Below are 72089 nucleotides of genomic sequence, written 5' to 3'. Positions count from 1 at the left end.
TTCATTACGACTCATGGTAGTTGTGTGAGTCCTTGAGTCACAGCTCAAACTCAGAACAAGATGGGGAGATTAAAACTCAGAAGGGGATTCAAGGAGAGTGGGAGACTCTCCCTCCTTCTCTCTGGTCTCTAGGACAGGGCAGCTGACAGAGCTGCAGTGGACTAAATACTTCACTGTATTTAAGACAGTACAACCCCCCCCACCCCAAAGATGTTTGGCAATACTTTAGGTCTGACTCTTCTCGCAGTGACTCTGGAGAAGATCGGAAGTTGCTCTGCAGAAGTCCTCACGGGCTTACCTGCTTCTGCAGGGACCGACCCTATAGCTCCTATCCAACAGGCCACATAATAAACTATCACACAGCTGAGAGTCGAAGACGCATGCCACACGGGAGGGCCAAGGGAGATGACCATCACTCTCCAAGGGCACCTGTGGGTGGGACTGGGCTGGATGTGCACCTTTGCCACAGGATGACCTGGTGCTGTAGTTCTCAACATCCTATGCTGCCCTCTTCCTCCCCCCAGGCTGGGGGGTCAGACTGCAGACCCAGCACGGCATCATTGCACCGAAATTGCTTGTGAGCTGCAGATGGCTTGCAGACCCCAAGTCCAGCTCTAATTTCCATGACACCATACAAGCTCAAAGGCTGTTGGGAGGGTAACTTTGCTCTTTAGAGACCAAATGAGGTTCTGTGCATATAACACTAAGATGTGCCATGATCCAAAATGGTGCAGCATCCTGTGGCCCCATTAGCATCACCTGGAGGACTGCAAATCTGTTAGTGATTTATCTTCTTCTTTTTTACCCCCTTCTCCTCCTGCTCCTCTCAGCAGAGGTGGTTGCCAGTCCCAGTGTAGCATTGCTAGTAAGCCAGATGTGGGGTTGATGCCTCCCTTTCCTCTTTACTTTGCAGGCTACGGACATGCTGCCCCAGGCACCGATGCTGGCAAAGTTTTCTGCATGTTCTACGCAATCCTCGGCATCCCCCTCACCCTGGTCATGTTCCAGAGCCTGGGGGAGCGCATGAACACCGTAGTCCGGTTACTGCTCAAGAAGATAAAGAAATGTCTGGGCATGAGGACAACCAATGTCTCCATGGAAAATATGGTCTTGGTCGGCTTTCTCTCTTGCATGGGGACCCTGTGCATCGGCGCGGCAGCCTTCTCTTATTTCGAGGGCTGGACTTTCTTTCATGCCTATTATTACTGCTTCATCACCTTGACCACTATCGGCTTTGGAGACTTTGTGGCTCTGCAGAAGAATGAAGCTTTGCAAAAAAAGCCCCCGTATGTGGCCTTCAGCTTCATGTACATCCTGGTGGGCCTGACTGTCATTGGCGCCTTCCTTAACTTGGTGGTGCTGAGGTTTCTGACGATGAACTCGGAGGACGAGCGGCGGGATGCCGAAGAGAGGGCATCCCTGCGGAGAGCCAGGAACAACATCCACCTGAAACCAAAGGAAGACAACCGGAGCAACAACGCTATTTTTCTCCCCGTTGAAGACAGGACGAGCCAGATGAACCTCATCCCGCTGATCCAGGAAGACGCGGAGAGACAGCGGCGCCAGTCCTCCAACTCGGCTGCCAAGGTCCCCTCCTTCTGCACATGCCTGTGCTACAGACCTCAGCTGTGCGGCAGCCCCGTACCCTCCCACCCCGAGACCCTGAGCTGCCACACCAACCCCGTCTATTACAACTCCATTTCCTACAAAATCGACGAGGTCTCCCTGAGCACGAGGGGGCAGACCGGCTCTTCCCCGGGGAGCACTCTATCATCCAACAGCCCTCGCTGCCGGCAGCACCTCYGTCCGCGGAGGAAATCCATCTAGGAGCGCGTGCTCCAGGCGGGGTGTGTGCTGAGCCGCATTCAGCTGCTCAAGGTGTATTTTGATGATAAGTTATTAACTGAGAAGTCAGGTCACTCTTACTGCTCTCATTTCTTCTGTTCCACTCCCTTTTCAGCAGGCTTCAGCTCCTGCGGCAGCCAGCTAGGCACAGCGGCCGGCAGGATCCTTTAAACCCTGTTGATAAATAATCATTCCTTTTTGCAGGGACTGGGCAAACTGAATTACACATCGTTAGTTTTCTTTGCTTTTCTACCCCAAATCTATTCAAGCGTTTGGCTCTGGCAAGAGGCCCCCACCCGATGTGGGATCCGGCACAGCTGAGGGTTTGCTTTCCAACCTCCCCGCTCCCGAAACGGCAGCACTGTTGCCCTCCTCCGTGCCTGCCCCACTAACCGTAACCCGGGATCACTACCAGCGTACGGCTCTAGCGACATAGGCTGAATTACGCTTGCTGAGAGCATATGAAATGAAACCAGTATTAGGGAGCCCTCCAGGGGCAAGGATCCTCCAGCAAATTGTCCCCCCGCATCGGGTGCGGGTAAGGCAGTGTCACAGGCCAGGCTTGCAGCCGGGCAGTGAGGAGGGGGACGGGGCGACTGGATGGCCGTGGGGTGGGCGGTGTGGGGGSCAGATAGGGCAAGGATGGGCTATGGGGCCCGGCTCAGCCCATGGGGGCAGTTTTATGGCACTGCATCTCCTGTGACCTGTCCTGCCTCGGATCTAAGTTCAGGGCCTGTGGTTGGCTCGATGTGTTTGAAGCCGCTTGCACTGGGCTCCCTACCTGCTTATCCGGCCAGCACATCTTACCCCTGCTTTCGGCAGGTCTCCCAGGCAGAGCGGGCCAGTGGGGCTGCGGTGTCCCACTCGGTGGAGATTGCTGGAGAAGGGCTRGCTGAGCTCCTCCAGCCAACCCATAGCCCTCCTCTGTGATGAGCCCAAGCTGTGCCAGGGACACCAGGGAGGTGTCCTGGAGCCACATAAAGCCACCTGTGAAGGGTTTGGCCCTGATTAGATCGTTACCTAAAATCACCATTTCCTTCACTGCCTGCACCTGTGAGCCCCTGGCTTTGCGTGGGGTTTGCTGGAGACAGGGTGACCCCACCTCTGCATGGTGGAGCGGGCAGGGACTGGGCTCCGGGCACCCCGAGAGCCTCCCGGCTGGGCTGTCCTGCTCCGCCGGGCTCCCTTTCCTGCAGGGAGCCCTGGTGCGGCGCAGCCGGGAGCCCTCCACACCGCAGGACCCCCGTGACCCGGACCCCCTCTCACCCCCTTGACCCGCTCCTGCAAGTTGCTCCTTCCTGCGCTGAGCCGGGGAGGCTGCCGGCTCCCTGCCCACCCCACCGGCAGCCTCCGCACGGCTCCTCGCTGCTCAGCCTCCCTGCAGAGAGGAAGAGGAGRTGAAGAAGGGGAGAAAGCCTTGCAGAAGATGCAGGTGCTGAAACCCAGAGGCCTTCGCCCTCCGGTCCAGGCCAGCAGCAGGAGCTCAGGCGGCTCTGGCACGTCCCAGGCACTTCAGCTGAGGTCCTGCTGTCACCTTCTGGGCTCTCCTTCCCCAAATACTTCTCCTCCCTCCTGGATCTCTTTTTTGCCCTCTGTTTGGGAGGAGTCTGGCTGAGACGGGCATGTCTGGCGCGCGGGAGCCGGAGGGGGAGCGTGCCCCGGCCGTGGCTCCTCGTTTCCCAAGGCCCCCTCGCCTCCCATGTGGCACGTGCTCATCCTGGACTCTGACAGCAGAAGCTCTCTTTCACTTTTTTCCCTGATAGACATTTTCACTCTTAGTTCTATCTAAAGGACCCCCAGATGTTTTTTTTTCCAGGAGGAAAATCCCCTTTTCCCAGCAGGGAGGGCGTACAGAGCGCCAGCATTGCGAAGGCCTCACAGCAGGCTTTGCCTTTTGCTCTCTTTCCTCTTTTTGTTCTGGGAAATTTAATAAAAGGTGAAACCCTGGTGGTGGTTGATTATTTGTCACGAGGGGGAGTGGAGCCATGTGTCTGGGTCCTTCCCAGCCCTGCGCCGGAGGCTCTCCTGCTGCCTACCCCCCGCTGGGCCCCTGCTGGGAGGTGTCKAAAACCCAGCCACGGATATTTGCAGGGATGTTTGGGCATCCAGGCGAGAAGGGAGTCGGAGCAGCCATCCCAGAGCTGAGAACTGGTTATTTCCCATCCCGGGTCACGTCTTTGCATCCTCCGCAGAGGCCCTGGGCCTGCCGCCCTCGCTGCTGTGATGTTCATGTTTGCAACCCTTTGTGGTGCTTCGGGCACCCCGGAGGCAGCTGTGGGCTTGATCGCACCCCAGATCCGTGTGGGCTTGTTACAGCTGGGCCTTTCTTGCTCCAGTATATGGAATGGCAGGGAGGGGGTGCTTCGGGCTTCGAGACAGTGATGTCCAAGCAGGCGAATAAAGGGATGGGCAGCAGCTCTCGTCTCCGAGACAGCTGGCAGGAAAGCAGAGCAGTGACGGAGGTGCAGACCCCGGCCGGGGCTGCCGTGGGGCCGGGGCCCGCGAGGGGGGTCCTTGCCTAGTGCTGCTGTTCGGGGAGCTGCTCCCCGGCGCGGCCGCCCCGGCCCTGCCAGCCTCTCGCCAYGCTGGGGGCTGAGGCAGGACTGTCGCCCGCTCTCGGGGCGTGACGTGGCCACGGCAGATGGGTCCTTCCCACTGCCAGGCAGCAGGGCTCTTGCACCAGATGTTTGGCCCTTCCTGGCCTGAACCTGTCCCCGCCTCTGGTGCCAGCACACGGTGGGGAAGGGACAGGGACGAAGCCCCAGGCTGCTGTTGCCTTGCTCATGGGATCTGATTGCTGGTGTCGGTGACTTGGGGTGGGGGAAGCATGCAACGAAGCAGCCTGCGGCAGGTTTGCCGAGCGGGACTCTGTGCATGCCCGAGCCGCAGCATGCGGAGGGGGAGGGCAGCTCCTGGCAGGGCAGCTCCTGGCAGGGCGTGTGGCTTGGCTGGGCCCGCAGGATGCTCCCGGTGCTCAGCATCACCAGGGCTGCACAGGCCAGAGCCCCTCTGCCACGGGGGCAGGAGGACAGGGTCACATCCTGGTGACACCGCTCTGGGAAAGGTCCCCTAGAAACTCAAAGCATGCCCGTGCTTATCTGCAAGCATCCCCAAAAGAAGGGGGCATTCCCAAGAAGCGCTGATACTCACTGTTATTTTGCATTTCTAGTGAACATTGTATGCAGAAAGGATGGGGCAGAGGGCAGGAACTCCCTGGGACCAGTATCACGGGGACCAGACTCTCCTCATCCAACGTTGTTTTAATGCCCCTGTTATCCGCAGCTCCAGTTGCTTTTGCAGCTTCCTGAAACTATTTAAGCTTCCCTAAAGTAGCCTCAGACAGCAGCGCTGGTCCACAAGGCCTGGGACTTCCCTGGGGCTGCGTGCAGGCTGCCTGCAGTGCAAGGCAGGAGGGACAGAGGACTGGAGGGCTCCCCGCAGCCACACCACCCTCTCTGCTCCCAGGTGCTCAGCACCTGCATCTCTTTAGGCCAGTGGCCACAAACATGCACCACCTGGGTGAGCCTGGGTTTAAATATATACAGAAAGTGGTGGTGGTGGTGGKGGGAAGTAAACATATAAAACAAAGGCTTAAAATCAGGCCTTCATTGGCTTCTCAGCTCCTTGTTGGTGTGATTTGGTGCTGACCCCCACCAGCTCAGCGCTGGTCCCCTCCTTCGTTGCCATCTGTCCCATTTCCCCCACTCCTCCTGGGACTTTGAGCCCAAAAGCTGGGTGGGCTTTTGTGCCACTGCAATCAGATTTATGTGTTGGAGAGATATCTCCCCGCTTTCTGTGTTGAGGCTGATGACTTCTGAGCAGCCACCTGAACCTGGGGACACCTTCTGAGCAGCCGGGACGGAGCCGGCACCCTCCTGCTGCTGTGCTACTTCCGTGGCAGCAAGCAGCTTTTAAGTTACTGCACGGAAGTCAAAGCCCACAAGGCATCACCTGCGAAACGCTGCAGCAAAACCCCCACGTTGGGGCCAGAGGCAGGAACACAAGCACACCGCAGGGCTGAGACACCCGTGACCTCCCCTCGGGCTGTCCCCGTTAAACGCTGCTGTGATGGCAAGAGGCAGGAGCTGCTAAACCCAGACGCCTCTCGGAGCCGCCAGGCGGGACGTCTGCACTGCCAAGCCTGGCTCCAGCGGGCCGCCAAGGGGCTGACAGCGCGGGAAGGCACCTGCTCCGCTTCGACTACTGCTTTTACCCAGCCCGCGCTGCCAGGCAGTGCTGCCGGTACGGCCACCGCCGCTCAGCGGCTGCCTGAGCCTCGGCTGGCTTTTTGCCGAGGGTTTGATGGTGGGAGATGTCGTGCACCTCCCGGTGCTGGGCTTCAACCTCCCCACTGGGGTCGGACCTTCCCACTGTCCATCCCGCTGGAGACGGCGTCCCCCTTCCTCCCTCCCTGCTTCCCTCCGTCTCCCCRGCGAGGCCAGGGCCCGTGGCAGGGCCTTGCCGGCGCTGCAACCGCACAGGGAGCAAAGGGCTGGGGGGAAGGCGCCCGCCCCGGCACCTCCGGCGCGGCCCCGGCACCACTGGTGCGGCCCCGGCGGCGGACGGGCTGCGCCTGGCTCTGCTGCCCGCCCTGCAGCGCGGGTGCTCGGGGCGCGAGAAACCCTTCGAGAAATTCCCGGGCGCTTGCACCGCGCTGTCCCTCGTAATCGCCGTGGGAGAAGGGCTGGTGGTGGCTCCCGTGGGAGCCCCGCGCGGGGCTGAGCCCGGGCAGAGCCCCCAGCGCCCCCAGCGCCCGGGTTTGCAGCTCGCGGCCTCCCCGGGCCGACGGTTTCGGCAAAAGGAGCGCCCCTCGAAGGACCACCTTCCCTGCGCGTCCCCAGGCTCCCCGCGCCGCCCGACATCCCACGCCGTGCCTGCTCCTTCGGGCCAGCAGCACCTCCTTCTCTTCGGGCTCTCTGTAGCCCAAACAGGGCCAACGTCCACCTCCGACTGCCAATGTCGACCGCCAAGGGCCTGGAGAAGAAATCGGCAGGAGTGGACGGCTCTGAGCYGGGTCCTGAGCCGGGTTCAACAAGGAGCGAGCTCAGCTCTGTGCCTGGAGATGCCCACCGCCAAATCACGTCTGGAAATGGCACAGGGAAACGCCGGTGTCAGAGCRGGGCTGATTTGAGAGGCCCCTTCCRCAGAGCCCCCGGGGAAGGAGCTGGGGCCACCGCGGGGGTGCACGGGGCGGAGGTCACCTCCTTCCCTTTGGGCGCAAAGAGAGCGATGGGCCAGGCCAAGTTTTGGGTTGAAGAGACCCCGGTGGCAACCCGGAGGCCTAGAGACTCTTCATTAAAAACCTCCACCACAACCGTAGGAAAAAAAAGAAGTTTTTATTATCACCATTATCAACGTTTTCATTAGCTTAACACGGAATTGTCAATCACTCGATCGTTACATATCGTCCGAATAAAACCTACAGACAGGAAAAGAAGTACAGCAGAATCCTCTCCGAACGAGAGCCGAGCGGGCGGCGGGAGGCCGGGCCACGGCACGGTGCCGCCGCGCGCCGCCGCCACAGCTTCCACCCAAGGGAGCCCCGCGCCTCGCGGCGCCTGCCTGCCTGCCTCCATTGCCTGTGCTCCCTCACGCTCCCGGCCGCGGGGCTCGTCGCCTCGCGCRAAGAGCCTCCAGGGGCCGCGCAGAAGGTTGCAGAGGCCCAGATCAGCAGCTCGGGCGCACCCGCTCCTACGGAAAGGCGAGAGGAGAGGTAGGAACCGCGCGGTGCCCCTGCAAAGCCGTACGTTCTCGTGGAGCGGCTAGGGAAGTAAAAAGGAGGTTTAACCCCAGGAAAGCAGATTTCCTACCGTGCAGGGCTGCCGTGGGGATGGCGGCTCGGTGCCGGCGCAGAGGCCGGCTCTGCGGCGCGGCCCGGGCGCCCGCGGCAGCGGGACGGAGGTGCTGCGTGCAAGGAGGCGCTGCGGGCAGCCTCTGTCGCCTCAGTTTGGAATAAGGCCTCGTATCAAGAGAGAAGGGAAAAACGCGTTTAGGAAACAGCGGACGTAGARGAAAGCAAAGGGACTCCGGTGCAACGCTCGCTGAGGGCTCGCGCTCCTCCCTGCCCCGGCTCCATCGCCTGACCACTGGGATGGGATTCAAGCCTAGGCCTTCAGAAGACTCCTCGGTCCTAGCGGTGACAGGAGTGGACGGACCCCCGCTAATCTGAGTTCAGGACTGCCACGAAACGTGGCCGGGCCACGTGCATGCTAAGCGTGTGGCAGACCATGGCAGTGCTGTGCTGGGGGGCCGCAGAGCGAGGCGCTGCATCCCCGGGGGGAGCTCTGCGCGATGGGGGCTGAGCGCTGCCCTCACCCTGGCGGTGGGGTGGCCACGCTCTCCACCCTGCCCGGGGAGGAGGGCCACCCCACGGGGGGCAGCAGCGCGGCCGCGTGGTCCCCGGGGCTTCCCCTCTGGCAGGAGAAGCAAGAAGTGGCTCCGTGGGACATCTGCACCTGGCTGATAGGACAGACATGTCCACGCTGCTGGGCTTTTATTCACCCTCCAAAACTCATTCTTCTTCCTTCCTCTAAGCATAGCCAGAAAGGACTCCAGGTCCAGGAGATGGAGCCATCAAAACAGAGAACACCGAGCAGCACTGGGTGAAGAATCACAGCCCCGGGGGGAACTGCTGCAAGATTTTGAAGATCCAGGCTGGTGTTCAGTGGGATCTGGGGCCACCACCGGGCAGCGCTCTGATTTTGCCATGCCTAAGCGACTCAGAAGCCCTAGCCCCTGGAAAGCCCACGGGCTTGCCTTCAGCAGAAGGGGCGCCTTGATTCCTGCCTCGGGTTGCGTCTGCCTCAACCGCTGTCCGGGGAGCAGAGCTCCCCGAGGGCTGTGCGTGCCCGCAGGTCCTTGCTGCTCACATGCAAGCCCTCTGCGTCCCAAGCAAAGGTGTCTCAAGCCCACATGAGATGCCCAGCATGCAGCGTAACTGCAAAGGCTGCCTACAGACCCGGCAGAGCGGCGGTCAGCAGCTTCGTTGCCATTTCAGCTACAAGAAAGCCACGAAAGGATAACCACTGGGTCTTCGCCTCACTTTGCTGGTGCTCTATAAAGGGCTGGTGCTGGCTCCATCTCAGCTTCAGCTGCTAAAGTGCAAAGAACCAAATGCTACAAGAAACTCTCCTCGGGCTGCCTCCTCTGCCAGGCAGAAAGAAGCTATGGCAGGGCAGGGAGGGCGGAAGGGCGCCTACGCTCTGGAAATTGCTCGAGGTTCCCTGGGAAAGAGGCCAATGCTGTCACTCCGGTGGAGCGGCTGGGGCTGGGGAGGAACGCGGCTGCTTCTGACATGGGTCACTGAGTAGAGAGGACTCTGACCAGAGCAAGTTTAAGACTCATTAGCCCCATTTTGAGAGTACCTGCAGACTCCCATGGGAATTATCTCATTGGCAGCCCCGCCGCTACAGGCCAGCAGCAACGTGCGGTGCTGGAAAGCATTCAGCAGCCAGGCAGCCTGTCGGAGGCACGCTGGGAGCAGCGGATAACGGTGCTGCGCCAGCCCGGTGTTGTGGGACCGGTGCACCGAGGGCAGCATGGGGTCTCTTTGCCATGCCATGGTTCAAAAGTGTCCCATAGGCAGCGACCGTCCTGGCTGGCTGGGTCTTTGCAGCAGGCAAAGTGCTCGTACAAGTGAACAAGACACTGCCTGCACAAGCAACCAACCCTTCAGAGGGTTTTCACCTCCCTAAGGAAACCTGGCATTTTCCAAAGCAGTATCTTGTGGCAGGTGCCCCTATATATTCATACAGGTACACACATGTGCTCACCCACAACAATGCATACACTGGCAGGTGTGCACAGGGGTAAATATGAAAAAATTTTCAATAATTTTCCCTTTCTAAATATTTGGCTCAAATTTAGTAGCTGCAGTTTCATTTTAGATGCTCACTCCAGATCTAAGCATGTCCCTTTGCATTATTAAAGATGCTATAATGTGTTCTCCTGGAATTATATACCAAAAGCACTTTGCATTTACATAGCTCTTTTTATTCTCAAAGCATTTCACAAACAACCGTGAGTTATTGTTTCACTGTTCATCTGGGCTTCTGGCATCGCTTGGCCAGTGACACCACTGTCTGCATGGCCAGCAGACTGGCAATCTTGAGAGCCAACCATGGGAAATAGCATGAGAAATCCACAGGCAATGAACTAGGATGCTGTTTTGAAGCTGTTTTATTTTTATGCACTGCATTAATGATGGAGTTGACTTAAAATCTGATATCTTGATCCTGCCGTTTTGGAAAAGTCTTTAGATGAGGCCAGCATTAACTAACTTTCTGAAGAATGGTCCAGAACAGCCTGCTTTACACATTAGTCCCATGTTATACTTTGCTAAGGTGCGTTCTCTCTCTACCTTGGGTGGAATTTTCTAATGAAATGGATAAATACCATCTATGAAGTGGACAAAATAACCCACAAAGCCTTGAAACGAGCAGCTCAACCTGCTGGCTCTGAAAAAACGCCCTTTAGCTGGCCCCCAGTCTCCCGAGGAACAGAGGCAGCTATCAGGCAGAACTCGTGCAGCCCCACAACGCAAACGCTTTTTTGCTTTATCAGGGCTACAGTGGCAGTGGGAAACATTCGCATTGAGTTACAAATACTAAATAGCCTAAGAAAAACAGGGAGATCGAAACAGTCGTGAAGTTTATATTGAAACTATTTTAACTCTGTAGTATGAAGTCACCTACAGCTGTTTCATTCTTCACCTAAGAGAGGTTTCATGTCAATGGGCATAAATGCTCACAGAGTTTATACGATGAATATTTCTTACACGGCAACAGCCCAATCTTAATTTTTACAATCATTTCAAAGTTAATATGGATCTGTTTCAAAAGTGATGTCATTGAGATTAAAGACAATTATAAACTGTATCAACAATATGTACTACAGCCTGCAAGTCACAATCTGTGCACACCAAATGGAATATATTATTGCTTGTTAGCCTATTAGACTTTCTTTATAAAAAGATTTTTATACAGAGTACAGGATTATGACAAAACTAGCTAAGTAGTTTTCATCTTGAAAATACAACATCAATTTTTTTCAACAAAGGCTTGATTAGTAGCTGAGATTTAATGAACAATAACAAATATTTATTGATAATTTTATGGTCAGTTTGAACAGAGCTTCCTATAGGACTCTTTTCTGGTGTTTATTTACATATGCCTCTTTTCTTTTGGAAAAAAGTTGATAAAATATAACAAGGAACATATAAATCAAAAGAATGAGTAAACTTCATACCAAGAACATTAAACATTTTTGAAAACACTAAATTATGTTATCTGTTAAAAAACATACATCATTTTGTCTTTAAAGAAAAATATTTTTCCTGTTTTAAAATATTACTAACAGCATGTAATAAACTAACTTAAAATGAGTTTCATAAAAAAGTTGTCTTGCTGTCTAAACATTACTAAACATGCTTAGGTTGAGATTCTGTTAACTGCCTCAACATCTTAAAAATAGCTCCTGTACAGGAACTTGTGATATTCTGACTCCAGAAGACCTGCAAATTTAGAACAGTACATTGATAAAGGATCCAGTAGCTAGAAACATTAAATATATATCGCTATTCAAATAACTCCGCAGTATTCTTTGAAACAACCCATGGCCAAGAAGCGGGGATGTGCTCGGCTAAACAATAAAGACGTTGGGCCCTGGCCCTGCCGGGGGGCTCGCGGGGGCCCGGAGGACTCCGCGGCACGAGGGGCTGCCCGCCCGGCTCCAGCCGCAGGACGCGGCTCCAGGGACGCGGTCGCAGGGCGAGGACCTCGCGGCGTCCCTCCGGCAGCCCAGCCGCGACGGGGCGAAGGGAGAGCAACACCAGGAGACTGGGAAAGCAGCACGTTCTCACCCCAAGGCTTTCTGCTCTCCTCGAGTGCCAGGAAACCCCACCGGGGAGGGACCGTCCTGCTCGCAGTGATGCAGCAGCAGGATTGCCTCACTTTCCACAGCACAGTAATGAGCATTTAAGGCCCAGCTCTCCATTTCTTCTGCAAGCAATCCTCCCATTACTACTAAAGTGTAGTATTTCATGCACAGAGAAGAGGGAATCAACCTTGAGCTGGGCAGATGTTCATCTGTCCTCAGTCTCATCCCTCATCATCACTCACAGACCAAAAATATTACAAGGTTCTTTCTTTTTTTTTTTTTTTTTAAGTCTCCTGCTCTTCCTCTCTCTCCCCCTCCCTGATTATAAATAACAGCTAGATTCAGACACAAGAAAAAACTCAGGACTTCTAAAGGGGACCAAAGTTTAGTTTTCAGCTGCTCATCACTTAGTAAACTGCTACTTTTTACATGACCACACTGGTAATCAAAATAATCATCAGATCACCTTTGACAGAAACTGGCAAGTCAAATTTATGAAAAAAAGGTTAGGTTTTACAAATATAAGCTTTTCCAAGCCTGAGACCTGCCTTGGATGCTACCCTGGGAGTCTTTAAACTGACAGAGAGCTAGAAGACTTCCTCTTTTTTTTTCTTTTTTTTTTTAACTATAATTTGTCACGGTTGGTGCAGGAGTCATGGAAATGAATGAAATAAGAATTTAGACTGGACAATACAGTGAAACGTCACTGGCCTCAAACTCTGCACCCCATGTGCACGCTCCGAAGCGTTCCTGGTTCGTGAATGAACATCACCCAGGCTTGCCAGTGTGAGCGACTTTGCTCCGCGTGGTGCCCAGAGGTCGCAACATGCACTTACTGCGGAAAAACAGGACATGGAGATGACTAGAACCAAAAGTGCAAATCACTGGGCTACAATCACCAGGCAAAAAAGGCAGAAGAAAACAGCACAGGAGCAGACTGTTAAAACTGCCTCCAGATTCCAGAACTTGAGAATAACACAAGTAGCAGCGTAACCTTTTTTAACCTGACAATCACCTTTGAGTGTGATTAAAAACATACAGAAGATAGTCCTCAATGTTAAATAGTCTTATTTTAACTAAACTGATCATGTTCAAGCTTGCAGATTTTGGAGGGGTAGGACACAAAAAGATACATTACATTTGCTAGGCATAGAGGAACTTAGCTTTTCAATAGACAGTCATTAAAGGAAGTTTTCTGAGGGAATTTTTTTGGCATGTATAGTCTCCTACTCCCCATTGGAGACTGTAAAAATGTTGCATTCATATTATTGGACATAGGAAAAACATGATTAACTAGATATTACAGGTAGATAACATCCAAACAAAATACCAATATAAAGTTTTTAACATAACTTAAGACAGAACCCCTGTTACTCAGTTACTAGGTTTGGAATGTATCTGTAGTTCCCCACAGTCCTTTTAAAGACATAGTTATTAAAAGATCCAGTGCTACAAACCACTAAATCTACCTAATCTATTCTAGTTCATACACATATTATACAATATTGCCTAGTACTCACTACATACCAAGAGGAAAAGATGCTGACTTGAATTACAGTAAATGTGCTTTTCTTTAAAGAAAAAAGAGCCACAACATAGTTTGACCAGCATGCAACAAACTTTCTTCAGTTAATATATAGAAACTGTCTAATACGATTAGAAAAAATAATTAGTGAGAGGCCAGAGACATATTTGATCAAGGAAGTTAAGAGATTTAACTGAAATGTTGAAGCTTTTGCCATTTAAGACTCTAAAAAATCTCCATTCTATGTCCCTTCTCCTCCTTTCCTCCCCTTCATATTATACCATTTTTTACAGAGACTATTATAAGGCCTATTATATTTGCATCTATCCTGTAATTTATCTCAAAATAATTTAAAATGCCATAGACAAGCTAGGACCAAAAGCAACTTTTACCATCCACTCAACACTCATGCTTTTATTCTAACAAAGCTGAGGTCCACACGCAGAAACAAGTGTTCACTATGCCTCAATGATAGGTCAAGAATCTGCTAACTCCTAAACGTGACATGGGACCTTGGCTTTTAAATCACTAAGTAAAACATCCCCAAAAGCTTATTTTGAGACGACAGTCATCAAATCCTCATTAAAAATTATGACAAAATCTAGCAGAAAAGGCCTATCGACAGGGAATCTTTGAAGATTCACCATTATTTTGGATAATAAGTGTTTTCAACAAAAAGGTTTTAATTGTTTGAAGGATTCAGCACGTGACTCTGTTGACAACAGCCGCCACAGCTCAGCAGCTCAGAAGACGTGCTTTACTGGGTTAATAGACACGACTTGTTTACAGTTAGTGTTGCACTTAATTTAACAAAATATACATGCTGTGACCATCGTGTCTTCTGATTCTTCAACCACTACCACTCCATACTTTGGGGATAGCTTCTCCTCTTTCAGGACACTTGACAATGCTTGTACTACTGAGAATTAAAGCAACCTCCTTTGCTTTCCGCAAGGAAGGTTATATGCTCCCCAGCACCCTCTTGTCAGATGATAAACTGAGGTTTCTCTCTCCTGCACCCCCAGAAATCTCAATCTCCTTTCCTGTAGTGGAATACAACAGTCCCGTTTCAGTCCAYAGCACAACAGGAAGGGCAGCATCTCCAGAAGATATGTACCGGTACAAAGGAGATGGATGAAAAGCAGGAGATAGAAGACATCGCGACTGAAGGATGCACAGCGACAAGAAAGGGAGTCAGTAAATCGCAGAACGTTGTATCTGACAATATAAATCTCATCTCAAGCTGCAAGTCTGATGTTCAACTCCCACTTCTAGTATTTTTTTCTGAGCAAGATTGCAGCTAATTAGCCTGCTAAACTCGAACTCTGCTCAAACTGCCTGGTCTAAGTAGGCTCTACTTATTCTCCCACCAAGTATGCTTCATCAGCAGTGTTAGACAAGTAATGCAGTAAAGACACTTGCTGGTAATTTGGCACAGTTTGAAAACACAGTAACAACAGTTGTACAGTTAACATGATTCARTGGTGTGGATTTATACTAGAGAAAGAGTTGCAGTTTTCTTTCTTTTTCTTTCTTTAAAGAACAAAGATCTTATAAAAACATTAGGTTTTCTCTTAAACTTTCTGCTCCTGATCTTTTTAGGTCAGATACTGGCTTCTGAATTTTTCAGGTGCTACCAGAAGGAATCCGTATTAGAAATTTGTAAGATACAAAGTTAAGAAAAAATACCTTCCTTACTCCCCCCAAATCCTTTAAAATGCTGCAACTTTCCAGGACTAATACTGATCGGAAACAAGGGTCCAAGAACGACAGTGAGAGAAGTGAAACAAGAGGTGTATGTCTAATTTGACAACTAGGACTCATGCCCCATGGCACCTCCTCCTTGGATGGAGAGGGTACAGTGCCCTCCCCCTTGTCTTCTGTCTAAGGTCACTGGTTTATCCTCCTCTTCCAGCTCCACAAGAACTGATTGAACATGCATTGCGCTTGAGGTCAGAGTTCCAGCAAACAAAACCTTGACAGCATGTTTAAAAAACAAAAGCAGTTCCCCCTTCCTTACTCACTAAGACCTGTCACAGCAGGGTCCCACCGTGCTCTCCAAGGAAAGCTGTGAGGACTGACGCAGGAGCGGGCCTGTAGTGGGATCCACCATCGAGGAGGTTGGGAAGAGCTTGTACCAGCCAATTGCTAAAGTTGACAAATCCAGTTCTTCCAGGAGCACCCTGGCGACTCCCATGAAGTGCTTGCGCTCCATGCGTCCGTAGTTTCCCCAGACTATCACCTTCAAAATAAGAGGGGGGCGCACAGTTAATTCTCAGACTTGCACACTTGCTTTGGAAGCACAAGTCTGATCAATCCTTCTATTCTTTCTATTCCTTCTATTCTTTCTATTTATCCAACTTCCCTGACTTTTATAAGGCCGTCCRTGTTCTACACAGTGCAAGACACCAATCTTCTGTATTTGAGACAACCAGTTAAATATACTAAGTTACAATTTGCCATCAGGTCTCAGAATAAGAGGGCCTGAGACGAGCAGAAAGGTTTACACTACAATGGGTATACGCTGGGCTGTCAGTGACCTGAAGCTTTGGCCAGTGGTTTTGCCATTTTATTTTTATTTTTTTAAGATCAGTTTTACAGATCCTAATATTATTAGATTTTTTTCCCCATAAAAAAGAGCTGGATGCATGTATGGATGCAAGCACTATTCYGCTGTTCTACAGCAAACTGCTGCACAGGATCAGCGTATGCACAAAGTCTCTGCATCTGTTCTAGCTTTAGACTTAATCCTTCTTCCACTGCATTTGCAAAAGACTCCCTCATGTTGCACAAAGCCAACTTCTCATTTCCCGATCTGTAAAATGACAATAGTGATAATTTCCATCTGTTACCTTTGTGTCTTTAGGCCAAAATCCCACAGGCTGGTTAATATAAAGTGACCTCTGTGCTTGAACAGAGGTATGCAGACTGGGAAAAGGCCCCCACACGAGACCACCATGAAGACCATTTTGTAGTCTTCTCATCTCTGAATCTCGCATTAGATTTTGCAGTGCATCTCCACATAGCTTCAGAGGGGTCTCTGGGCTCTGAGACACAACATGCGCGCACAACGACAAATGGGGACCTACATGGGAAGCGGTCATTTCAAAACAGTGCTGCCCAAATCAAAACATTTTATTTTGTTCAACAGAATCAAACATTTCCCTGGGTCTGTTCAAYACAAAATTCTTCCACCTGCAGAAACTCACAGCTAGGCTCGCTAACGAAACACACAGTGCATCAGGATAGCAATGCAACCACAATGGTTTCCAGAGCTTTATCTCCTGATTTGGTGTGAAAAGAATTGTTGAAATACTGCAATTTCCTATACAACAAATGCCAATTTTTCACTCAGTTCTAGTAGCTGCTATTTACATGCAATGTGATGGGACAGGCCATTTCAGAGATAAAATTYCTGAAATTTATTTCTTCCTGAAATTTATTTTCTTCCTGAAATCTTCTTTAACAAAATCTCCAAATTACAAATTTAATGCATCTGTTTCACTCCATCTTGGAACAGACTCTTTCTGCTGGAGACCAATTTACTGCCTGTGTCAGAAGAGACAAGTGATCTGTGATTCAGGCACGTATCTAGGAGCACAGCCAGGTTCAATATTCCCTTTTTTTCTTTTGATTCAGCATAAGTTCATATTGCATGACTGGAATTGCAAATGCTGGCTTCAGAGGCACAGTCTCCTTCAACTTGTTTTTTTTCACATTAAAAAATTCCAACCCTCCTAAATTTTAATTTTAAGCACCTTTGAGAGGTGGAAGTCAAGTCAATTTTTTCCCGTAACATCTGCTAAAGTTAGAGCAAACTGCTATGAATGCTAGCATGGAAAGGACTCAGGACTATTCCTGCTGGAGGCAATGAAGTGAGGCACTCTGCAACCTAACAGTGATACAGGAAAGGATAATATAATAACCTTTAAACCCCACATTTCCTAGAGATAAACAAGAAGCACCCCTCACACTAGTACCCACAAAACTTCACCATGTTGTCAACTGAGGCCAGAGTGCCCACTCTTAAGGACATTTTAAGTGATCAAAGGGGGTGGGCAGCATTATAAACAAGGATCCTGGCTCAAAAACCCATCACAGACCTGCTGGTTGGGTCAATTGCCAGTGCCCACGACCCCCATCCACAGACATACCCGGAGCTTCAACTCCAACACCCTCAAGTAACTCCTGGCCCTGGCATGACCATAGGCCTCAAATACAACAACAGGCAAAAAGTGGCTTATGGGAAAAGGGCAGGAAGGGCCCCTGATCTGGTAAAATAAACCAACAAAAAATGGTGGGCAATAGCTTGGGTCAAGAGCCAACAGTCTGAGGAAAAGAGCATGTCTTAACTCCTGCATTCAGACCTCGTGACACGTGGCAGATGGCAATGAGACATGGTTACTCACCTGGAGAAAGGGCAGGAGCTGAGCACTGGCAAGCAGGACTGGTGACGTAAGGGGCACACATGGAGTGGCATGCAGGGAAAGCAGAACAGACTGCGGACAAAGGCTTGAAGATGCAGAGGAAGGTCAAATGAAAGAGAGCTGGCACAGACGAGCAGGGAAAGCTGAATCACACTTACGACATGATGGAGACCAGTGGGTGGAACAACAGATGTAGTGAGGGTCATGGGCTTAAACATGCTGGAGATCTGCACGTGACCAAATGGTCCTTTGTGGTTCAAGACAAAGGTGACGACTGACTCCAGAGCGAGTCCATGTTCTGAAGAGAAGATRAGTATGATGGGTTATGAAGGTGACCAATGATCTTTGGCTAATCCTGACAGCTTCTTTCCCTAGGCTCTGAATAACCACAACATTACAGTTTTCTGTAAAATGAGGTAGGAGAGACAATGAATGTCAATTAAAAGCCAAAAATTAGCACTCCAGGAGTTGGCATGGGATGGAGCAAGACATTGCAGAAAGTTGGTTTGGTGGCATGTCAACTAGCAGAGAACCATCCTCCCAATTTTATTATCTTTGAATAAGTTCCAATGAGACATTGAAACTGATATTTAAGACAAACTGAAAGATGCAAATAAATGGAGTGGGGCAGGGGAAGACAGAATTGCACAGAGGTAGGCACAGCTCCAACCCTCTTTGCAAGGAGACTGCCCTTCTTTACCAGGACTGCTGTGAAGACAAGGACATGGTTAAGAGATTGCGTGGGAGGCCTCACAAAGGACATCATTTTGACATTTATTTTGATGGCCTGCTTCTCAGTTTCTGCTGTACCGCTCATCAGAACCTGGCAGCGTTTCATACCAAGGCCAAGGCTAGGTGGGGGCATTTCTCACCGTCCCGCTACCCAGCTCTGGTGAGAAAAGAAAGGCCACGGCAAAGACTTATGGCCACCCTCTCAGCCAAAGTGGGTGCTGGAAGCTGAAATGTTGGCCCACAGCAGACAATGCTGGGTACACCCAGGAGACCTTTTCCAGGAGCAGCCAGGCTCTCTCAGCTCACACCACTCTGAGTTGAACATGGACACTCCTTGGAGGCCGTACCTGAGAGACCCAGCTGTTCACCTCTCTGAAACAGAGACCGATGTTATGCTTCACACTCAGCTTCCCTTCAAACGTTGCTGGCTGCTTACTTTGTTGAGGACAAAATCAACAGTTTTTACCATCTTCAACAACACCCTTTACAAGCTAATTTTTAGGTACCTCGGACTGCCTGCATCACTCCCTCCTGCCCTGTGTTAGCAACATTGCTGTGCTCCACAGAGGAGAAGTCAGGATGAAGGTCTGTTTGGCAGCAGGGCTGCAGGTAAGGAAACCCACACAAGGCAAGAGCAGGCCAAGCCAGGCCTCGCCGCATTTCAGTCAAAAACATGCACTCTAGCTGCAAYGGGAGGAACAGCTTCTCATCCATTCATGAGAAGGATCCATCAGATTATCTGGCGATTCATATGCCAGTGGAAGTAAGCAATAGAAACTCACTGATTATTTACATCAGGATTACCACTGGATTTTAGCCAGGGTGTACTGGGCGCAAATGATTCAGATATGAATTAACAATGCGAATCACTCTTTCCTCTGGAAACATAGGTGCAGAATTGAAAATGTGAACAGTATGGCAGAAAATATATGGCAGTAAAAGGTAGAAACAGATAAGATATGTGATTGCATGATGACCCAGCAGAGTGCTCTGAATACATATAAATGCAGAAGACATCCTGTGCTGTGAGACTGTTTAGCTGCTACAGATACTACCTATCTCCTAATGGGAAAAAAAAAAAATCAACCTTTTCCTGGTGAGCACTCATGTTACCTGGCAGGGTGTCAAATAGGAATCAGTTCAAGTACAAATAAAGTTCTTCCTTTCCACTTGTTATGTTCAGATTGCRTGCAGTTGGTTCAATGAAAGCATTAACATTTTCTCATCAGTGTTAATTCTCCAGATCCTTTGCCAGACTTAATATATTCCAGCAGAGGTAGAAGACAGATGGGAAGACCTGAGACTTGCTCATCTTACCTGTAATACTTTGCCCTGGGGGCTCTCAGCAAAGAGTAACACCTGATTGTACAAAGGGTCTAATGATTTGCGAGCCACTTTTGTCTTCTTTTTTGCAATGCACACGCCATTCTCTAGCAGGTAAGCTTTGATGTAAGCAGCTGGAAAAAACAAATATGGTCAAATATGAAAATATCTTCATGCTCACTTTAGAAAAGACAGTGTTCTTTCTAAAGACGGCATTTACAGCAATGAAAAGATTTGCTCAACCAGCCTTATTTTCAATGCCATATACAGACACAGAAGCTTATTCCCACAGAAGGCAAGCAGAATCAAAATTTTACCTATTCACAAGCATCGCAGGAGGCTGACTCTCAGTGAATTATTTTAGGAGGTCAAAGCATACTACCTGGCAGTGTTTTGGAGCCGGGTTTTGGCGTCAGTCCTCGGGCCTGAATGATATCCACTTCTAGCTGCCCATTTCGCTCTTGTAAGCCAATTTCCACATCCCCTAAACCAAAAACATCAAAATAGACAGAAGACTTTCAAAATGATACATCTGTGGGCTAATAAAATGTTAAAAAAAAAAAGCAATTCTCATGTCATGCCTGCTATGAACTGTAACAAACTGTAGGCCCTAAGTGCCTGATTTCCTCCTGYGTTACTCTGGAGCAGCTCTGCAGTGATTCAAGCCCACATTTTCAAAAGCAATCTCTAATTTCAGCCTTCTGACATGGCTCTGGTGACTCAGTCTCATATTCTTTAGTGACAGCTAGCCTCTACTCCCTCCCAAAATGGAGCACCTAGAATTGCAGGCTGCTTTGGAAAATGCAGTTATGGTGCACCATAAGAAAACCTTTACAGAGCCTGGTAGGTCTGAGAGAGCAAAAAAACCATGAAGATGCACAAAATGCATTTTCAGGATTTTAGCTGCATTTTACCTAATCTATGCTTTTCGGATCTGACAGAAGGAAGCATAAAGCTGGTGTTTTCCTGCTAATACCATATTAGCAGAAATCAGCAAAACCTTTCAGCCAAGCTTATTTAATTTAACTGAGAAATTGAGCTGGGGAATGGTAGAGCAGCAGATGCTGGACACATTATTAGGTGGSTCATAGGAGTGGTTCATTCAAGATTAAATTAAAGCCACCTAACATCTTTGTGTTCCTTACCCATCGAGGTGGTGGCCAAGGTCTGACGCCCAACAAATTGTGCAGGGCCCATGCTCCCCAGGAAGTCGCTAAACTGCCCAGCAGATGCCAGATGGACTCCACTGAAATTCAAGCTGTAAAAGAAATTGAATTTGTCAAGTGGTTAATTTGCATTTTAAAGCAACCTAGTAATTAAAGAGCCCAATTTAATGTATCTTTGAAACGAATGGCATCTACAGAAGCCTCTTGCCTTACAAAACTCACTGATTCCCAGGCAGTCTGGTTACACAGGATCTATTTAAAGTCCCCCTCTTGTACCGAAAAAAAAAAAAAAAAAAAAAATCAGTACTGGTTGCAGTCACCGATTAGTTAATACTTGTTTATCTATAACTAATTGTCTATAAGGGAAAAACTCCCTGCCATCTCAGGCTCACATGCTGCCTGTCACCTCCTCCAGACAGCATTACGATCTGAGCAGCTTCTTAGGCTGGTTTATAGGATCTCTCTTGGTAGCTGTCCCTTCTCAAACTTCATTTTTCGGAAGGGAATAAGACATCTAGAGTAGGAGTCAAAAGTGAGATTGGGGTGCTGACATCAGTCCCCCTTGGGACTGCATTTCCTATTTATTTCTGTCACGCGCGCAGAGCAATGCATCCCATTACTGAGCAGAGGACCCCGCTCTCCACCCCTCGGCACTAGAAGCATCATCACACCCACCGGCTGCGTTTCACACCTGCGTCCACTGCTGGGTCTGAAACGATGATAAAGAGGCTCCGTAACATCTGCGAACAGCTAAAGGGACGATACCCTCAAACTCCAGCTATACTGGTGCTACACCTCACAGCAGCGAAACCAAAGCTGTTGAGGGACACGGGCTCCAAACCTCTTCACCGAGCACCTGGGGCTTGTCTGGAGCACGGCTACAGACTGCCGCTTGCCTCACTGCACGCTGATGAAGCAATGCAAAGGGTAAAGCCAATTTAAAGCACACTGATATAAAGGAAGATTTACCTGAGAGTACTGCAGGGGCAGACACTGCCTTGCTCTCAGATGCAGGGTTACACAGCTATATCATAGGTCGTGGAAAAATTTGCTGCCCCAGTAGGTGCTAATGGCCTGAAGTCATCATTAGACACCTATACTCGTACTGCAGGCACCTGCCAAACCGTGACATGGCTGCTTGAACACGCTTCAAGAGTTTTGTGCCAGGCATACCTACGCTATTGCGCTGGGTCTTGCGCTCTTCCTCCCAGGGAAGCTGCTGCACACGGCTGTTAGGCAAAATAACAACCCCCCACACTTTTCCAAATGTTCATGGAGGGGGGCAATTACCGATGCAGTGGTACAGCTCACTGTTTCCTAAAATTCATTTCTTAGAAATGAACCCACAAGGAGGGTCAAATGCTCTCCACAGCTTACCCTCAAAATGGTACAAATGAACTCAGCGAGAAACCCTGCATTCGGGGAGGGCTGGGGACTTCAGGCTCACACACACACACAACTGAGTCAGCCACAAAGATTCATTGATTCCCCCCTGCAAGACATTTACATTTAAAAGACATTTAAAAGATTTTTTTTTATAATCCCATTCAGCCAGAATGGTGTTAATTCCGGGTTGAGATTTCAGCTCTCATTAGCTATTTGCAGAGCCGGTCTCAGCCTGCTGGGAATATTTCTTTATTCATACGAGCAACGAGGAAGCTGGCGTACAGACCTCAGCATCACACTACGCATGTGGCTGAAGGGGCATGTCACAAACGCAGGTACAAATGACAGGTTTCTAGGATAGCTCCGTTCATTGTGATGGGGACAATGAATTAAATGACTGTTTTTTCCCAAGAGCACTGCACCTTCATTCTGTACTGATCTGCACTCTTTGGGAAATCTGGTTACCGCTGTTACGCAGGGAGCTGCTGAGTGCTTATAGCATGCAAAAGCCTGCCCTTGAGCTCTTCACAGAAGTCACCTCTGTGCAGAAGAGACAAGACAGGAGCGTGTCTTGATGCCTGGAAGGCAAAGGCTTGGGATGGATCCTTTGCACGGGGGGAATTTTCCCYAAAGCCTCTCCAGATTCAGTGTTTCTTGACTGTTTGCACAAACCTTCAGATACAACAGAAACAGCAGGACCTATACCTGGCACTAATTGTGGAGAAAGCATAAGTGGTTTTGGCTGTCACTAACACCCCAGTTACGCGAGGCCCGTCCCCAGCACCACTGCCCGCCCGGGAGGGGAGAGCTGGTGAGGAGCTGCTGCCTGCTCCACCGGCACGCGGCTCCTGCCTCCCAGCCCACCTGGACGGGGCACTGCCACAGCCCGAGGAGCAGGACGGAGGTGCTCGGTCTGTGGCAGGGCTCTTGAGGACACACTGTGCACACAAGAGACATCCCCAGGGCTGCTGAAACCTGCAGGGACRGGGACACGGGACAGGGAAGGGAGGACCCAGGGCCAGACGGGCTTTATCAGGCTCCTTATCTGCCCATACAAGGAGGGAACAAGTGAGCTCTGCTGCACTCTGCCCATGGAAACCAGAGGGACTCCTCGAGTCTGCTGGCTCAGGCATTTTGAGCTGCCTGTAGAAAGTCAAAAAAGGATGAAAACTAGTGCTTAGAGAATCCCAGATAGTTCAAGAAAAAGGAGACCTGACAGAAAGACATGAGATTCAGCAGGAGATCTGAACAGACTAGCAGCCAGAAGGTAAATGTTTTTTTTTCAGTCTCTTCAACTTGTGGAAGATAAATGGGTAAAACGTAGGTCTTACTCCTACCCCAGGGAGTACGTGACCTGCACAAGCATGTAAATAACAAGCTGACAAGACAGAACTTGTAACAGTTCAGGAGAAATGTTCATTGCTAAGTTAAAAGCAGATGTTTGGTCTCATTAAGATGCCTGCGATAAGAATAATGGAAGAAAATTCCGGGGACTGAGTGAAGACTAGAGTTGAAGCAGCCCAAAACATACCCAGAGTTGGGTCTCAGAAAGCTCTCCCCCAAAGGCAGAGCACGTCACGGGGTTTGACCGGGTTACTGCTGGGCAAAGTGGGGAGGAGACCAGCCAGAGAAACTCTAGCTGCTGCTCACTGCAGGAGAGCAGAGAAGAGAGACCTTTCTGTCCACCCGCAGACTCAAAATAATTTAACAACTATGCCACAGGGGACCATTTCCCAATACCTACCAGGGAGAGAGTTCTGGTGAAGGCTAATGTCAAATATTTGTCTGTACTTGCCGTGTGTTTGGAGAGAAACTGCACATGCTTTCCTGCCCACCAGATCACCACGTCCTTTGGGCAGCACTGCTCCCAAGGGCTCTGCCTAGCAGCTGAGGCAGCTCCCTAGGACATGAAAGCACCTGTTAATGGAGCAGCAGATGCCGCCCCCTGCATTAACAATATTCCAGCATGGGAGAAAAGCGCAGAAGAGCAGTATGCAACAGCATTAAAAGAGCTGTTGGGCTAAAGGGGAAACAACAGAAACTGGAAGCGTTTGCAAAGCTAACACTGCGTTAGCTTGGCCCAAGTAGACTCCGACAYGGTGATTACCACCACGGCTGCCTCAGAAGCTGGAGGGCTCAGGACTATGTTGAAACAGTGAACATTTGTCAGTGCAAATTAGGAAGCGAGACCAGAATGAAGGAAATTGCTACAGGGACACCAGGGCTGTGCCTGTGGGCACATGACGCGGTTGTCCAGACACTTGCAAGGAGAGTAATTGAGTAGCTGGAACAAATGAAGCTGCTATTGCTTTGCAACGCCGAGGCTGATTTTTAGAGAAAAGGCACAAGTCCATCCAAAACCAGACGCCAAGGTCAAGACTCAAGCAGTTCTGATAACAGCTTCAGTTTATGGGTTTACTAGCACTATGAGAAACTCAAAATTACGTTAGTCATTTAGTGTTCCCTGTTGTTGTTATATTTGGCCGGGAGAGGAAAATGTAGGGAATTAATTCTTTAATAGACTATGCCATTAGCTGGTGGAACTGGCTGCTACGTTGCACAGAAGCCGTTTTTTTACAGCGTCACTTTATCAGACACCAGAAGCAGCAGTTCTGAATCAGGCTCCTTGGCTTTGAGTGATTCCTGAACACATATTTGGGCATTGTCAATAACCCTGGAATGGAAACAATTTCTGTCCGGAAAAACCATAAGTCACCTCCACGAAAGCTATTGCTTCTCCCTGGAGAGGGGAGGGAAGGGGAAAATAAAACTGCAGAAATCTAGTAGGCATGCAAATTAAAAAAACAGCAGGAGCCATTTAGCTGCATTGGCCAAATTTAGGATGCTCAAATGTTGCTCATGGAGCTGTGTACGTTGAGTGCTCACAAAGGAGCTCAGGCTCTTGAGGCGAGGGGGCTGCTCATGGTGTGATTCTGAGACTTGTGGGACAGACCTGCCGGGTCGCTCATTTGCTCTTCCCGTAATGGAAGCAGGTAGGAAGAGAGCTCGGCCAACAGATGGGTTTTCATGTGCACTGGAGTGAACCTGGAACGGCATTTTTGTTTTTCACCATCTAGAAGCCAGACTATGAGACTGTTTTCAATTTCAGTCACTTAAAGCCCCCTCTTTTCCCTCCCCAGAATCACTCCACCTTAAGGGAAGAAAATGCTGCAACCTGATTATCACCAAAATGGTACTTTTTTGTATTTCAATCCAAAAAGAAGCGCTAAAAATAGCTGCAGGAATAAAGAGGGAGCATTTCACAGCTGACTTGCAAATAGCAGCTGTCATAACTAGCAAGGCCCTGGGGACCGGGGCTGTTGCTGCAGTACCATCTCACACTGACAAACAGTGGCAAGCAGAGAAGATTAACAGGTGACACTTGTCAGCCTTTTGTCTAAAGGGCACAAATCCTCTGCCGAGCGAGCACAGCACAGCCTTTTCAACAGGAAAGAGAAATTAATTCTCTCTTCTCTGGCCCTCTGCTTTCACTAATCATGATTCATGGGCTCTGTTTTGCAACAGCTGAATCAGAATGATTTTAATGAAGTTAGAGGCTGTGGGTTTTGCTGTGTTTTCAGCAACCTTTGACTGTGTTTTTGACCTAGAGGCACAGGCAGAACCTGCAGGGACAGTGACACCCATGGGGTGAAGGTGACAAGGGTGAATGAAGGGCAGCTTTGCTTGAGGACCCGCTAAACACGGCCTTTGGCTTTAGGTAAGGAGACAAACACAACCGGGGCATCAGCTTCAAGACACCCCGGACGCTCTTGATCCTGGGGCCTCTGACACCACCAACACAGGTCTGGGCAGAGCAGCACTAGCGAGAACCTGTGGTAGCATCAGTTGTACCAGCAGCACCACAAGGCTCAGCCCAGGCTGCAAAATCCACTTGAGACGCAAAGGTAAAAGAGCCATTTCAAGTTGTTTCTGCTACACAAGCCAGTTTACAGCTAGCCTGGATGCATCCAGGCCACGCTGAAGGCATTACAGCATCGCAGCGTGGACACACCTCGAGACGGCGGGGGATAATTGCTATCGCTGCAGACGTTTGGACACCCACGAGAGGGAGACAAGATCACGCAGACACCAGCTTGCAAGGCTAGGACTGTAATGCAGAGCTGCGGGCCCAAGCTCGCGGGCTCCTGGCAGACCTGCAAGGAACACCCGTATGCACCACACGTGCAGAGCTCATCCATAATTATCACTCCTGACTTTGCAAAGAAGGTGACAAGATTATGCCTTCAACAATTTTATGAATTGTGTGGAAGCTGGGGCTGAGATTGCCTAGCTGTCGGTTGAAGGTTTTTTGTTGTTGGCTTTTTAAAGCCAACATTCATAATCCCAATTATTTAGGAAATCGGTGCAGCAGTCTCTGAAGACCACACTCCTGGGCTGTAAGTGCTGTAGGTCAAGGGCATATGAAACCTGCCCTTTTTGGTATAATTTAGGAGTGGCTTAAAGGCCCTTTGGCAGCTGCTTGCTTCTCTATTCTTTTACGGTAGTGGCATTTCCCAGTCCATACATTGCAAAATTTGTGCCCTTCCTTTTTGTGTACAAATCATCACGCAGTTGGTTTCTTCACTGCGAGACCACCCTTCTTTAGATGTATTCATATTGAGAGCTAGTTTTTCAAAGTTTGCTTGAAAACTGATCACGTTTTGAATATTCAATAATAACGGACAATGCCGATTTCAATGCAAAACGGTGTAAGAATTCAAAGTACCTGCTCGATCCCTCTCGTACTGCGTACGTGGCTCTACTCAGCTGCTTTCTCATCCCCAGCCGTTGCTCACTGTGCATTAGCATGCAGAGCGCGTAACAGCACAGACACGTTTAAGGAAAATGTATCATTAATTTCTCTCCTCATCCATGTGGAGTTCGTGTGACCTCTTTGCAGATCTATTTTTAAATTGCTTCTGGGCTGCTGTATGCCAGGTACTATCATTATGCTGCTGCAAGTGTCTGCAGATCCAGCTTGCCAGGATATTGCAAAACTCATACAAAATAGGGCAGGAAGGGACCTGCACAGGTCGCCTAGTTCACACACTGGTCCCAGGAACAGATCAGCCTTGCCTACATCATTCATGACATGTTTGCCAAATCTGTTCTTAAAAGTCCTCCAGTGATGGAGATACCAAACCTTCCCCAGAGGATCTGTCCCTGTGCTTTACTACGCTGGCTTTTTCCTTCCAAATCATCTTTTTCCAGGTCTTTCCCTTTGCACATCACTCCTCACCACCATTTGTGAGTTGTCTATTCAAAGCACAGGCCAGAGTATTTCCTCTTGTTTGCCTTTGATACAGTGCTTTTTAATTCCATCTTACAAGACCTTGGGACCGCTCTCAATTGTACCAGCTCGTAACAGCCAAATATTTGCCGCTATGTCTGTGCAGAAGGACTCTGCAGCGAGGTATTCCTGCTCCCGCACAGGCTGGGCGCAACAGCCTTTTGTCAAGGAGCTCTGGCAAGAACCGGGTTATTGTGAGAAGACTTTGTGTCCTCCCTGGCCCAAATCCCCATCAGCCTCTCCACTACACTAGGACGTTGCAATGGTGCGCTGCTCCAGCGCTGTGGGTTCAGCGAGGCAGGGTAGTGGTGAAGATAGCTAGCCGCAATGCAGCCACCCCCCTGGTASCACCAGCAAACAGCAATTTTCAGAAGGTAACATTTTGTTTTGTGCTTTTCATGGGTTTATTCACACTATCCACACAACTGCCTATTTGCTATTAACTCAAGCCTTTAGAAGTGATACTCTATTAACGAGGAGCTCTACGGTGGCTAGTACATACATGGAATTTGTTCGGGCTGGGGCATTTCTGGGGTTCAGGAACCATTATTCTCTTCTTGTAAATATTTCCTAAAATACTTTTTCCCTCCCTCTCCTTAGTGCACAAACTGACAGTTAATAAGCAAGTTGCCTAACCACAGCTATGCAACAAAATACACAAGAATGGTTACACTTCCATAGTTGAACTAGCAAATTTGCTGTACATCCACATCTACTACACAGGGAAGTTCTCTGTCTCTGTCTTTAGAAACCAGGAACAGCAACACATGCTTCCTTCATCCAGAAGGAATAAAAAAAGTCTCCTCCCAGACTGATAACATTTGATAGCCATTTTATCGGAGAATTAAAAAAACAAAAAAACACACTCCAATTTCAGGGAGCAATAATGTACTTTAGAATAATCACACTCATCCATAGTACATGTTAAGGTCTTTTAAGTTGGATCTTACTAATATAGAAGCCAAGCAGATATCTATCAGCTAAGGAGAAGGCAGAACTGGTTAGTCTAATGTTAGCCTCTTCCTTTAAAATATTTATTGTGCACATCAGGAACTATTAACACAATGTGCATCCAACTACAGTGTCATGGTGTCTTGGGACCAGGTACACGAGTACAGCATGATGGACTGTCAAAGTCAATGCGAATGCTGCAGGAACCTCCACTTTAGCTGCAAAAGGTTTTCTGTAAACACCTATCCCTGCAGTATCTAAAATCAACATAACAGCACTAATCACTCACCTCTTCTCACAGAYAGGCAATATCCAGTCTCTGCCCCTCAACAAGCTTGACTTCTTCCCTGGCCACTCCACTTTCTGCAGCATTTTTAGCACTGTGACGTGCTGTCTTATGTGCTGTAACACACTGTACTCCATTTGTACCTCAGGTTCCTTCTGCTGTATGAATTCTGCCACCTAAACCGAGCTATAAAAACTGTGCAGTGAGTTTTGTACAAAGACCTCCCCCATTCCCTTCCCCACCTTGTCAGGCAAGCTCCATTTTCAGAGATCACAAGTTGTCTCAGACATACCAAGTACAAGTAAGGTGGTGCCTGCCCTCCAAGTAATTCTGCCCGTTCCCAAGCGCTCTGCAAATTTGCGGCATTTAGTGCTGTAACTAAAGCATTTGCAAGGTTGCATCCTCTCTGAGCCATGCTGGTCAAACCTAGCAACACGAAAAGATCTGCTGTTGCTGAAAAGACTGACTGATTTCTTGGCATATTACMGAACCAATCCTCCTTGCCTCCCCTGGTCACCTTTTCTTGAGACCTCCAGCCCTTGATTTCTTACAGGCTGAACTGTATTAACACTGCATTTCATTATTTTTAAAAGACCTGCATAATAGGAGAACCCTGAAGATAACTTGCCCTAAAAGAGTCGAGAGGTCTCCTGGCTTTGGATACTGAAAAAAAGGCACTGAACAAATAACTATGATATCTATGATAACTATGAATCTTCTAGATGGTGACCAGCACTTTCTAGGATGCAGTCTTCTGGCAATTCTTGAATGAAGATGGACATTGTGGCAGTTCTTCTGATGAAGGAAGGTGAATTTTAACATGGTCGTGTTGTCACAAGCCAGACCAATCCTTTCTCCAGCTTTCTTTTAGTTACTACTTTATAAGAAAGCAGGCAAAGGCAGGCACTTATCCCAGTCTAAGTCCTGACATTGGTTCAAATTAGCCTTATCAGAACTGCTCAGTAGTTAGTTTTTATTGTGGCTCCTTCCTTGCAAGCACAGATGGGAGAACCAGTACAAGCTGTAATTTGCAGGAACAGTAAGGGACAGAACAAATCCCACGACCGCGAGATGCCCATGTCCAGCGGGGCCGTCGCGCTGAGCGCAGAGGCTGGGGCTGGGCAGGAATGTGCCCAGCTCCCATCATGATGGCAGCTTTGAGCAGGGCCCAGGCAGATACTGTTCTCATGATGGGGAAAAAAACAGATAATAAAATGAACAAGATGCTTCCCTGCTGGACAAGGAAGGCAAATCTCCTCAGATATTAYGAGAGCTCTCCTCTAAGTCTTTGCATCACCTGCTGCGCTTTTCTAAGGTGAGAAAAATTGCCTTAGCTCTCTGTAAATTAATCATCTCAGCAGTAGTCAGCAAGAACAAAAAGCCTACGAGTACTACATATTAGGGACTACGGTAACTAGCAATCTTTTGTTCCAGGTCAATTTTTGTCTTTCTGCTTCACTTTCAGAAAGAAAGTGGTTGGCAGGAATAAGTCCAGAATCTTGCTTTCTGAATGTTGCAGCGTGGTCTTGTGCAGCTGCAGCAAAACCCAGCCAAAACAAAACATAAATTGTCCAAGAGCCAGAATGGAGCTGGAGCACTCTCTTGAATCCCAGGGATTCTTTGGGAGTTACTCTCATCTGCTGAATTTTATCCTTGCAATAATCTTGATGTTGTCCTGACAGAGCCTGGTAGGCACTTAGCTACAGTGGGTTACTGTCCTGTCACGCAGATTTCTAAGTACATATCTAGAAGAAAATACTACTGTACAGATTTGTAACCAATATTAAGATTAATGGATGAACTATGAATGGAAACATCTGTGTGCCTGAAAGCATAAACAACATGGCAGCAGAAGACCTGTGCTCTGATGACAGAAGGAGGACAAGGTTAGAAAGCACATCATAGGAAGACAGACTATATCCGTAAAGATCCTCAAAACATGGAAACAAAGAGGTACCAGCATTACTTAAGATTTATGGAGGCTGAAGTAACCAAGACCCCGAGGTGAAAGATCACCTCATAATAATGGGCAAGTCCTAGAAGGTATAAAAGACTAGTCCAAGCACCAGTTTTGTTCAAGAAGAACTCAGAAGACATAGTGAGGACTTGACAGATGGTGTCCCTTGTCCTCTCTGTAGCACACAAACAAGCCTGGCCAGACCACCTGGATACACCTATCTTGGCATTTGAATGTGGGGATGAGAATGCGTGAGTGAAATCTAGGAGGGGTGTGAATGACTGAAAAAAAGTTTTGTTTAAAATAAATACCACCTTTCCCTTCTGTAACATCTCACATTGAGTTTTATTATATTGATTTCTTACACTAGTGCACAATGACTGTGTAGTATAAAAGCCAGTAATGGCTGGGGGACTTTCTGTGTGACAAAAATTAAAGCCATGGAGCAGTGTGTTGACGCTGCAGGCATCTTGTTGGCATTCTGTATGATCTTAAATTCCAGGAGATGCATCCTTTAGACCAGTTAATCTTCAGCATATTTCAGTTTTCAGGTAAAACCCCGGAGCATTTTCTTGAAGGAGGCCTAGCATATCTGAAGAGAAGTGTATTCCTATATAATGAAAGCTTCTTCATAAAATCATCTGTATTTTATGCACTCTGGTATTCACACTATAAACAGTTCTGCTCAAAATTATGCATCATGGAAAATTCTTCTATTGTGACTCTTTGCATTTGAAGCTGAGCAGTTTCAGCTAATTATAGCTAGCTGATTGCTGGTTGCAACAAATACAAAGCGAGTCGAACACAACATCAGTTTTTAAAGCACGCTTGTCTATGTCTGAGAACAGATATTTAAGGCCTTCTGCAGCAAAGTTCAACTGCGATCTTTGATCACTTCAGGGTGTCACCTCTGGAAGGTGTCCTCTTAGTCCTTATCTTGAAAAGCATTAAGAAAACACACTGAGCTTTGGAAGATGAAGTTCAACTCCACTGTCTTCCCTGTGTGAACTTACCAAAGAGATGCATGGGTAGAAAAAACTGGGGCAACCTCATCTTTCTGAAAACTGGGTTTTGATAGTCACTGGTAAAAACTGTCTCTGACCTAAAGGAATCTGCATCAGTAAGAAACCCAGCATCAGAAAAAATAAACTTGCCACAACAGAGTCATATGAATCTTCACTTCGCTTCCCTCAGAACACAGCCACAGCACGTGAGAGAGGCCAACAGAAACCCGATCTAGCGGAAAAAATTTCTGCCCCTCAAAGCTATTCCCCAAACACTTCCTTTCTTTGCTATGGGAGAAGAAAGGAGAAACTCCCCTCCCACCTTGTTCCTAGAGAATAGAGCCCTCTTAGCTCTTTGTACTCTCAACCCTGTTTGCTTATCGCTTGTGGTTCTGACAGATAACTGCAATTCCCAAAGGCTTTTCAGAGGAGATCAATTATCCTGCCTAGGAACAAAGCGTTCAAGAACTATTTATCACAATTTCCAGAGAAGTAAGAGGAGAAACTGTCCCATCCGTCGCAGAGGGGCTAATGAGGACGTTTTGGCAGTGTTTGAGATTCTAATACTGCACGTTAGACTTGTTCTAACAAACATATTTAGATTGCAAGACAGGATTTTTCTTTGCTGAGCTGATAGCTACATGCTTCTTGCCTCAGGGGTAAAACAGTACTTGCAAGGGTGTAGTATTTTGTTGAAAGATCAATCAAAGCATCCAGTATATGGAATGATAGGCCACAGGCCTTTGGGAGAACGACACCCCCTTCCCAGGAGGGGAAATATAAATATATTAAATACAAAAAGGAAAGCATTCTGCTCTGCATGGAAAGCAGATTCTTGCCCTGCACTGCCAAGGGACTGAACTTAATCACTAATCCTCTGAATCTTGTAGTGGAGGCAGCACTCCAAGCCACAGGATTCTGGTGGTATAGTAGGAATATTTCTCCAGAGACAACGGCTCACAAGAGAGATAAGTGCATCCCAGCTTTGGAGTGACAACATTTCTACTGCAGATTTCTCCTCATTACTATTCCCAACCTTCGGTGCAGATCTATGATGCTTTTCTAGGGTTAGCCCACTTCTAAAGCTAAAGAAAGTCCTTTTAATTTACAGCATGTTACTATTTAACACCAGAATGGCATTAATTATTTGAGAGAGCCTTTACACTATTCTACCTTTATAGTGGCACAGCGCACTTGGAATACCACAAAGGACTGSAGAGAGTGCACAGAGAGAAGCCAAGTATGGTACTTGACCTAGTACATGACTTAGGTATACAAATATTTTGGCCTCATACCTGGAAGGATGGAATCAACTGATTTATCTTCCCCTCTGCCCCCTTTTTAAATATGTTTTTTCCCCCTCAAGAGATTCCCATGAATGGTCATCTTAATAAAGTGATGATAATCTCTATATATTACCTCAAATAATGGGAATACAAAAAGCAGAATTTGAGCCAAGTCAGACCCTAAAATTCTGGACTTAGGTTCCTGCGTTTTGCATTCAGGTGTAAAATCTATACACAACAAAGTGCATTATAATTGTTCTTAGGGTCAAAAAACGTTTCTAAAATACATTCGTTGAGAACACTAACTCAGGTGAAATGGAAAAACAGTTTGTTACCAAAATATACAGAGGCTTCTAAATATGTATTTTGATATCAATATGATCATTTTACTACTTGTATCCTTTTCATCAACTCAGCACTCCTTGGCACAATTTTTTGTCCAAAAGGCTATTTTGGAAGAGGGGAAACAGACAGCTATTTTGCAATATGCTGAAGGCTCCTAGCTTCTAATTTATTGCCAGTAATGATCCTCAGCTATTCACCCTGAACTACTCTTCTAAAGGCAAAGCTGTTAAAAGTAATGGGTATCTGCTTCAGCTCAGAATAATGAGGACACTAAAAAAAAAAAAAAAGTACATAAACAGCTGAAGTATGTGCCAGCTATGCAGGGAGAGAGATCTGCTCTGCTCTGATTGAATGGGCAGTACACCTGCAGCATAGACAAGTCAAAAAACCCACATTATCTATCGTGCTGGAGGAAAATTAATAGGTATAACAAGAACAGAGCATCCCACAAGTGATTATCCAGCTCACGTTCAATGACTTACTTTCCCTCTGATCCATAGCTGTTCATACTGTCCTCAATGGATTCATGGCTGGCTTGACGGATGGTCCGGCTGGGCATTTCAACAGCTAGTCCAGTTTCTGTGCTCCTTTGGATGGCTCCTTTGAGTCTCCGACCATCCCCATCTACAAACAAAAGTGGAGAAAAGGCAGTCAGCCATCGCTTTCTTTTGGGATAAGAGAGTCAAGGAGAAGCAAAGAAGGCCTTTCAGAAGATCAGCCTGGCAATCTGGCAGTCATGTTGTGTTTCATTACTCAGCCCTGCTTCAACAACAGCTCCGTCATCTTTGGAACAAACCTGGTATTCCAGCAAGCCAGGGCCCAGCAGATACTCAAAATCTACATACTACCCTAGTTACTTTAACCATTTGTATCAATTAATTATGCATCGAGCACAGATGCATACAGACACGCAAGCTGGCCCCACGTGTGGCGCTACCCAACTCATGAACACAGCAGCAGTAACTACGGGCAGAGCTGAGGTGCACAACTCAACTGTGCCTTTAACRTTTCTTAAATTCTGCACTGCTGTCTCAGATTGGGAGCAGCAGCAATAAGCTGTAATTCCTGGTCAGCTTCAAAGCATCAGAAGGGAAGAAAAAGGCCAGATGGCATTAGAAGTGCTGCGGATAGAGGAAACCTCTCAAACAGGCAATAGGGAAATGCTGAGGCACAGCCAAAATATTCCTTGATGCAGGCCACCCCGGAAGAGCATCAGTACTGGAAAACCCCCCAGAGAGGACTAGTCCTTTCACACACACCCTCAGCCAGAGCCCAAAAGGGAATTAAGTAGGTTCTCTCTCTTCTTGGGTTCAGTCTTCAAAGGCTCTGAAATTAGCAGCTGCTATTTTAATCCTTCTTTTCCAGCAGTCTGTGTTTCTTAGAACAACCATGTTATATAATGAATATGTAATGTATACCATTACCACTGATTGCCTTTACTGGTGTCAGGAAGCTCCAAATTTCATCCTACATGCAGCACGCATCTGGAACAGATCAGCTACAAGTATTCTGCACAAGTCAGAATATCTAAATCCCTTCAAAGGTGCCCACCCAGAAACCTGAAAAGGAAGATGCTGTTCATCAGGTCTCAAGCAACAGACCTTTGATCCAAATTTCCTTATATTTCTACTGATTATTTTACTTTTTGTTATTATTACTGTGACAGACAGTAGCATGGATGGGAGAATGCAACACTGCTAAGTAACGGCACTCTTGGAAACCCACCAGCTTTTTGAAGAGTACCCCTGGGGAAGTGACCCAGCTATGCAAGTCTCAAGTACTCAGGACCCCCAAATACCAAAGAGTTTAAATCTCTCCCAGCAACTTTAGAAACAAGGGGATATCTGTAAGAACTCGTTCAAAGTATGCAGAACATTGTTATTTGTGGAGAAAGCTGCTTGACTAGAAATACTTTTCTTTGGTTCTTGGTGTGAAAGAATAAAAAAAAAATCACTAAGATATTAGAAATGCTTCCTTTCCTACTTCTAACACCTACAATGTTCTGCAAGGACAGGAACTCTTATAAGAACTCAGCCATAAAGTCCCCTTTTCCTCTAGTATCATGATATTTCCAACTGAGTAAACACGTTGGCCCCAGGGCTCTGTACCAGCTGCTGTCCCCRCACATGGTGCAGTGTGTGTGTGTATGTCCCTATGGGCTAACAGGATAGAATATGCATGTTTTGGGTTAACATTAACTATAAATTGCATTGTTTGTGTGCCTGGAGCAATGTATGAAGCACATTGTATAAATCAGGAAGTTACACAAACATAAAACAGATATTTTTAAAGTGCTTTCCAAACCCAAACCTTCAGGCAAGAATATTAATATAGGCATCAATAAAAAAAAAGCCTCATGAAAAGGCCCCATTTCCCCAGTCATTGCAGAGAAGTTCCCATTGATGCCCCTTCTCCAAGCCACGCCTGGATGCTCTGACTGATGGGATTTCTGGGTTCCTTTCAGAGAGCATCCCACAGCCTTGTAGACTGGCTTGATAGTCCATTTAATTTCTCTGTCTCACTGACCTCCACATACAATCTTTTACTCATCTACATCCATCACTTCCCATCCCTCCCTGATGCGCATGCTCTCAGAATACTCATCATTCTGCATTTTTTAGGTTAGTTGTTATGAAAGCCTTGGTACACAACTAGAGTCAAAGTAACAAATTGACATATATTTAAAAAGCAAACAGAAAATATTCAATTGTCCAACTATGCAACATCTGCTTTAAAAATCTCTCGATTATTTCCCCAATCTAATTAGAGATGCCAGGAGAAATCCATACTTAGAAAACTATGCATCTCCATCTGGCAACAAAACAAAAGGCTTGGGGCAGAGTAAGGTGTTAGAGCAACCCAAGGTGCTTGCTGCTTTCCATCTTCCATCTTTTGGTTTGCAGCTAATGTCATATAGCAGAAGGGCCCAAAGACCAAGAAAGACAGCACCATGGAAGATGAGCAATATGAGAGCACAGTACCAGAAACGATTCAGCTGGCCTGGTATAAGTCCAGCTGCAGCACCACATATGCACCTTTGCATCGCTGGCACTGCAGCATATCGGCTGGAGACCAAGCAGTCTGCCGGACACCTTCAGCTATCTGCTCAACACGCAAAGGGAAATTACAGAGGGGAAAACGTGCAGTTTGCAGAGTACTCCATGACATCCTCACACCTCTCAGCCCATTCAAGTCAAACAAGGGTGCTGGTGACAGGGGACCAGACAAACATTCAAACCATGACCARATTGCAGCCTGGTTCTTGCCCATTGCCCTTGGCGCTTCCTTGGCTTAGGGTGCAGGGGGGAAATGAGCATTGGCATTTTCCAAGTATCTGCATTACCAGAAAGAGACATCAGTTGCTATAAACCTGCAACCCAGTGACTTGTTCTCCATTCCTGAATAAGGAACGGTCTTGTTAACAGTCAACAACCCCATACGGCAGATGAACTACCTTATTTCTCAGGTAAACGGGCAAGTCCAAACTTCTCTCAGTTCTTCTTCCAGGCTTCCTGCAARTGAGTGGTTTTCCAGTATTCCTAATTGTTTTCACAGCTATGAGACATGGATATTCTCATTTAAAAGAAAAAAAAAGTGACGATAACAGAGAAGCTCTAGAAAACAAGAAAAGAGCTGATAGACGAGGGCAGGTCAGCTGCCCGGGATGAGCTGCGATCACAGTGACGGGGATCCTTCRTTCCTCCCTCCCTTTCCTGGCAGGAATGTGTAGCAACTGCTGTGTCTAACAAACTGAACGAAGCATCTCCACAGTCACTTGAGAAAGATGTCTCTGGCCTTTTTCCCCTTCATTCTTTTTTTGCCCTAAGTTTCTCTTGAACAGAAGGGGATGAACCTGTTTCGCCAAAAAGGCAGGCTTTCAACCCAGCGCAGCGTGCAAGTCAAGACTGAAACAGGATGAGACCAGCATAAGCACCAGCGACACTGGGGAAAATGGGATGTAGGCTCCCAACCCACTTAAACCCTTCAGTCAAACATTACCCATGGTCAGTACGTAACAAAAATAGAGTGTTTTAACTCCCTCAGCCGGAAGAGAGGCACAGGACCATAGAAATAGCACACCTGGAAAAGGACAGGATGCAGAAAGGAAATAAATACATACAAAGCTGCATTGCTTCTCTGCAGACTGAAAGCATTTCACAAGCAATAGTCACCTATTAGCAGCCTTCTCCAGGCAATATGGAAGAGTCTTGTGCTTCAACCCCTCTGTAAATCAAGGAGGTAAATGGCATGCCTCTGTGAGGGTGTTGCCTGGCAAACCTATTTGTCTTATTTTGTTAGTGGTATCTGGAACAAGCAAAAGTAGTATTGACTTTTTCTGCAGTGTCACCAGATTTATTCTGTGCACTTTTTCCAATTAAGCAGTAAACCGCAAAGGTTAAGCAGCCAGTCAAGTCTGCAGTGCAACATACAGCTAAAGAGCAGATTCTGGCTGCGAATGACCTTGGGAAAAAGAAATTTTTTGCCTGAGCACAGTCACCCTGATGATCGGACTCCAAGAACCAGAAGGGACCAGAAGACACTTTGCCAAGTTTTCCGCGTTGACAAGCACTTAGATTTTGCTAGTTCGTGCTCTGTTCAGCCAAACAGTTTATGCTTAGCTAAAGAATACCTTCTAAAAAGGTTTCCAGTCTGGATTTGACAGTATTGAGAGATGATGAATCTGCCATTTGCCTGTGCAGTTTATTTCACTCCCTGACATTTGAAGATGTGACTTAAGCTTGTCTGGCATCAGCTTTCAGCCATCTTTTTTTTTTTTTTTTTTTTTTTTTTTTAAATGTCCTTCCCCACAGTGAGGGCTGCTTTGTGTTCTCGCTACACAGGCTCTTCTGCAGCGTAATCAAGTCATCTCTCAATCTGCTTTTTGACAAGTTAAACAGGCTGAGCTGTTTATGTTTCTCATGCAGTTTTTTTCACCTGTCCTTGAATCATTTTCATGACCTCCCCAGGTTTTAAGCCCCCTTTCAAAAACATGCACACCAGAATCAGAGAGCATTCTAGTACAAAAACATGCACAGAGGTAAAATCCAGCCGGCACTCTCATCTTCACTGTTCCTGCTTGTATCTCGCAAGACTACAATGAGTTGTTCTTGGTACAGTGTCACTGCTCAGTCCCTGCCTGCTCTGCCGGTACGGCCTTGCAGAATTTTATATGAAAGTGTAAGAAAACATTTTGTTTCAAGGGAGACAGCTTAGCAAACAATCCAGACCACTCTATACAACTCTCCCATCCTTAGTACTATTTACTATCCTGCCAATGGGCCTATCATCTGCAAATTTGGTAAGAATTAAATTCAAGTTTGCTCCAAATACAATGAAAATGCTGAACACAACCAGGCCTTCAAAACAGCCCATTGCCTTTGATGAGACTTTTTCTTGACAACTGCTTTTTGAGATGTGAAGCCAGTTCTCAATCCATTTATCACTATTATAAAGCATTACTTTTTTAGGGTCATGTTGTTCTAGGTCAAAACCCTTACATACTTACCACTTTTACCCATATACGTGCTTCTACTAAAACACAGAATAAAAGTGTCTGACAAGACCCATTTTCCCTAAAGCCTTCTTGACTAGTACTAATTATATTCTTCTCCTTTCATTCTTTATTAATTGAATCTCACTACCATCTTCCCCCTAATTCTGTCTAGGACTGACGTCAGATCAACTAACCAAAGCTCCCCAAAGTTAAAGCGACCACATAGGTGCACCACGTAGGGCACAGCGTTCTTTGGAGCATTCTCTTCCTTAAAGATATTTTCAGGTGTCAGCTGCATTGAAAGGCAGTTCTTAAGGATGATGCAGCTTCTGTGGCAGAACTGACTGTCATCAGGAACAGCATCTGTCTTAATCTTGGGGAAAATTAACCAAAAAAAAAAAAAAAGCATTGTCCCCTTCTCTCCCCTAAGGAAACACAGTCCCTGTCTTTCATGCTGTCTTCTGTGCCAGTCTAAAGCATGGATCTCTAAAGCCCTTTCCTTCTGCTCCTGACAGGTCTCTCTGTGCTCAGAGGACATCAAGTCTTGAAAATCCATGTTAGTTCTGCAACAGCTCATTGCAAGGTCACGATTATATAATTATCACCACCACACAGAGTTACCCTACAACAGATGCTTACTGAGCTGATCTTCCTGAGGGACGGAGTATGCCCCTTTCTCCGTTATCCTTACACTACCTCCTCTCCTGTCGCTTCCTTTCCTGCCACCTAGGTGCTCGGTATCTTCCTTTTCTTTTCCAGTTTCTTGCTTTTAATTTTCTCCTCTGTGTTTGTTCAGTTTGCTGAATGCTACTAAAACAGAGGAAAAACAAACAAACAAACAAACAAACAAACAAACCCCACCATGCATGTGCTAGGGCCCTTGCATACTTTAGAATTAATTGATATTGATTTAACCCTGAGATCAGAAATTGACTGAATTTCAATTCGATCAGCTTTGCTTCTAAATTAACCAACTGCTCCYCGAGCACAGAATATGTCGGTATCCAAAGCACATGAGCAGGCAGCACCAGCGCAGGCTACCCAGCACGCTCCAGAGCCCCACCAGCAGAACGCCCTGGTTAGCTTTTTTCCTTCCAAAACTTTACCTTGGGGTGCAAGTGCGTTTGGGGGCCGGGGAGGGAATCAGCTGGATGCTTGCTTTCAGGTTCCATTTGTTCCTATTGCAAAGCCTTGGGCAAAATAACATTTTGTATTTTCCACAAAAGACTAGTCCAAAGCTGAGCAAAGAGACTACATTTCCATTGCTTTTCTTATCTGAGCCAAGCGGTATGGATTGATTTGCATCCATGCTTCCTGCAGGATATTGATTTGGGCGCACTCTACTCTCCGGCTTCACGCCTGGGTTCCTCAGCAAGTGATTTATCTGCTTCACTCCAAAACGAGGCCCAGGTACAAACCAGCACTTAAGCAGCATGGAGAATTGACAGCCCTAGCAGGGAACAGAGAACAAACCAATCTGATAGAGCGGACGCACGCTTCAGAGCACGTTGCAGATCACCTAGAAGCTATCAGCAGAGATGATGGGGGAAGAGCATCGGGGATGGTGGCGTACGATTGAAGTCAGCATCCCGGGCCATCAGGAGCACGTGGCTGGGATAGGACAGGATCTGACAGCCTGCAAAGGAGATACGCTCTGAGCTAAGCTGTGGTTTACACAAAACCTGCCTGCACTATCCTTGGCTCAAATAAGATCCTGTGAGACCTTTCATTTTCCACAGCCACTAACTTCACTCTTAACGTCAGAAGCAGAGCTGATTCTTGCTTTCTTCCCCATGAAGGTCTGCCTCAGGGTGGAGATGGTGTGAGTCGGTTTTGGTCTGAAAACGAACAATATAGAACACCAAGTACCCATCTGTTCAGGGATATAGCACCTTCTGACATGGGAAAGGAAGGTCCCGAGCCCAACAACTGGTCTTTAGCGTGGCTGTGGGCATAAAGCAAATGAAGCAGAGGGAGCCTCAGCTCCAGATCTGGAGATCCTGCTGAAGCTCCACCACTTCCCCCACTTCCGTTCATTTTCAAATGTTCTACTGAGGAAAGAACCAAAACGTTAGCTTCTCTGCTTCAAATTTTGTCACCGCGTTGTTGTTTCTAATGGGCTTAAAATAAAAGATTGTTTTTCCTGTTTCATCAGATGCCGAATCCCTACAGCCRTATACTAAGAGAATCCCTTTGTCCAAATTCAAAAGAAAAAGCTTTCCCTGCTCCTTCCACGCACGCCGAGCAGAAGGGCCGCCGTGCCGCCCCGGGGGCCTCGCGGGCCCTTTGCATCCGGCACCCGCGTCGGGAGCCAGCCGGGCTCTCTTCCTAAGGGGATGCAGCCAAGGAAAAAATAAATACACACTGGACTGTCATTTCGGAAGGCAGTTTAACAAGATGAACTCAGTCGCGTCATGCCTGGGAAGCCCTGCCGCTGCACCAGGCGCTCCCTCCACTGACACCCTAACGGAGCGTGGATTACGAGCACCTAAAGACAGGCAGTTTGCGCTGCACTCCAGAGCAAGCCGGACCATCGCCACTGCCCGAATAACCCACCAGAAATGACGGAAGACGGCTGGGGACAAACAGACTGATGGGTCTGCTTGCTTTACTCCTCTTGTCCTAGATTCAGACACAAATACAGTTACACCCTTTCTTTCCAAATTAAACAGAGAGTCTCCTGTGGGACGGAAGAAATATTTTAACATGTTAATTCTTAATCTGCGTAGTTTAAGTGCAACCACAAGGCTGGAAAAGGACAGCTAACACTTCTTGCGAGAGCCAGAAAGAAGTTAAACTAGCAGGTATCCGTACTGCTTCGGCAGGGGCAGAAYGGAGCGAAGGCGCCGCAGTGCCACCAGGACGGTCCCAGCTCACACCGGAGCCGGGGACACCAGCTCCTAGCTTCCGGCCTTAAYGTATTCCCAGGTGCATCCCACCAATACTATATTTTGACGCAAACAGCTTTCCCCCACCTGGGCTTTACCGCAGCCTTTCCCACCCCACCGCCAGGCTGCGGTCACCCGCGCCCCGGCTCCGTGCCGCTGTACAAGTCGAGCCACCTCTCCCACAACTCATAATGTTTTCCTCTTCCTCCTCGCTATTAGAAAAGAGCCAAAAAAGGYTCATCGGATTTATTTTATTTCACTTTTTTAAGAGCAGGGGGTGGAAGGCAGCCGGCGCAGCCTTGCAGGCCGTCGTCCCTGCTTCGCCCCCCGCGCAGGGGACCGTAAGCACAGCAGACCTCCTCGCTGGCCCGCAGCACGGGGCTCACCGCATCGCTGCGCAAGGCACAGGAGCGCTGCAAGCCTTCGCAAAGCGACAGCCCTATTTTTAAAAGCCTCACAGTAGCTTAATTTAGGTAAGACGGAGCTAACCTTTTTCCACTTCCTTCCTCTAAATGCTAAAAATAAAACACAGCTCTAATGTGCACAGCCTGTCCTTTCCTCCCACCCCGTCCTTCCTCGCCAACCCCCAGCGAGAAAACCCCGGGAGAGGAGCATGCAGCCGAAATTTCCGCCTCTCCCACCGCAGGTGCGGGCAGGACAAGCATTGCAAACCACACGCCTCTTCTCAGCCTTGCCTGCCGTCTCCAGCAACCCTGCAATCCCGCCCAGGCTCCCCAATTCCTCAACCACTGCTAGAGCCACAGGCGCTTCCTTGTCCAAGTTGGTCTGAGCTACGGTTTGTTTTAAATCCAACTGTGCCGGGATTTAAGCCGGTCTCCGCTCCCGGTAAGACCTTATCACCTAACGCAGATTACACAGAGCACTGGTAAAACCATCAATTTAGCATCCTATCTTCTCGAAATATATTTTCRTATTTTAAAATATGATATTTTTCTGCTCCTTTGGAGGTTAAAATGAATAGTTCTCATGATAGTTTCATATTTTTCATAATTTGTCCATTTAAAAATATTTTAAATGGCCAGAATTTTCACTTAAAAATTTTACCCCAAAAAGAAAAAACCCTCTGATTTTCAACACAACTTGAGATTTTTTTTTCCCTCTTCACTGACAAAAGACAAARAAAGCTAAGAAATCAAAGGGTAAACATATATATTTCCACTGTCAATGGCTTTTTAAGAGACTTCTGACAACTATAAAAAAAATTTAGAACCATTTTAGGCTTTTCACCATAAAAAAAAATTTACAGCACCATAACACTACAAAAATGTTCATTTCTTTCAAAGTATTTCCTGGGAACTGTTTTGCTCRGTCTGACTCTTTAGCATTCTTTCCATGTGTCTCTATCTTGTTTGCGACAGCAGGATCCAAATAGCTTAGTCTGATGGCTGGTTCTGCATTTTTATTTTTACAAGAAAATGGAACACGCTGCCCCTTTCTCTTCCTCCAATCTGCCAGGCTTTGCAGGAAAGAGTCTGTGATTAAATGAAATGTCCATATGCACTCAGAAACACACCRTTAAAGAATTATTCAGCAGTCTACCAGTAAAACCACAGTAGTTCCCAGTCTGCAGCCCAGGGCCTTGATGGACAGACAAGCGTGTGATTGCTGACACTGCACCGACCGTCCCTTGCAGAGCCACATCTCGGACGGGCACATCCCAGCCCTTTGGAAGCAACAGCTGAAATTAGTGCTTTTCAGTCCATACGCAATTAATTAAATAATCTGGGTCATTCATTGTTAACTACTGCATTGCAATATTTATTCCYCAGAAAGCCAGGGAAATGCCAAACATAATACTACTAATAACCAGCAATGCTTTAAGGCARAGCGCTCTCAGTTCAAAAGTCTAAAACTTTGCGAACTACGAAGACCTGGGCCTTGGGAAAACCCGAGAAGCAGAGAGGGGAGCGGCGAGTTTGCTCGCCAGGGCCATCCCAGGGCTCTTGTCACTTCACAGGGAGGACGAGAGGTAGAGCTGGTCCACGTCCCTGCCGCTGGAAGTCCTCGGGCAGACCAACAGAAGTTATAATATCTAGGGCAGGATAACTACTTAACTACAAGAGAGCTGAAGAACCAGAGTGCTCTGCCCCAGTTCTGCCATCCATCTTATGCTATTAATAACTCTGAGGACATCATCTCGGTCCAGCATCTGAAATATGAATGAGTCTGAGCCACAGAAAATTTCTCGATTTAGCAGAGGATCAGAAATATGAGGTAACTTCACAAAAGTAAAGTAGCTAGGAAGCGTCATCCTAAGAGGATGATGGCATCAGATGAAAGAGCTGCCCTGCCTACACTTCGCTAACCGGGAGGCATGGCAAKAGGCTGGCTGTCCCTCCCGAGCCCTCTGAACCCACCTGGCTGCTAATTTTACCTGCTCAAAGAGTCCCGAGTCCTGCACTTGCACTCAGTCACTCTTTGGAAGAAAGAAATGGCAGAATATCTAAGCAGCCTAAAGCAGGTGCCTTTTCCACCTGCAAAAGAGGATCCTGAGCTCATGAAACAGCAAAAGCTTCTCAGAAACCAAGCAGCAGCTCATCTGCAGGGCAGTCTGTGAAGCTCAGCTTCATGMGTTCTGTTGTCACTCAGGAGTTTACTCTTAAGTCGAGATCACATCTCAGCCCTTTTTTTCTGGGGGCACTAATTTGGGTCTCTCTCTCTCTCTCCCCCCAGAGAGGTCTTTTCACAGGATGTGCAGGGACTGCATATCTTGAGGACTTACACTTCTGCATTAAATTTGGCTGAAATGGGAAAGCATGGGCTACGGTTATACGACAGACAGAGTGAGTGGAGAGGGTGAGGACAGTGCTCTTGTATTAAGTACTGAAGAAATAATTTCCTCCCTCAAATTCACAGCTAAGGCAGGTTAAGCTTAGTTTTGGTAAAGAAAGTGCGGGGGAAAACAGCTGACAAGCCCAAATTACAACAAGTTTTTCTTTCCTTCTCTTTTGTCCCACTGAAGCACAAAAGCCTCTTTCAGGAGCGAGCCACTTTGTCAAGACCATTTGTGCATGTGAACACAAAGAGCAATGGTCTTGACACAAAAAAATGAGTCACACAACCCTTGTTCAACTGTTAGAAACACATTTAAAAAAACCACAGCCACATTTTCTTCAGCAGGCATGAAGCCATGCAACCCTGCAGTCATTCATAAGCTACAATCACTGGGCAAAACTTCACTTGGGATATCATCTGATTTATGTTGTGCTGGCATTGTAATTACTTCAGCGTATTTTCCTTAAGGAAATGAACAACCAAATTCCCAAGGAGTTGACTTGAACTGTACACACTGTTTAATAACTTGAGCCCATTTGGAAGCAATTATTTGATCCACCGTGGAAGTGGAGACGGGGAAATGACGGTCTGGTCTCCAGAAAAGTCAAACAATTTCAGACATTCAGCTTCTGATTTCAGGCAATTTCACCAGATAGTATAACTATCTGCATTAGGCTTCACAAGAGGCACTTTTGGTAATATCTGTAGCAAATTCTAAGCAAAGAACRAAGGTGAACACATTTTTCCCCACTGATTCTACACATTGCTTCAATTCGCGCAAAGGCTTCCTTGACAGTCCCCACAGCCGGGAAGTGCCTGCTTCACCGCGCAACTACCGCATCTCCCTATAGATGCACCAAAGGGGAGATTTTCCTTCCAAGCAGTGCAAAGGAGGAGGGGAAGGCCTCTCCCAAGCCTGCCCGCGACACACAACCGGCAAGCGTGGCRTGACGAGGACGGCCGCGTGTCGCGAGAGCCGGGGGAGCAGCCCGGCGCTCGCTGGCAGGCGGCTGGAGGCTTTGGCACAGCAGCAGCCAGACTCACTAATTGGCTCTTCTGACTTGCAAATGAGAGCTCTGCTCTTGCAAATGGGTCCACTGTGCTCATAAAGGCTCTCTCATCTGGATCCCTTTTCAGGATGAAGGATTATTTTAACGCAGCTGAAACGCCTGGTGCTGTTTGGGTGGCATGGAAGGAGAGCACCCTGCCTTTCATGACCATCATAGTAATTTGGCTGCAGGCATCTCTGGACAGCTGGGAGACAGGATTAGGTTTCCTGTGCCCAGAAGCAAGGCAGGACTATCCCTCATACTGCAACGGTAGCCTAAGATATAAGTGATTCATGGTTACTTTGAAATCAAAGTGGCCAAAACACTGGGATTGTATCACATAGCAAACAGTCCCATCAGTCATACTACTTTGTTCCTGACAGGTGTCTTCAGCTGGTGACAACTCAAGCCATTAAACACAGAGGAAACACCATCCAGTACCCAAAACGCAGAGGCACTGGAATTCAATTAGCAACCTCCTAACAAAAAAATATATATGTGTGTGTGTGTGTATATATATATATATATATATATGAATATGATTCAAGCAAAATTTTCACAGCCCAAACCCTAAAGACATGCACTCAAACTCTCATCCAAGTGATAAACTCGCCCACAGACAAATATGGCAGACGTTACTGCCTCCTACATCTGTCTCCTGTATGTGCAAAAGGAGCACTCAGATATTAAAACAACAACAACAAAAACAATGATTTCAAGCGGCTTGGGAAATTCAGTCCATTGTTTGTTTAAGCAGGGTATTGAGGCTTCCAGTAGAGGAAAAAATCCATCAGCCAGAGCTGGAAAATAGGCATAAGGTCTTCATCTCTGATGAAAGATGTTGGAGGACGGGGGAACCCAACCAAAGTATCATGCTTGTTTAAAGATTACTTTGGATTAGAGAATAAAAGCCATTAATGCAGCAGCTTCATGTGTTTGAAGAGCAATACCAAGAGCTAGTTTTAAACAGTTCTCAATTACCAACCATTAGACAATGGAAGAATTGGTTCTTGGAATTTGAGTTAATCACTCACATCGTAAAACGGCTGCACACCAGCCCATCTGGTTGCTGGCCATCATTTATGAAAGCTGGACAGCTGTTTGTACCATGGCTATACCATGACTGACACACACAYGGCAACAAGTTCATCAAAACTCCACTTTTACGCCAAATATTTCTAAATATATTTTGTAGCATCTTGCTGATTTCTGTATCTCTCTACCAGGGTAGCAGGAAACAGGATAGGCCAGATGAAAGAAAGAACCAAGTACGTACTTGTGATACAGCCAATACAGATACAGTTTTGCAGACTGCGCTACCAGCTCAGGAGAATCCAATATGCATTATGGAGCAGCATGTATCTCTATTTAGGGGAAAAATAATTCTACCATAAATAACAAGAAAACGTTTGATGGAAAAATCTCTTTATAAAACGTGCAGGCAACAGTTTACCAGCAGCAGTGGTTCAGCAAGGTCAGAGCAGGGCATTGTACATTAAATTTGCTTATAAAGTACCTGGGTCTGCATAACTTACCTGCTTTTTCTACCTGCAGTTCTAAAATTTTACGTTTGTATTCTCATACTTCAAGAGTGGGTTGACACTGGAATTTCTCAGGAYGAATACTGGCAAGGTCAGAGAAGTTAATTTAAGATGCAGCACAATTCCCTTCCATTACTAGCTGCATTCAGAGCAYTGGATCACTCTGGTATATACAATAATCGTCCTGGCAGCCTGCGTGCACCTAGTCACAGCCCAAACTTTATTAGCACTAGAGTGAAGCTGTGGGAACAGGCTCCAACCTTCGCGTTTACTTCAACTAACATGGAAACAAATGCAACGAGGTACAGACAGACTCGCACATGCAATTTTAAARCTGAACTTCAGAGACAGACCCTAGGTCCCAAACCATTCACACTCTCGGATCAAAAAYTACAAGGCACACTCAGGAGTGATACAACATCTTTTCCTCCTTCTCTTGCCTGAAAAGCCTTGAGTTCAGGGTTCGGTGTTTCCTTGGCAACAAAAAAGAGCATCACAACGGCCTCCTCACTAGCAAATAGCATGCAAAAACGTGTCATTTGTTTTCTCYAGTGTCTTTTATTGCTAGAGAATAAGCCTGAACTCAGAAGTCTCCACTCAAAGATGAAAATAGATATCCATTATTTCTATTCAAAATTTAAGCATCTTTGGAGTGTGTAAGCTTGTCCAGAGAGAGGCAGTAAGGAATTTTAATTTAATAAAATAAAATAAAGCTTACTGACGTTCACCTTTAAAAGATAAATTATAGAATTTGAAGAGTTCRGGGGAAAAAAATGCAGGTCATAAATTTAAAATCCACATTTTAGATTCTACTAATACTCACTTTTGAAAAGCATTAGAAAAGAAGATTATAAATTTAATAATGCAACACGGGAGGAATTCTCCTCCTCCCCAAACAGAAAGGTAATTTGTTCTTGCCTGTAAATTGACTTTCTATTACTGTCATTAAACCAGCATAATGTGCTAAATTTGGCTTTGCCCCACCACAGCCCTGTGGCAGCCCACAGCRAAGAGCTCATCAGCCCAACCATTTACCCAACATCCTAATGAGGAGGGCAGGACAGTGGACGACCACCTCCAGGCATGATGGAGCTGCATCTCCCGTCCACAGGACACCGTGGCTGCTGGACACTGACAAGGGTTCAAATAGCAAGTGGGCAAAATTAATGGAAAAACCAATAATAATAATCAGGAGGAGAGGAAGGCTAAGCCACAAACTGCTGGAGGCTGGGCCAGCRCCCTGGAGAAGCACCCCAACAAACCTGGGCAGCTGCTGCTAGCTGGGCTACAGGGCTGGGGGGCATTTATAAAACGGGCCAAACTCAGGACTGCAGGTGTGGGCTTTCTAGGGAAGACACCAAGCTCCCGCTTTCAGGTTTCGCGGTCTGCCATATAGCAGGGTGTCACACAAGGCTGGAGGGAAACCCATAGTGCTGGTGGCTGGTGATGAGGATGTCAGGCTGATGTCTTGTCCCACCACTCATTTCCCTCATRGGTTTCCTCTTGCGGGGTGAGATTTTTTCATCTCCCCATCTCTCTCTGGATACCTTTGCAGATGAAAAACCTGTTACTTCTTCCATTTTGCCACAACACAGAAGTGAGATCACGGTCCTCATCTGACAGCACTCCTCTCCCGTTCGTTTTATAAGCCGCTTTAAGTTTCCCTCCTCTGTAGCTCTCTCGATAGGTTTAGCTGATGTCCTGTGTGTCCTTCCTTCTCTTCCGCTTGTGCCCAGCCTGCTGGGGCAGGCCCTTGCCCCAGTGTAGACACCAACGCTCCACCTCACATGCCAACGCTTGTGTTCGTAACTCTGCACGTGCCCGGGCCACCAGGGCTGGCACGCCATGCCCACAGGAGGATTTAGCTAGCAGTGCCAAGATTAAAACCTATATTCAGTGAAACAGCTCCATTAGAAGAACGTTCAAGTCGTACTGTCTGTGCCATATCCCACAGCTCTTCTCCTTAAGTTACTGAAGGGTTATGACACATTTTAATAATAAAAGAAACCTCTTTGCCRCTTCTCAGCATCAGAAATATTCCTCCCGTCAGCCTTTTACCAGTAACATACCTGCTGCAGATTAATTCTTCTATCATTTGCTCTTTTTCTTTTTTAACCTGTTTTCACTCWTACTTTATTTAGCAGGCAGCTGGAAGACTTACTCACATCTTAGTTACTTCTGGAAGAAATAAGAGCAACTAGCTCCTGGGAAATGAGTTTACAGCAAATAATCTGTTGAYGGTTCTTGTCTCTCCTTTGTTTGTGGATTGTCCAGAGTTTAAAAGAGCTGGTATTTGTTCAAGATTACTGAAGAGTAAGATTGGTCAAGGCACTTGGGAGATGCCCTGTTCCTGAGCAAGCAGGTTCATGTGCCAGTTCAACGCTAGACTTTCAAGCACTGATGAGGGGCTTTGACAAGACGTGTCCTTTGCTCCATGACAGGACAGTTCTCAAGAGTACCAGATGACTCACTTCCTGCAGGCATCAGTATTTGCTTAAAATTCCCCATTTTCCCAAATGTTCATTCAAAGAAGCTCAATGGTTGGGATAACAACAGAAAACAAACACAAAGGGACTCACGACAACCGAAGCGAATCTTTTTGCGAGTCTGACATACGCACAGAAAGCGTTTTGCAGTCATCACCAGACCCTGCCTTTAGTCTCCCTGCTGAGACAATTTCTAGGTCATAATACGTGCAGATGTTTGGAGGTCTGTGCCTCGTCCTACTTCAGAGAAGGAGCTAGCATTTGGCTTCTGCTCTGGCTGCCCACTTCAATTAGAGTAAACTAGGGCTATATTTGATTTGAAGATACTACTACATTTTAGCCCTCTAGATCCATGGACAAGTAGTTCCTTCCGGTATCCTGTAAGTCATATTGCATCTCAAAGTGTCCTTCTGTTGTATCACTTCTCTTTAGGGATTTCACTTTACCCAGCATGACTTGGCCCTTCTGAATGTCATATAATACTTGTCTTTTTCATATATTTTCTATTACAGATCATGTGTCTTTCTCTCTCCCCCCCCCATTTTACTGTTGTATAAAAGATCTTTTGCTCCCAACATACCCCCTCTTTTGCACAGCTGCTTAATGAACCCAAAGCGTGACATTTTCTCCTCCGCAGCAAGGTATACAAGAACCTGTAAATCRCCACTGTGAGATGAACCAGGAAACCCAAAAGGCAGCGAGCCCTTCCCACCCATGAGCCCCAAAGTCTCAACAGCACCCCCTTCACATTGCAAGACTCGGTTTGTACTGAACTAATCAGCAAACATCACTAGACAGAGCTAGCATCAACTGCCAGGCAAATACTACAGCTTAATTCAGGGCACCTATTAGCAGTGACGTAGGCAGATCCTCTCTCTGTCATTTCACATGAGGTACCACATAACTATAACTGAGAGGGGAGTTTTTAAAGATTTATCAAAATATCAACTTTATAAAGTGTGTATAAACTTCTGTAAACAATATATAAACTTTCACAAAGCCCAAAGAGATGCTCTCATTTTTGATACCTGGTTTGCTATCTGTACCTAGCTATTTGGCTGCTTTGGGAATATGATAGTTCCAGGATCTAAGTGGATGTAAATCCTAGAGAGACTTTCARGAAAGCTGTACAAACTCCTCTGATGTCACCCACACAGGAGGCTATGAATTGGCACCAGTATTTGTCAACATTTTTGTTTTGATCTTTTGGCAAACAAAACCACCCTCTGAAACRCTTGCAGGCAGCAAAGATAAAAAGCAGTAATGAATAAAGACCAAAAGAAGTTTGAAGGGTTTATTTTTACTAAGTAATCAATACCTTCTGGCAGTCTTCCTCTGGCTCTAATTATATCAGTGAGGACAGTAACCCTTGGCAGTTTTTGTACACTGCTTTACAAACATTATCTAATTAAGCATCACAATCCACTTCTGAAAAAAGAAAGCATGATCTAAAGCTCTTCTGCAGAGAGAGAGGATGAGTCTTGGGAAGAGATACTGACAAAACAAGGTTAGAATTTAGGAGCTCCACTTTTTGCATGCCCAATCTACTTAACCACATTGTCCCTCTGGGACCAGCTACGGGGAAATGGTATATTGTTCCCACAATATGTGTTCACATTTGCAATCTGTGCTTAGCACAGCCCTTGGTTTTACTTTGMTGTGATGCAGCATTAGGACAGCTGTTCAAGCCAACTCATTAATAAATCAAAATGACAATAAAGCAGTTGGAGGGAGATGAATTATTGAACTCAAAGCAATTTAGTGCTCAGAGAGAAAACCAAACTGTACAACCTAGGAGCTACTAAATGTGGAGTCTGATTTGCTTCAGGACAGTTTTATTGATAAGCTGTAGACTGTCAGTCCATTGAAAACCCGRAAGAGGAAACCCTGCATCTCATCTCTTCATTAAAACATGGTAAGTGAATTCTATCTATGAAATAATACCCCTTTTTAACGACATTGGTTATTTTATACAGTTATCTCTCTTCTTCACTCCACTGAAACCAAGAGGTGGCTCTATCACTGAAGCACTAAACACTGTGGGCCATGCTGTCAAGTGAAAGTCACATCCCCAGAGCTATACCGCTCTACTCTGGCAAAGACATTGAGGTCACTGCTCTGGTACCTAGCCATATCAGTGCATTTGTACTGTTTCTGCACTTTTCAGGTGTAGCCCAACACTTGATTACAACTCCTTAACCAAGAGGTTGGCGCTCCTCCTTTTGATGTGGCAGACCTGTGGTCCTACCATGGCTTCTTCCTCATCTCTTACACAATCAGYGTAACCAGCTTGTTTTTACTTCATGCTGTCCACTTCCTAGAACATCCCAATCCAGCAGTGAATGTTCTCAAAATGGAAAACAAAAGCACACCACTAAACCCATGCAGAGAGCGCTCCTCTGTAGGTCACGGGGAGATAAAACTAGTGATAATCCACAAGTCTGACTGGATAACCTTCAGTGGCCTTTTTGACACCACCTGTCGATTCACCACTGACACCCTGCAAATGATGGGCAGATGACAGCAACCCATTTACTGATCTCTCTATTCCACCTAAATTCAGTTTCTATCACTAGCCTTGCAAAGGGGTCAGCTGAAATTTCTTAGATACAATGTTGTCCTCGAGATGTATTCTTCTCCTTTCACAGCTGGCTATTCCCATTAACTCCCTGTGCAATGCAGCTTGGGCACGTGCATCCAGGAGAGAACAGAACACTTCTAAACCCTACCTGCTAAAAATCAAAAGAATCCTACACAGACTGTTTTATTACAATGAAAAGATTTTCCTATAAAGCATTATAAATAAAATAGCAGCTGCATTAAATAGTCTTTTTCTCCCCACATTTGCACTTAACAAACACAGAATTGTATTTAAAGTTCCCAATTATAAAGCACCGTGTAATATAAATCTATTTCTCATACAGAGTGATTTCTCCCACAGTGTCAGAGTGCATTTCATACTGATACATTTCATATAGATGGTTTGATTTTTGAAGATTAACAGATCCCTTGTATGCACCTATAATAATGACGTTACTGATGAGATGAAAGTTGCCATAGACATTTTGTTGAGAGCTAATTATTTACTGCAGTTTCAAATTACTTACAGTTGACACCCTAGGTTTCTGACTTTGTTAAGGTGCAGAGCTGTCTCAAGCCAACAAACCCAGGAGATTTAACAGGATTCTTGACTAAGATGAATGAAGAAGGCTCACAGGAATCTCTAAAATTTCTCATACCTTTCAGGAGGGTTTGTACTGGCTGCCTGCACTCGAAACAACAACCCCTGGTTCATTTGGTTTATAAAGCACCTATCCATAACGCAGGGTGAAGTCTAATGATTAAATACAGGAATGATAAATGATAGCTGCATCTCAAGATAAAGAGGTAGATCACAGTAAATTCAATCAAACAGGCTTCTTCGACCATTTCTAATGTGGGAGAATTTTCCCCTGAGCTCATAAATACTTCTTATAAGCTCACTTTCTTGGCTGTCTTCTTATTTTTAGTGCACCTAGTTATTTCACATGCCCCGCATTTTAAGAAAAAATGTCCCCAGAGAAAATACAACATCTGGATACTCCAGAAAATTCTACTGGTATTAACTCAGCTTTTAGAAATAGCATTATTATATGTGGTATATTTGGGGGATAACCTCTAAACACTCCTATTTAAAGACCAAAGTTATTAAAGACATTTAGGCTTCTGATAATGTAGACAGACACTGAATCAGTGGGAATTGGCTCCTGGGGCACTACTTAAAGCTCCAGAGGCTTACGTCTTCCTCTTCTTGCATCTAAATAGACTAAGGCCAGATTTGCAGAGCTAAGCACATAACCCATGAGCAGCATTTCCTCTTCCGCAGAGCAAAGATGGCCTTTTCAATGTAGCTGCATATGGGAACAAGACTTGTCCATCTCTCTTTTCCATCCTCGGTACCTTTTGAACCTTTTAACTACACCAGGCAGGGAAGTCAGGTTTCAGAGATAGTATATTCCCAAAGTTTCATGAAAACTAGCACCCATGGACATGGGAAAGATTCAAATTTAGCGCCCCGCTGAAGGAAATGCCAGTTCTAATCCAGCCTCTTATCTGCCACAAGAAGCAACAGCCAGGTGACTGGTTAGGACAGACTTAACTCCAGATATGCCCAAATTGCAGCCTGCCCATCCAAATAGGCTGCAGATGATGGCAGGAGCTGGCAGTGCCTCACAGGGGGTGCTCAGGAAGAACAGATGTAATTAGTTCAGCTATGCCTGGAGCAGTCCTTAAAAGGTAGGGGGGGAAACGCAAACAAATTGAAATGTAGACTTCCAAAAATGAGTCAAAAAACAGTTTAAACTGAGTTCTTAATCTGTTCTCTTCCCACTCACACATTATTCCAGTTTCTGTGTTTTTACAGTCAGATTCACCTGTTTGAAAAAGGATTTTTCTTCTCTCCCAACAGAGCATGAAAGACCCAAGGAAGCTGGGGGGAAATCGCTCGCTGTGCAAGGAAACAGAGAAACCGAGTACGGTCCTGCTAAAGAATCATGAACAGAGAAACTTAAAACAATTACATTTCATTAGTTATTTCCAACTCTGTTGTCATATGGAGGCAGTAACAAGAAAACATTACTTTCGACAATAATGAGCTTTTAAGAAAAAAAAAATAGAGAAACTGCTTCCTCCAAAGTTAGCCATGTTCTTCCCAATGAGGAAGAGGGAGCTGATGCCCTCCATAGCTCCGTATCTTCAATGAAACGCATATACCACAAATCAAAGTTTAAGGAATAATTTCATATAGAATCCACAATGCAAAATTAACAGGAAATTCTCTTGATAGCTGAAACCACACATTCAACTCACTCAGCTGCATTCAAATTTCCTTTTCCTGCAGCTCTGCTTCAATGTTCCTAATGGAGAAATTATGTCAGCTGCAAACTTGGTCAAACCATTTCAAGAGTAGGATGGCACTTCTACACTCACATCCGTTGTCTTGTATGAATTTGAGACAGATCTTGACCTTTAAAAACATGTTAAGATACAATCTTGTTTCCTCCAGGACGCAAAAGGATAGATCCCAGAATGGCTGTAGGCCCACTTTGGATGGAAAGCACAGCTAGGAACACCTTGAGCACTGATCCCAAAACATCAGAGATGTGCAGGATGACCCTTGCCAGATACTACAGCTAAGAGAAAATTCAGAGTTTGCTTACAAATCCTCAACAGTATATTTATTAAATATATGCAGAAATTCAATCTCCTTGAAGATTAGAATTAAGAAACAATGACAAGAGACCAGAGAGAAAATCCAGTCCCAGCTCAGGCACAAAGTCAGTATTAAGACAAAAGAGAGAATCCTAGGTCCTCCTCTAAGCAACGTACAAGCTATATGTCTTGAGCCTTCTTTCATATACAACTATCATTGTAAACCAGTTTCCAATCACTAAGAAAAACAGTTACAGTACAGATTTAACTTCCTTAATCACAGGAAGAAGAGCCACCCATTAGCTATTCGATTCAAGGCAATTTTGATACTACCACCTGTAACAAGGCTCAAAATAGGAATAAATTATCTCATAGTACTTCAATGGACTGCATAAGAGCTGCTATTTTGATGGTAATCATTAATATTAAAGATAGAAGATGAATCTTGAGTCATCAAGTCAACCAGGAAAGTGCCTCAGTGGATGATCATACAGACCTAAGCCAAAGTCTAAGAAGAAACACGTCTAACCCAAGAGCCAAAAAATCTGTTGATATAAACCCACTTTTGGAGTATCTGAACAAAATATTCTCTCTTGCTTTGGGGCAGCCATTACAGAGTCACAATATTTAGTCAACCTTTTACTTCTACAGTCATTAATCATGCACCATTTAACTACTGGCTTGTCATTTACTCTCCTAATCCTTTTCAAATCCTTCTGCTTATTTTCGCATCTTTTCAATCCCATTCTGTGTGTCTTGCTAATTACACTCCTTCACTGTCACAGACAGTTCCAACACAGACAAATCGAGCCAGAGGTGGTTTGATCACTTGCTGTGTTATATGCCCAATGAATCATTCGCTATTACGAAATATAAAATATAAACCATCTTACTGGAAGATGATAGAATATACTTAATTATCCAGACAGGTACTTAGCACTCTAAAGGAGGAAGGGTGAATGACCATTTGGTGTTGCACTTGAATACAATGTTTCTAAGCCTGTAAAAAAGAACAATCAGAAAGGGAAAAAAGTGCCCAAGATTTCAGTTTTTTCAAAGTAAAGAATTTTGCTCCTTTGCTGATAGAGGACTGTTATTTGCAAATCTACCATGTCCTGAACCAACCATTCCTGCTGTTCACAGGAGACTCACAGTTTCTAAGAGTCAGCACACGAGCCCAGCATGGAAGAGCTGCAAAGTGACAGATGCCAAAAATGGGTGATAGATGAATGAGAGAAGCAGACATCACCTGGAAATTTAAATACAATTCAATTATTCACGATCAAAAGGAAGAGGAGAGGCAATGAGAAGAGATGGAGAAGCAAAGGCAGAGGGAGGGAAAAGAAGGAACAGAGAAAATAGATGGCTGGAGGCTGTGAGCAGCAGTGGACTAGTTTCTGGAGATACCCAGAACATTAGAAAACCCAGCCAAAATTTACAGGCCCATAGATTTATTTCCAGCAACCTTTTCAGAGGTGAAGCTGTAGATCCCAGCAAGATTCAGACTAAGCAATGCAACGCTGAGCCAGCTCCATTCTGAACACTTGTTCTCTCGAATCTCAGTTTTCATTTGATTTTTACAGTGAGTCTTGACCTATTATGCTGGTGATGCAAACCTTAAAACTGCATGCACCTAATGCAGAAGTGAGTCTACTGAGAGCCTGGAAGAGTAACTGTCTCAGTCATCCCAGAGGACAGTTAACAGAGGCCACAGAGGATCAATTATATGGACAATCGTTAGCTACCGATAAACCATCTTCAAAAAAGATGGCTGGAAGCAATCAGCACTGTCACCTCCTCAGCTCCAATCTTGGAGGTGGCTAGCAGCCCACACCAAGGAAAATGTTCAAAACTCAAGGGGGAACTGAGCTGAAAGAACTTAGTACAACTTGCAGAGCACAATCGATGCAGTTTGTGAAAACGACACTTCCAGGGGAGACTGCAGCTAGGGCAAAGAGCATCCATTTTTCTCTGTTTGACCCAATCTGGTCTCAGAGGAGGAAAATTCACATCACCCAACTTCAGGCATGTAGCTCAGGCAACTGGACTGCAGAGCTCTCTATAGAGTCATCTGAAGGAAACAAGCTCCTAATCCGCAAACTCTAAACCGTCCTCCAGAGGTCCTAGTGACCAGATGTCATCTGCAAGCTCGTAGGATGAGATTGTTGCCCAAAATGTTCAATTAAAACAAGTAAAGGACTAAATACCTCCCAAAGTAATCAACTCTACTCAGGAAGCTGTTGGACAGCTTCCACTTGCCCCTAGAAATACATATTTCTTGATGCAGAAGCCCATGACCGCGGCAGTTCCCCAGTACGCTCTCATCGTGTAACTCATATCAGCAGCTCCTTATTAATTCAGAGCGTGTATCAGTCTTCAAACACCTTTTGCCATCAAGAAGACCTACGTAAAGTGATAAAGAGGAATTTTTATGCATAACAACTGCAAGAACTTGCTGTAAACACAACATTTGGCAGCACAGGGAGGTTCCTTTACAGCATCATCTGTTTTTATATAYACCTAATATTTTCAGGTTTTCAAACGATTGTCACTGTGTTTGTAGAGGCTGTTAATGAAACTCATTGCTAAATGCAGTTACAATTATGTAGCTATTAATACAACGTGACATCAGTTATGCCAGTTTCCGAGTGAATCACAGTTGCAAACTTGTAGGTGTTCGATAGCTGGTTGTCAAGTTGAAATAGAACAGTGTTAAATATAACCCAAATCTGTCCTAGTTTTTCGATTCTTCTTTCCCCCTTTTCGCACAACAGCCTTAGCGGACTGAACACCTGCCAGTCTGAGGAGATGAGCACTGGAGTATCAAGAGGGGGGAAACAGTGTGACTGTTAGACTACTTAGATCATCAAGTTTTAAAACGTCCGCTTTTGCCTGCAATTTCACTCATGTCTGAAGACTGTAAGAGCTTAAGAGATCAGGTCAATAAATCTTTTATAATGTCTAAACCTTATAAAATGTGCTTAAATCAAGATGCTATGCTTTTTTTTTCCCTCCCTTGCAAACTGAAATAAAAGACTAAGAGTCTCTCCCCACATAGCTGTTCAGCGTTAGAGCAGGCAAAAACCTGTTTCCAAACCATTTATGGAATACCAGAGGCCAAATGCTGCTTGAATCTGCATTACCGACACTTGCGGAATACCTTTGTATTGGTCAACCTGTAGATAAAAGCACTTTCTTAACAAAACTGACAGAAGCTTGGGAAATTATTAATGAACATTTTGATGAATGAAACATTTCAGTCCACCATATTGTCGCCTCTTCAGGATTCACTTTCCTCCCATCTCTCATGAATATAAAGATAATATCCTGTACAGCTGGTCTGTGGAAACCCTGTGTCTTAGGGCTCTAGGGAAAAGGTGTTTAGGGAAATAGGGAGTTTCATAGATTTTAGGAAATTAAACAAAATTAACTTCCTGATTTTCACAGTCAATCTGTCCTACAAGCTTGCAGTCTCTTTGCAGCAGATGGCTATAGCGAACAGACTGCGAAAACAGAGAGTCAAACTCACCACCTAAAACGGACTGCGAGTAATTTGCCTGGTTTTATTCCTAGAAGAACAAGCCAAATTCTGCCTATAAGTTTATAGAAAGCTAACTTGGTATTCTCGAATGACTCAAAGTGGAGCACTGGGCCAAACCGGACAACCAAGAATTATTGCTCTGGAAGAGTCCAGAAGTGGGTCCTAAAGAACAGATACGATAAAAGTCAAGTTCTTTTTCCCTTGTTTTCAACCTGTACTGTCTCTAACCTTCCATTCAATTACCTGCCTCATTCCCTTCAAATGAAATTCTTTAGACCAGATGTCAAAGTCATAAGTCCAAGTTTTATCACACAATCCCTTTATGCTACAGCAATAGCAACAGCCTTGCTGCACACTTGCATACCTAGCTTGCACATCCACAGCTGATGCATCTTAGGTGGGCAAATGGCTAATTAGGTGAATAAGTGTCTCTTTGCCCATACAATTTTCATAAACCATGCACACACACAATAGCTAAACAACTGCTTACACACAGGTTGAAAAATGTTATTCCTTCCTTATTCTTGTTTACAGCACAGTGTCTCCTTCCTTGCAACCAAGATCACCTTGCTGTACTTACAAGCAGAAGCGAAAAGCATGAGTGTTGGAATGGCCATGGACTGCAACACCAAAAATATCTTTACCTTTATTATGCCCTTTATTTTCTTGTAAAAAATTCTGTTGTTTATGAGAAAATGTAGAGAACAGTTTTCCCTAAGTCAAGAAAAAGGAGACGAAAAACACATGTCGTCTGCACAGCAGAAAAACCCCATGATGCTAATACTGGGAAACATCACCTGGTAGAAATACATAAATACAGAAAGAAAAGGGCAAAAAAAATGGAGAGAGAGGGGAATACTGAGGAACATTTTTATTGCAGAGGCAGCAGCAGGAATTGAATTACTTATAGGCAGGCTAAAAACATGGATAGAGACAAATGAATCCAGGAGATAACCCTGTTTGAGACTGCGTCCAAAGACCTCAGGCTTCTGCCCCAGGGGAGTCGCGTGGTCAGCAGAGTCAGAAGCAGCTGAAACACCTTGCAGAGGAATAGGAGCAGAGAGCAGAGCYGTCAGGGTGCATACGGAAAACGGCACTAAGCTTTTTCCAGACTAAAAGGTTTCAATAGGAAGCACGACTGGAATGTTTCCACGAACTGAGCAATCTTGGAGCTGCCCGACAAAGACATGCTAGATAAGAGCCCAGRTGCCCGAGATGTCACCTACAAACCAGATATTCCAGCAAGAATATCAGAGAGAGAGTTGCTTTTTTGCGGCAGCAGCAAACTAAAACAGCTGCTTTTAATCTGAATTATGCGAGAGGAAAGCAGGAATATCTGCCTTATTTAAGGCATTCATAATCTCATCTCTTCGCTGTGCTCAGCCCCCTAAATACTAGCAGTCGCTAACCAAATCTGGATGATTTGTACCATGGCACTCGTAACGGCCCCAGATGGGGAAAGGAAGTACAACCATGACAGCATGCGCCGCTACCACAGTACAAGAACAGGTGTCATGGGATGCTACCGTTGCCATGGCGATGTCCTCGTACTGTGCCACATTTTGACAGTGTCTGTTTTATGAGAAGCAGCGCCGATGTGGCTGACTGCAAAGCCTGCAGAAAGCGGCTCTCGGAGCTTCGTCGTGCTTATTGCTGCAGCCAGCAACCCATGCAAACTGTCGGGATATTGGATTTTGACCAAACAGGCAGCTTGGTTTTCCAAAGTGCATGAGGAAGCTTAACAGAARCAGTTCCATAAATCACGCTTTGATTTAATACGAGTTGTCTGTCAGGCTGAACCCTGGATTGCACGCCTACTTCCAGCATTTCTTGCCCCAATTTCCAGAACAGCATTTCTAACAGTCCTTCGCTGACTTATTTGAATTGCAGGATCTAAATAAGAGTCTGTTCCTGGGCTTGAATTGCCTTTGCATGGCAGAGTTTCAGCCTCTCATTTGCTGGGCTGGAGGATGATTTTCAAGACTGCTGAAGGCAGGACAAATCCCATTTGCTTTCAACAACAGCTAGAGACCCAGACTCTCACGGGTGTTTCTGAAAATGTCCAACTTGGGATACTTAACATTTAAAACAAGTACAGATTCTTGGTGTCAAAACTATGATCACCATAGAAAGCTTGTTTTTATCTCAAGACACAAGTAACATTACCTAGCTTTTTCTGTCTAATTATATTGAAATAAAAATCTCAAATCAGGAGTGGGCTGTGGAAAACCCAAAGGCAGATGTACAGGGATCAGCCTGCTCAGGTATAAAAATGTGTGGTTTTTGGCAACAACGTCCCAAAACACCATCAACCAAGTGGGAAATTTAACAGTGGGCTGTGACAGCCAGTTCTGCATTCGCTTTGCTGGGCTTGAGGGCAGCAGGGAGGTTGTGACAGTGGGCAACTGTCAGGCCTCACAGTTTAGTCCGGGCCACTATCTACCTTTATCATCAAGGTCTAATTAAAAACCCTTTAAAGGTGAAAGGGGTCTGCAGAAGAGCTGCAGAGTGATTGCTCCCGTCTCATGGGCCACCAGCGAGATTTCATGCTAACAGGGCTTCTGCCAAAGGGACAGCAGCACGGACTAAACGCAAGAGACACGAAGAAAGCTACCGTATCGTATCTGTCCCGATACTACTGTCCAGAAGTGAGCTGATCACAACAGCTTGAACTCCAGCAGGCATTAAGAAGAGGGAAAGTCTTCTCCGATTTGTTTTCCTGACAATCTGATTAAAACCCCTAAAATAGCCATAAAAACACATAAAACAGCCACCTTTAAATCTTGAATTAAAGTTTCATAACTTTTCGCTAGTGCTGTGATGTCTCATCACGTACCAAATATAGGAGGAAAGGTAAATAGTAAAAAATAAAATAAAACCCATCCGCCCACACAATCCTTCCAAAATGCTGCGAAGCGCTAAACTAGGAGCTGGATTTGCAGCGAAAAATTATCTTAATCCTCATAGACATGTTGGCTGCAGCACAATTAACACGTTTTCCATCCATGCGGTAGGATACGTTCCCAGCTAACYGTAAAGCAGCGTCCTGTTGGTGGGCAGCTGGCAGGAGAGTCGCACGCCACCGGGAAACGCAGCGCAGCAGCGCTGCCATCCCCGGCCGCCATGCCCGCGTGCTCCCGTCACCAGGTCAGACCTGCCACCAGCGCCCTCGTAAAGCGCCGCTCAGCACAGATACCGCTGAACTCCGGCCTGGCTGCTAACGACACCTCCGCAGTGCCTTGACCCGAACGCTGCAAGACGGGGCAAGGAGAACGCGCCTGCCGCAGGCCTGAAGAGCGGCTGCTCCGGGCGCGCCGAAAGCGAGCGGGTTTCGAGGAGGCTGCGGCTCGTCTGCGGATCCTGCGGGCAGCGACCCCCAGCTACAGCCCGCTCCTTCGCCGGCTGCCAGAACCGGCCACCAAAGGCGCAGCGTTCCCGGAGCCCCGAGGACAAAGCACCTTCTCGTAGACACCCACCCGCCGCCGAATCCCACCGCGCCCCGGCAGCACCGTCTTGCTGACCGACAGAGCTGGAATTCAGGCCGACACTAATGGGATAAAACAGTTCGCCCCTCCAGATCAATACGAGGAAATTCAACAAAGCCAAGCAAAAAGCAGCAACTTCAGGAGGTGTGTGTGTGTGTGCGTGTGTGTCAGAGGGGGGAATTAAATGCACAAAGGCGAAAAAAGGGAATGACCAGCCAGGCAGCAATCCTGCCGAGAACGATCTGGAAAGCAGCATGGATCACATCACAAGCGTGAGTCAGGAACGGGGACATTCTTGCGGAACATGTATTTATAGGAATGTCATACATGAAGCGTGGGAGACAATTATCCGTTTCTGCTAGGAGCTAGCGAGGCCTCATGTAGAGCACTGTCCACAGGGCTCTGCTCTGTGTGCCGGAGGGTCTAGAGCACCGCAACAAGACCAAGACGAGGCCTGGAAAATTGTGCTCTATGCTCCAAAAAAAAAAACAAAACAGGTTTATTTAGGATAAGTAAAAGGCTGCAAAAGGAGGGAGGGGGATGACAGACACAGCAATGGTCATGATCAGAATCATTTCCTGACTTGAAACTATTCACCCAGGCAAGAACAGTCTTATAACATGAAGAGCTGCTCTAAAGACAGCAGTGATCAATCGCTTCCCAGGTCCCTGAGGGGTGAGACAAAATAATTCGCTTAATTTCCACAAAGATTTAGGTTAAATGTTAGGGGAAATTGTCCTTCTAGTTAGAAAATTAAACACTGGAAGAAGCGAGTTACCTGGGGAGCTGAAACAGGTGACATCAAGACCCCTTCCACCCCAACGTTTCTAAGAATAAGGACATGCAGACATGAGCACGAGTTCCTCTTAGTCATAAAATGGTTTTGACAAAAAATGTGCAATTCACCTCTGTACACGCTGTACTCTCCAAACTGTCGAGCACTTGAACATTGTAGACAGCTGGCTTCCGCAAGGCTGTATGAGTTCTTTGTGTATTGGAAGATGATGATATAACAGGCTAATGGTGCGAAGCTGAAATAGGTATTATCTGCTACAGTGATTTAACTGTGTCTGGATTTGGTTAAAGGTAGGGCTGCTGAGCTTTGCATTATTCCCATGTGAAGTCAGGCTGAATCAAGGTTTCCCAGTCTTTACAGGCATGCTGCTTTATAAAAGCAAAGCCAACAATATAACTTAAACGCAGAACCCAAGGCAAGCATAGTGTGATAGTGAAAGCAGAGCGTGCCTAATTTGTGCATATGATCAGCACAGACTACTTAAGCAAYGGCACCTAATGAGGCATCATCTGCCTTGCATGATCCCATCTTGACACATATTCCCACATAGTATAGCATGGTTTTCACACCCTCTTTCAGAAAAGAAAACTAAGCCTCAAAGGAACATCATTTGGATAGATGGATATTCACATTCTGTTACAGTTCTGCAGAAGATTGGAAATCCTTATTCAAATATGCTAACGGTGCACAGCGCTTCATGACAGATGCCTGGGGGAAGAGAAGACAAGACTGCAGGGCTGAGAAGCCCGTTTAAGCAAGTCAGACACCAGGTCTCATTGCCCCACTAAAACGCATTAGCAACTTGCAGACCGTTTCCTAAATTAAAGTGTTCACATTTCTAATCTAGCTGAAGGCACTCAAATACAAGCAGATAGTGCTTCAGAAAATAATCGTACAGATAAATTATTCCTCAAAACAACTAGCCCAATTAAGCCTAATTCCTCCCTACACAAAGCAGATACATATATTCTGTCAAACAGAAATGTTGAAGCAAAATAGTTACAACATTTCACAACTTGTCCTGATGTAAGAATCTGACAGAGTAAAGATTTTTCTTTAGCTTGGAGAACACTGCTTTTGAATTAATAAATGTTGCATTAGAATTAACTTTACATGAAATAAAAGCAATAGGGAACAGACTTTCCTAGACAGAAAGCTTTCCAGGGACAGACTCTTCTATTTACAGTAAATTGACAGTGGAATAAGAGAAAGGGACATTTTTCCCTTGTGGTGGGCAGCCATCACACATAACCAGCTTTCTACAATGCCTGCACCCATGGCTGGAGCTTAACAACACCCTTTAAACATCTACAATGTACATCAGGCCAGATGCAGTCACTTCTGAGGGAAGGAGACGACACTGTGCTTTCCCAGCAGTGGGCTGCCACAAACAGCGCGAAGGTGCAGGACAGTGTCACCATCAGGAGCCCGTGGCCTCATCCCCRTTCCCCCTCTCCTGTAATTCCATGCTTGGATGAGCACTAAGGAAGGGTCCACACAGCACAACCTAGCACAGTGCTCAAGACCCTGGTGTTAGCTGCTACCTCTACAAAGCTTTGCTGGATGCAGGTACTAGCTCTGGTCCCAAACACAGTACAGTTACACCAACGTCATGCTGTCCCCAAGCTAGAGCTATCCAGGTAGCTCCTGTGCTTTTGGGACTTGACCTAGCTGGTTGCACACCCCTAAGGGAGAGCTCCGCTTAGCAGGGCGCAGACATGCCCTGGAGCACTGAACAGGCTTCACAGGGGCAGTTTCATGCCTAGAGGCTAGGAAAAACAGCATTAGTCAAAGCTGCTGGGGTCTTGAATGGGGTACGTGAAATGACTGTCACAGAAAACGAGCTGTATCTAAAGCAGGTTGCACGCGGCTACAAGACAAAGAGCGACAAACACGAGGAACAGGTTTCAGTTCACTCGTTCCAGCGCTTGCTCACTCACCTGGCTCTCACTCCCTTCTGGCCTCACATGGCCACAGGTGAAGAAAAAAGAAAAACCCTTTCCTTGGAGTTGAGGCCTGCCAGAGAGCAGAAAGATGCAGAAGTTCAGTGCACAGGGCAAGGACAGAGCCACACGGCACGTTCAGCTCCACCGTACAGGGGTGGGTCATGCCATTTACGGCCTGGATTAAGTCACGATTGGGCGCGAGATCACCAGCCTCTGCACATACTACCCATGGCCTCTTCTGTGCTGGTGGGTAGTTTCATACCCTTTCCTCCGATAACAGACTGATTTGAAAGCAGCTCTTTTAAAGTTGTTCTCATTGCTTTATATAATTCTTTAAATCCATCTGTAACACAAACACCTGCAAGCCTAGAGCTGGAGTGCACCCAGCAGGGAGAGGGGCGCATCTCAAAATCACTAGGATAACCTAGGGCCAAGGGTACACACCTTAACGTGCAAGGAGAGGGAAAAGCCACGGCTTTTACTGCCTCTTGCACCAGCCAAGGGAGCTGGTGAGGTTCGCAGCAAGGATTAAGGCACAGACGGGCTCTCTACGTACTTGCATGCGCCAGACGGATTCAGATTTGTCCTGCAGCATCCCTAGGGTAACGCGTTGCCAGACGAGCCCAAGTTTGTATCTTCACAGGGTTATGGGGATGAACTATCATTTCATTTGTAACAGATTAAGAAAAATACTTAACACGCCAGCTGTGCAGATAATTTCCCCTGTCCCCTATATGTTCTGTGTGTGAACATGGTTACCTACCTAACAAACAACTAACAAAACTGGTTAGAGTTTTGCAGGATAACCCAAAATTGCTAAGGTAATTTAAGAAGAAACAAACAAAAAAAAGAACTAAACACCAAAAGGCCTTAACACCCTCAAACATACATTTAAAAAGTATACAGTATAGTAAAAGAGATTTGAATCATCATTTTCTTTAAAATTATGTGTACTCCAATCCAATACAGAATTGCAATTGAAAAATATCCATGGCAACTTGGAAACACACATAGGGGCTCTCTTTATTTAATAACTTGATGACATCTTATTGTTTAAATTATAGAGGAGTTCAATAGATACAACCTAGACAAAAGAAGTATTCTAAACTCTCCCACAAGTCCACAGCTAGCCCATTATTCCACCCCAACACGTTTTAAATGTGTTTTTATCAATCCATTAAATTAACATTGCACATAGCTTTTCTTCAAAGCAATTGATGGTAACAGTGTATTTGCCAGTACCTGATAGTGTGAAAAAAGCAGCCTAGGTTGGATTTCTGACTCCACTGTTTCCTGAATGAGCAGCTGACACAAGGAGGGCTTACTGTCAGTATCTAGGAGACATTTTGACTTTAGAAACCATTTTCTCTCTGCCAGACACTTGGTTCCAGCTGGCTGAGACATGATTTTATTCTGCCTTCTCACGGCCATAGCAGAGGTCCACCAAGCTGGGCAGTGGTCTGGCTGCCGCACTGCGCCCTGCTCCGCTGGACTCTTACTCATCCCTTGCAGCTGCACTGTAACTTCCCCTGGTTCCTGGCCAGAGCCTCTCTGCCGTCCGTGCTTTCACGGGTGTAAGAGCCCTGCAACTCTCACGAGGTTCCCTTTTTGCAGATGCTCAGGTCATAGCTGGACTTTGGGGCATGTGCATTCCGCAATACGAGCTATGGCTATAGTCTATATAAACATCCAAACTCACATCCCAGTCAGGGCATGCCTCGGATGCCTTCGGCCAGTGAAGCTGGGTTTCCTTCCCAAGGGAATTAGGACATAGAATGAAGGAGAAAGGAGCTGATGCATGCCTGCGTTGCACCCCATTTAAGTCAGAGCAGAGCTGGAGCAGACACCCAGGCCTGAGGAGTGCTCCTGGATCCTGCGAGTTAGACACAGTCGCTGAGGGAAACCCCATCCTCTAGCTACAAGCTTGCTAGCACTCAGGGTTGACAATGTCACTCTTCATGGACATGAGAGAGAGCACAGAATTTGCAGAGTCCACGTAGACTTTAAAGCAGGCTGCTTTCCACTTACACTCAGTGATTTTGTGCATTGCTCTGCCTTTGTCTCTTCAGGTGCAGTCCATGTCCTCTACGGTACACAGGATTTTCCCCGGATGCTTGCACCTCTCAGAACTGAGGGCCATTTCTGGCTTCCTGACCTGCAGCAGGTCCACCACTAAACTGAGTATCCCTACTACTAAATCCAGCTCCTCTTCCCTGCCCAAAACTTGCTGGGTTTTCGTGCGTGCCTGCGTAGCTCTGAGGCGGTTTCCATTGCTCTCTACCAATAATCTTGCTTTTTGTTCTGCTTTAGTGAATTTTCCAAACTCCACACTGCACACAGAGAAAGCTGGTTCTCCTCCACATCAGCAAACACAGGGTTAAGGAGGTCACCATCATTAACCTTAAGGACCCTCCCCAGTCCTGGATTCAGCAAAGCTAAGGCCTCTGTCAGTAAAAGGCAGATTTCATGCACCGCTCCATGATACTGCTGCTTAAGCTGCAAACTGCACCCTAACTCACAAGCCGTCTACAGGCAGATTCCCACAGTCATAAATCCTCAGCACATTATTTTTAACTCACATGCACTTGCCATTTGGCAGTTCAGGACATGTTGCCACATGAATACCAGCACAGCGAAAGGCTGAATCCAGCCAAGATCGAGACAAAGCGCAAGGCAGATCCTTAGTGCAATTAAGATTGTTTTCAAATGGCTAGAAATATGCATTGGTTTAAGTTCCCATTTCTAGAAACGTGCACACAGAAAGTGCAGTCACACTGAAATGATTAATGTGCTTGTGATGGCCAGCAGTCAGGGACGGGAGACAAGGCCTGGGATGGCAGGCAGCCTCCAATGAGTCCACCTAACCCCAGCAGCGCAGAGGGAGAAGCCATAGGCTCACAGGCGTGACCTAGGCAGGAAAGCATACTTCTTACTGACAGGCACGCATCCATTTCAATATGTATGCTTCAGTTTATTTAATTTCTCTTTTAGGCCCATTTTGTCCATAACTGGAAAAAAAAAATCACAGAGCTCAAGTCAGACATTTGCCTAAGTTAAATCAACAATTATGATGATAACTCCAGTTTCAAAAATCACAGAATCGTTGAGGTTGGAAGGGACCTTTGGAGATCACCTAGTCCAACCCCCCTGCTCAAGCAAGGTCACCTAGAGAGCGTTTCCAAGGATTGTGCTCAGACAGCTTTTGAATAACTCCAAGCAAGGAGACTCCACAACCTCTCTAGTTGTCACCCTCAGTCACTCTCACAGTAAATAAGTTTATCATGTTCAGATGGAACTGTCTGTGTTTCAGTTTGTGTCTGTTGCCTCTCGTCCTATCGCTGGGCACCACTGAAAAGAGTCTGGCTCCATCCTCTCGACACCCTCCCTTAAGATATTTGTATACATTGATAAGATCTCCTCTCAGTCCTCTCTTCTCCAGGCTAAACAGGCCCAGCTCTCCCAGCCTTTCCCCATAGGCGAGATGCTCCAGTCCCCTAATCATCTTTGTAGCCCTATGCTGGACCCTCTCCAGTAGCTCCATGTGTCTCTTGTACTGGGGAGCCCAGAACTGGACGCAGTACTGCAGATGTGGCCTCACTAGGGCTGAGGAGAGGGGGAGGATCACCTCCCTTGACCTGCTGGCAATGCTCTTCCTATTGCACCCCAGGATACCATTGGCCTTCTTGGCCACACAGGCACATTGCTGCCTCATGCTTAACTTGGTGTCCACCAGCACTCCCAGGTCCTTCTCCGCAGAGCTGCTTTCCAGCAGGTCAACCCCCAACCTGTACTGGTGCATGGGGTTATTCCTCCCCAGGTGCAGGACCCTGCACTTGCCTTTGTTGAACTTCATGAGGTTCCTCTCCGCCCAGCTCTCCAGCCTGTCCAGGTCTCTCTGAACGGCAGCACAGCCCGCTGGGGTATCAGCCATTCCTCCCAGTTTTGTATCATCAGCAGACTTGCTGAGGCTGCACTCTGTTCCTTCATCCAGGTCACTGATGAATAAGCTGAACAATATTGGACCCAGAGGAGTCTTTAACTTACCCTTAGCTTTCACTGCTGTGGATGCGAAGCTTGCTGGAGTGAAAACAGTGGCCCTCAGCCAATGGGAAGCATAGCAACGTTACCATTCCGAGACCAAAAGAGTTATCAGTTTGCACTCAATAACGTAGGGACTCCAGGCAGTAATTTCTGTTATTTCAAAGCCCCACTGCACCTTACTGGGAGGCAGAGCTCTGTGTTTGCTCAGAGCATCCTCTTTGTGTAAGCAGCTGAGGAATGAACCTGCTATTACAAGGTAGGAGTGCAAATTTCAGTGCCACTCCATATCCAGCTCTTTGGAGAGACAGGCACATGACCATATTTGCCACAGGACACATCTGAAGCTCATTCACACCAGCATTACAGGATGATTAGTTCTAGGAGCATTCGAAAGAGAGGTCAGTTTTCTTGGTCCAAGTCCTGCATTGCTATTACCATCCTGCGTTCACTGACCTTTCTGCTTTCACACACTATGATATAAGCAGGCACCATCTGCATCCACTTCATTTCTGAGAAATCATTTTAGACACCCCTGGTTTTATGGCAGGCAGAAGAGACAACGAAGATGAGAACAGTCTTCTCATCTACTATCCAGAAGATGGACAGTAAAGAAGAACAAAAGGGCCAAGGCAGAAATGGAAATATTCTGTAAGTAAAAGCATTTTTCAAAAGCTGGTCCATTTTTTCAAGATATAAGGTGGGAAATGCTAGAATCCACAGGTATTTTTAGTCTTGATCCAGTATAGCCAGCTATGTTTCCACATCTGCATAGCTCTCAGCATTGGCACTCTTGCAAACATCCTACTACAGGTGGGTCAGATTAAAAGGGTGTAGAAACATAAATAATACAATTCAAGAATCTTTCCTATTTAGATTTGAGCTAGCTCTCATTAGGCTGTTCTCCCCTTTCAGAGGAACATGTCAAGTTTCCTTTAAGGCTGGCCATTTATCAGCTCCTCTTCTTTCTCTGTAGGATGACTATTCTCTTAAAGATATGGTTCTCAGCTTCACACAAAATGGATGATGTGCCCATTTGAAATAGGACTGTTTACTTTGTCAATGCTTGTGGGATCGATCTTTTTTGCTGCCATCTCCTACGCAGAACATCTTGCCAAATGCAGTATTCACCTCTTTGAACTAGCTCTCAAGATCTGTTTTTTGACAGAAGTCGCACTGCAATCAAAACTGGTCAGAATCTCATTCCATTTCAGGAGCATGCATCAGTATGAATGTCACAGAATCTGGTCTGCCACAACTGTATCATTTCTTTTATCATTTCTCCTCCACAACATTTATTTTTCTGAAAAAATTATATGCTTGTAATTTTAATGCAAAAAAAAAAAAGAAAAAAAGGATGCACACATTCTTCCTTGCTGTTTGCTCGTATATGTCTGAATATATATGCATAGTTATAAAATAAAGGAGCGATACTGCAATGCCCCCAGTGTATTCAATGTTACCCTAAGTAGCTCTTCTAATGAGACTAACTCAGGCAGGCAAGCTCTACTAATAACCTTTTGGAAAAGGGTGTCTTAATTGTAGATTTATTTAATTCAGAGACAAGTACTTGTGTTCTATTAGGAGCAGCCTATTAACATTCATGCATGAGCATTCAGTAAGTGAGAATAAATAAATAAATTCTGTGCAAAACCATTTTTCTAAGCACTGGAACAGGAAGTATTCACTTAAATTGTCAACTTGCTCAGAGCAAAAGAGGTCAGGCACCCAGGAATGAAATACTGTTCAAGTCATTGTGTCGGGTTCTTGTACTCTAACATGTCTCGCTATAAATCATTTCCGAAGCAACAGCACTGAGACTTCCCAAAGCTCCCATTATTGCCATGTATGCTCCCCGGCATTCAAACTGGATATGAAGAGCAAATAAATCATTAACAAGATTTGGAAAACAAAATTAGAAAAATATATCAGTTGGAGGATACAATCTTCTCCCTGCTTCCTGGCATCCTTGCATGATGCTGATGACAATCATAAGTTAATCATGTAGATGAGATAGTGATTCTTACGTCAACTCATTTAAAAATGACAGTGTTATAGGTGCAGCATTTCATGTGCTGATTTGCCCATGTATTCCTGCTGGAGTCTGCACATCTTGGGATGAGCTACCAGACAAAGGAGCATGCCGGCATTTTGAGAGATGCACCCGTGATAGTCAGCATTAAAATACGGCTTAGTTACCAAGTTTCATTGTTTGCTATTCAAAAGATTACAGTATAGGTTCAGTTTCTGGTACAACGTGTACCACAAAAAACATGACTCATTTTAAAATAAGCCACTGGGAATGGAGAAAGTGCTTAAACACTGCTCTCCATCCACTGCCTTGTGTGCCCTCTCTATCCCCACATCCACTATCCATACAGCTGCTGTGCTGCCCCCTACTCCCAGCACCTTCTCTGCACCCAGCATCCTTCCTCCCCTGTTCAACCCAGTTTCTTTCCTACTTTCCCTTACTAATATCCCTCCTTTTGAAGCTTGGTCTTGTTTTATTAACACTGCCAACTCTTCGAAGCCAAAAATGTCTTCACAAAGCAGGCAAAAAAAAAAAAAAACACTGCATCCATTCTGAAAGGATTATGTAAATAATACTTTACCTTGGTTTCAACGGAATCCCCTTTTTCGCCCTGAAAGCAGCACAGTGTATTGTGCTAATGACCCCTCAAAACAATTAACCTGAGAGTTCACTGCTTGTAAGTCAGCGGCAGGCTGGGCACAACGTCCAGCAGAAGATACGCTTTCTCCCCAAGTGCTGCCCTTCACCACTTTGTGTAGGAGGCAGCTCAGCCCAAGAGGAGAGCTGAAGCTTAAGCCGCTCATTTGTAAATGCCCCCGGTTTTGATATCAATTAGAACAGAGACGGCACATTTCATCATCGCGATAAAATCTCCCCTTTTAATCTCCACTCGCATACGCTTCCTCACACACGCGACTCAGCATCCCAGCCCCGTGTTTCTTGCTGCGCACAAAACGCGTGCTGAGATGCCAAAAAACCACTGGGCAGCTGTGCCATGTAGATGGAAATCAAAAGGGGGCTGATTACACACCAAAGCCTCCGCTGAGTCAGGGCGAGTCCCAGCACACCGCAAACCCACACTCTCCTGCTAAAAGCAGCCACCTCACCCAAATCTGCTCCTGCTGCCACCCCCACGCTCCGGGAATCGGAGCCACCCCCGTGCTGCAATCCCTGCTTCCTCGGCATCGGAGCACGGACGGACACACACAAAGCCTACTGGGAACCTGCTACCCTTCCCCGGAGCCCTTGGCACAGGCCAGACGGCAGTGCCGGCTCCCGCATCCCCTCTCCCACCAACTCATCCGCTGTTGACCCCATTCACACTCCAGCTTCCTCCCCGCTCCTCATCGTCCTCCCCTTAGGGCTGCCCCTGCACCGATGCTCCCCCCGGGCACCCAAGCCTCCTCCT

At 46.3% G+C, this 72089-nt stretch overlaps 2 protein-coding genes across 2 annotated transcripts in view; one reads left to right on the top strand and one right to left on the bottom strand.

Moving 5' to 3' along the window:
* Positions 1 to 3792, top strand: part of KCNK15 (potassium two pore domain channel subfamily K member 15) — a 6784-nt gene extending 2992 nt beyond the window's left edge. The window contains exon 2 of the mRNA XM_026055575.1: positions 914 to 3792. Within this exon, the coding sequence (XP_025911360.1) occupies positions 914 to 1827 (914 nt within the window). The 3' untranslated portion in view covers positions 1828 to 3792. The remainder of the gene's footprint in view (positions 1 to 913) is intronic.
* An 11477-nt stretch (positions 3793 to 15269) lies between these two features.
* RIMS4 (regulating synaptic membrane exocytosis 4) lies at positions 15270 to 42172 on the bottom strand. Its single transcript, XM_026091896.1, is given in 10 exon segments — positions 15270 to 15488; positions 19723 to 19862; positions 20111 to 20212; positions 20874 to 20986; positions 33882 to 34042; positions 34044 to 34126; positions 38906 to 38931; positions 39088 to 39266; positions 40641 to 40731; positions 42168 to 42172. Coding segments are annotated over 10 exon segments (1119 nt in total).
* Positions 42173 to 72089: the final 29917 nt, after the last annotated feature.

This window comes from Apteryx rowi, unplaced genomic scaffold (genome assembly GCF_003343035.1).
Source record: "Apteryx rowi isolate R43461 unplaced genomic scaffold, aptRow1 scaffold_0, whole genome shotgun sequence".
Classification (NCBI taxonomy): Eukaryota; Metazoa; Chordata; class Aves; order Apterygiformes; family Apterygidae; genus Apteryx; species Apteryx rowi.
This window is presented reverse-complemented; position numbering and strand designations above follow the sequence as displayed.